The sequence below is a fragment of the Glandiceps talaboti genome, chromosome 21 (genome assembly GCF_964340395.1).
Source record: "Glandiceps talaboti chromosome 21, keGlaTala1.1, whole genome shotgun sequence".
NCBI lineage: Eukaryota > Metazoa > Hemichordata > Enteropneusta > Spengelidae > Glandiceps > Glandiceps talaboti.
In genome coordinates, this window is record NC_135569.1 from 2,284,666 (window position 1) to 2,356,754 (window position 72,089).

Consider the following 72,089-nt stretch of genomic DNA (forward strand, 5'->3'; position numbering starts at 1 on the left):
TTTCTCACCTCCCGGCTGCCGCAACGTCAGTATATGATATGATTACTCGTTTTTTAAACATCTTATTTCAAGGTTTTTGAAGAGTTTTGGTGCTAACAATGACAAGTTTGTGACTATTGTCAGTACAGTGCGGGAGTGCAGTGATGAAGTGTTGACGCATGTGAAACTTGGGAAACACAGTGTATGTCATGTGATTAAGGGTTAAAGGTCAAACGAAAATACGTAGTAATTAGTAGAAACATTGTAGCGACCGGCGTATAAAAAGAGGCGTGTATTTAATGTACTTTTAAATAAATCAAATCAAATTGGGAAAGTTTATCTATATTATTTACACACCGATTCCGTCTGCTACAGTTTTTAAACAACGATTTGTGATTGGCTGTTTTATGAGACCACCCTGAACACACCCCCTTACGTGTCAAATCGATTGTCAACGTATTTGCAGTAATATGACTAACCTCGTTGCAAAACTTGTCTTATAGTGAATCCTTTCGTTGTTTTGAAACGAAACCACGTCAATTTCAGGACGTATAATGTGTATTTCAATCAGAAATAAAGCTATTTTAACGGATACAACGTCACGTGGACCGGTCGGGTGATACAAGGTCAAAGGTGAAAACGACACCGGTGTTCCATGATCCAATCGACCAGCTTTTGTATCTAGGATAACGTATGTAAAGACGTGTGGAAGGTACATGTGAACAGTCAGCTAATAATTTATTGATGTGTGTATATGACAGAACTGTGAGGATTCGACAGAACGAGGCATAAGTCATGTTTGCTGTCTCACTCAGGGTCCTCAAACGGGCACCAAGGTATGTTCTTGTAGGGTTTCCTAGGCTTTTTGGTGGACGACGTAACATCACTGGCAATCGGCCAGCCTACCCCATGTTCTATTATCCCAACGTGGGTTTTTTCCAATCCATGGGCCCGGTCCACCATCTATTCGTGGACCTGTGTGTAATTGTTCCATGATCTATTCACTGAGTAGAGTCAATGGGTTCGGTGATAGTTATCAGTGAAATAGAGTTGTACAGATGTCACCGTGTTTTAACTCCGATTTAGTGATAAAATGTACTACCACTCTGGGATCCAGCTTCGGTGCAGGCTCCCCGTACTTCATTACTGTGTGGCCATTGATCATTTTACGTACGTACATTTACATTTGTGACACATCCGTGGTGCGACTGACAGATATTATACCGTAACGTAAGCACGTAAAAATGATTACGGACAGCTGACACGAGCAGACGATGTGTAGTGAAAAATTGAGTTTTCATGTGTGGTTGTAGTTCGCGATTCCGTCTATGATTACACGTTTCATGTTTACGTTGGATAAACAAACTTCTCCTCCACAGACAAAAAAAATGTGTTACAATCAGTGTTTGTATTGTAAATATGATTTTGATAACGTTCGGGTACATAAAGTAATATTGACCAATCGCTGGCAATACTCAAAATATTAATTTATAGACGATTTTGATTTTAAAAAATTATTTGAAAAAGCGGCTCAAGTTGTGTAGCGTTGGGTACATCATGGAGCATGAGGTATTCTCTTAAACCTTCTCGGGTACATATATTGTGGTCTCACTACCGTATTCTAAAATCAACCGGTCCTCGATTCGTGTAACAATTGACAGGAACTATAAATGCAACAAAAGAGAAACTCTATTGTAGTAAAGTATTTTTATTGCTTTATATTTGCTAAAGTATTTATATAACATTAGGAGAGTAGCTGATTTATTCATTAATCATTATTATACACAGGAATAATAAAACATTCTGACTTCCGGATTGTGAAACCAGATACAATATCTGTACAGGATACATTTTTGCATTAAAAAAGCATTGAACTTGAATATCTTTTTCAAGTGCAAATGAACAAAAAAGTCGAATTTTTATATATTTTCCCCAATAGGGATGTACACAGGCAATTCATGACAAAGTATTTGTGTTGAAATTATTGATGTAAAATTCATAAATCTATGAAGTAAATCAGTTATTTACATGTCAAAATCAGACATGAAACGTGTGTGACCATGAGTAAATTAACTGAGCAGAGAAAATAGTATAGTATAGACCCTGCAGCTTTGTCCATTGGCTTTTAAACTCCAGATAGCACATAGGGCAATATACAACCATCGTCACAAACCACGTCCTGTTTTACGGCAACATTCTTCACAAGCCTTGAAATGTAGTGGTAGAAATACATGAAATAATAACTCTGGTTTGCGAGAATGTATACAACAGGTCAGCGATGTTACCTCGTCCACACAGTACTGTATTTTAAAGTTTGGAGAGAACACAGTAATTTTGCCTTGATCTTTACTTGTAGAGAGTAGGCCAGTACACTAAAATACTAGATTTGTATTATCATCAGAAAGATGAGAAATGTTGGGTAAAGTTCATATTGAGGTCACAAACTCCTAATCCTCATAATACGCCTGCTGTGTAACTCATATTTTTGTACACATATTACCAACTAAAAAAGTCATATTTATAAATATTTACATTTGGAAAGTTCCCTTCCATAACTGTATTCCAAGAAATGTACTGGTACCAACTCACTATCAGTTTTTAAAACACTGAATACACTTGAAACCATTGGTGGAGTAATTTAGTGTTCTCTGTAAATCACTTGATTGATTACTTATTGTGTGTGATCAGTATGTACTAGTAGGTCAGGGTATGCACTCCTGCAGTAGGAAACTTCTGATCGGACAGTCTTCACACTATGGCCATATATAATAATATTTATGGGTACAAAAAATGTGTAGGTAGTTAGGAATGATATTGGATACATACAAATAAATCATGTTGACAAGTCGAAAGCTCGTCTGAACTTTTGTTGAGACCATCCAGTTTCATTTGTTCATTTGTACGTATAATAATTTATATATATAACCCGGCGATCCTTCTGGTGAAACGGTCCATAATGTAAATCCACAATGTAATATCAGACTCATCTTCTTTCATTTATATATACTCGTATATATATTTATATTCCTGTAATAAGTGTCTTACTGGAAAGAATAGTGCTAGGTGCAATATTAGTAGCAGAGTATTATAGACTTAATAAGTATATGACCCCTGAAGGACTGAATAGTGAAACACCTTTAGCTGTCTAGCACCCTAAATGTTAATTTCCCTATTTCACACTTCTACCACTTTTAACACCTTTCTCTTAAATTCTACTGAGCTCTTCACACCCTAGATTTCCTTTGCATATAATTACTGTAGTTCTCTCATTTACTCACCTGGTGATGTTCTGTTTAATAACAGGGCAAAAAGTAGTCAGAACTTTTGGAGTTTTGTTGAGACCATTCAGTTCTTATTTGTGTTCATATATAGGACAGTGTAGAGTTCACATCAAAAAGAAGTAGGTCAGTACATCCAAATCTAATATATTTGTTATTATGGCCTAATCTGTATACATTGATAAAACTATGACCTTTGTATATTACTAAGTAATCTGGGTTTTTTTATAGGTACAGTCTGTTCACATTCATACTTTACATGTATAATGTACATACTGTGGGTATCTATATATTGATAACGTTTCCACCAGAGTAGGTTTTTTTTATCGTTTCAAAACAATTTCCATGCCTTCCTATCTCTTGACTCAGTGAAATAAATGTGATGTCTGGTGTCTTTAGAATTTTACCACAAGGTGATAAAAGTTTGATATTCATATTTTTTGCCTGAATTAGTTATTTAAAAAGTGGCACAAGCTTAGAGTGTTTAAAGTATTTTTTACTCCGGTGAAAATATTTACAACTTGTACAATAATACTATGGTTTTCTGACTTGCTGATTTTAATCTCCTAAGATTTTTATCATTTCTGCACCAAGCCTTCAATAGTATCCATACATCAAACATTTTTAGATGAAAATTCATTTTCTTAAACATATAGTGTAAAAGCTTATAGTAGACATTTTAGTACCAGTCAACAAATAATTAGCCCTATGTAGTCAACGAGTGCCCACAGTACAAGGATATTCTAGTACAATTATGCAGTAGATATTGGTACATACAAAACAGCTGTTTTTAAAGTTTTTAGCAATGTTCTGAGGACTATGAGAGAGTCTAGTATGTATGTACAGCCAGATAGCAATTCTCTCTGGACCATGTGATTTCCCATGCACACAATGCATGACATACACATACATGTATTTACCCATTACATATAGTGTGTTATATAACTGATAATGAATCTATTCTCAATACATGGTTGGTATGTGTATACTTAAAACTATGTCCAAAAATCATGGTCAGTATTTGCATATAATGTCCAAAAACACGATCACAATTTTGTAGTATATTTGATCATTGTTTTTCAGAGATGCCCAAATTTTACAACTACTCTAAATGTCCTAGCCCAGGAACTTGTCAAGGTCATACTACCTCAAGTTTAATCAAACCAGTTAGAAATAGTAATAGACTCCATGACAGGTCTCCGGGCTAGTGATCTCCAAGGATAGGAAAGTTAGGGTTGTACATTTTATATAACCTACTTCATGTGAGAATAAATGTTCATCGATTCTGGGTTCATTACAAATGAAAATATATACACACATGCAGTCAAGAAATTCAAGTTCTGTTAGTAGAAATATTCATTTATAGCCGTTACTTCACATTCACATCATTCTCCCAAGCCAAAATAAATTTTTCTGCATTGTTGATGATTAGATATTATACCCAATATATTTTCTTCAGTCAGCTAAGGAGCCTTGTCACTACCATTCAAAGACCAGTATTGACAAACCCCTAAGTCACTGAGTATTTGCCTCAGCAAAGAAAGTAGAATTAAAAATTCATTATATTTCTTAATTTTATGGTTAATTTTTCTTGTGCAGAAATGCTCAAAAGCAGAAAATATGTAATATTGTCAAAGCAGTCAATTTATTTCATGTCACAACAGAACATGTATATGTTTGATTTCATCTGAGCTATGAATGAGTAGATATTGTTTACGTTATAAACTATTGACTGTTTTCTATACTTGTATAAATTTTCACAAGTCTTCTTAAACCCTGATATAAAGAACCAGTAAAGTGAATATAATATGGTCACAATTTGTTCGTAAATGTTGACCGTTCAGATTTTATCAGAAGAAGTCATCAAACAAAACAAAACTGAAATTGCTATATGAATTGACATAAGAATATGAAATGAAAGTATGTTTTATTTTATTATATTTGGAATGTAAATTTGCAACTGTTTCCAAAAAATATTATTTTTATGTAATATTGCTTCCGCTTGTCAACTGTTTTGTTTTTTATTTGTGTAATTTCAATATCATTGCCTCAAACTACCATAACTTGTGTATCCCTCAAAACCCACCCTGTCCACCCCTGCTTCAAAATGAGATCGTGCCGGTTATGTCCCATAATGCTTTGTAATCACATGTGTCAGACATTACTGTTTTGTCTGTGAGGTGAACACAGCTGCACAGGGAGACCTAGAAAGCCACTTTCTCTGATCTGTGTCATATTTTTAGACATTTGTGTAAGTATTCACAATGATAATGAGTTTGTTGAAAGCTTTGCATACATTTGTAATACAAAACATCTGCAGTTGCTGCGAGTACTTGGCTCAGTTTTTGCAGTATACTAGTACATGGTTCAGTCTGCCAATGTCATATTGATGGATATGGATGTCTGCTATAGATTTAAACCAAGGCCATTCATTTACATGTAAATATTCAAGAAATCATGCCATGTGATAAATGCCTACAACACCATAATTTTTAACCTAAGATATCTCTGTCATAGAAATACCAAAATCTATCTATGAAATGCATGAATTTTATACATGTTTGTACATGAAAAAAAAACTATTTAAAAATAGATACCAGAATTTTAATATACCAGTATGTGATCTTTCACTGTACACTTAAAAACTTTAAGTATTTCAACTTAGTAAAATATCACGATAACTTGTTAACTTTCATGTAAATCGTACAAGTTGTTGTTGAAAACCCATTGCTGCCTTGATACACGTACATATAGTGAAATGTACGCACACGTGACATAGCATATTGTGAATAATAGTAGCACAATAGAGAACCCTAGAAAAGGGAATGCTTAGCTTAAGAACCATGAATAATAGATGTATGTAGAGAATCAGCATAGGTCATGACCTTATGACCCCATTATTTATGTCGTAAGGTCATTGACACATTTTCTTCACTCTTGGTGTAAGGTCAAAGGTCACCAGACAAGTCAGGTTACTATGCAGTATGCATAGTGTTTGTGGTGCCAGTGACCCATTCCAATGATGTGTAACAGGAATTTTAGCACTATATATAGTTTGCATTTATATTACAATCATGTCTTTTCTCATGGGTTTTATTTGCAGACTTCACTTTCGATTACAAGCCATGGCATCTCTATCAATCAAGAATGAACCTATGTTTAATTTCACCAAAGATAGTCCAGAAAGGAAGCAGGTTGAAGAGGTATGTCATCATGTAAACTTTCAACTTTGACCCTACCATGATCACATAATCTCAGTTGACTTAAAACAGGGGGGTACAAGCATATGCTAGCATTGTCTTGGTGACTTTGTTATCTCTATGTTTCTAGCTCTGATATTAATTATGCATGAAACTTAAAATAATATGATTTTTGTATAAATAGGCCCTGAAGAGTATAGATGGCCAATGTGAGGAGATTCCAGTGGTGATTGGTGGAGAAAGGATATTTACTGGTAACTGTAGATATCAAGTCTCGGTAAGTATCATGATGATGGTATGCCTGCTTCTAATTCAACATCATTCTCTCTGAGGATTTCTAGGTTATACACATTGAAACAGTGCGCCCTCTAGTGATAGCCGAATTTTGTTGTTTTGAGTCAAAATAATAAAAACTAGGATTTCTTGAAAATAGTGAAATAGTGGATACTTATGATTGAGTCAAAGTCAACTATTTTTTACTTCCCACATCTTTCATTTTTCATTTGGTTGTAATTTCAATCAGTAAATATATGCAATATACTAAAAAGTTGCACAAAATGCACAGTTCATCTGGAAAGTAGAGAATATGACAATATTGTAAATTTTACAAATGAGTCATAGAGGAAACACTACACTTGTCAGAATACTATGAACTTTGACCTGTTTCCATGACAACCATATTGATTTGCACATGTAGCAAGTTGAAGAAAAAAGATTAGTTTTCACTATTTACTTTCCATAGCATATGTCTTGGTGAGTAATCTTCATTGACGTCAGTGTTGACACAGTTCAGTACACTCACAATGGAAGTAATAGCAAGTTGAACCATGCATACTAATTGGCACATTTCTGTACATTGTGATGTGATTATGGAATTCTGCTTGAAAAGAATGGTTTTTCTCATTTCTTGGAGAGCCCTAAAGCGTTTGTTATTGATTATATAAATATCATTGAAATTCTGAATACTTTCAAATTTGAGTTTTCTTACTAAATATATTGACAAATATACCACAGATCAGTTACCATGACATTGACAATGTGTTAATTACAACAGGAAAATGTCATTGAAATTGTGAATATTTTAAAATTTGAGTTTTCGTACTAAAAATCTTGACAAAATTTACCAGAAATCAGATCCCATGACAATGTATGAATCACAGCAGAAAAAAAAATAATTGAAATTCAGATGATTTTAAGAAAGAAAATTTGTTTTCTTACTAAACATCTTGACAAAGACATAACGAAATATGATTGAAATTCTGAATATTTTAAAAATTTTGTTTTCTTCAGAAAACTTTCAATGAAGACATGGCTCATTTACTAAAAACCTGATACCGTAATGATTACTAGAATAAATTTACTTGAATTTCAACGATGACATGGTGGCTCATTTACTATAACTCAGATACCGTAACGATTACTAGAATAATTGTACTTGAATTTCAATGAGCAGAAACATGTACAGTTTACTAGGATTTTATCAAGAAACTTTCATCCACACGGATCTATAAGAAGAAATTAAAGTGCCCATATGGATAAGGATGTGGATTTTATTTTGGATTTTTAATTTATAAAACAATTCTATCATGGCTTTCTACTTGAAGTATCCATGTGACACAACATATGCCAAATCTTTGTTTGTAGTTTGATGAATTGCAAAAGCTTAATAAATGTGTAAAATCTTTGTTATTGTACGTAAAATAACAAACATTTTTACACATTTTTTGGCTTTTTGCAATGTATTACATGACAAACACAGACTTAGACAAAGTAGTTTCACATTGATTTCCCAAGTGTAGAAAGCCATGATAGAATTGTTTTATAAATAAAAGGCCAAAATAAATACCCAATCCTCATCCATATGGCTACTTTAAGACAAAGTAACTATGATGTCAGTTGCAAATACAAGCTGTCATCTTTGACAGTTAAGATATTTTCTAAATTTTCAATGGTTTCTGTTGTATTTCTGACATTAAAATGAAACAGCTGTGTTAGGAAAGAAATGACTGATATTAGAGTTGATCTTTCATGTCTTCTACTTCATTGAGATTATTATACCAGCTGATCTAACAAATCACCTGACAAAATCATGGAATTTATCCTGATTGCTAGTCAATAATTATTCATTATATTCTCTGTTCTTTTTACCAGCCGTATGATCATCAAAATAAAATCGCCAAATATCATCTAGCAGATAAGGTAAGGAAGCCAGTTTTTCAAATTTTGTTCAAGATTTTATTCCAGTAGATGTTTTAAAACAAATGGTGTATTTATTTTGCATGATCTACAACAAAAGTGTATAAAAAATCTTTGAGCTTTTCTGAGCAAAAATCATTTACACCTGAAGCTTATATTGTTTCCCAACAGGATCTGATCAACAAAGCCATTGACAATGCCATGTCTGTGAGAGCAGAGTGGGAGAGGAGACCTTTGGAAGAGAGGACACAAGTCTTCCTGAAAGCAGCTGATTTACTGAGTACAAAATATAGGCCAATGATTCTGGCAACTACAATGAAAGGCCAGGTAAGAAGCAACACTATAGCGCCCTCTTGTGGTAGATACTTAGTACATTGTACAGAGAAATGATTATGGCAACTGTATAAAAAATCAAGTGCATTCAGGAACCCAGTGCTCACGACATTTTGAACATTTTGTTCTCGAATGAACAATTGTCATAGTTTTTCAAAGGCAGTCCAGGATGATGGAAGGCAGAAGAGTGTGGTGATATCAGTGAACCAAAAACCAAGATGGCAGCTGTGACATTTCACTTCATCAGCCAACATAATTTTTATGTAGGGTTACTTTTGTCTCTTGAATGCACCCCAGGCGAGCGCTAGCAATATAGCACCCTCTTGTGGTATATACTGAGTACATAGTACTGACAAATGATTCTGGAATCGGCAAAAGATTTTATAGAAATCGCATACTGTATTATTTGTAACAAATAACTGGTGAAAGCAAGAAATTCTATTGACGAATTACAAATGAAAACTGGATGGTCTCAACAAAACTTAACTAAAGGGTTTCCAAAAAAGATCAGTGTTGACTTCATTTCCATATTATCTTTTCTTTGACAGGGTAAGAACATCTGGCAAGCTGAAATAGATGCAGCAGCTGAACTTATAGACTTCTACAGATTTAACGCCAAATTTGCACTGGAGGTAGTAAATTACAAACCAATTGACACCCAAGAAAGTATTAATACAATGGAATATAGAGGACTTGAAGGATTTGTGGCTGCAGTTTCACCTTTCAACTTCACTGCTATTGGTGGAAATCTGGCAGGTGCACCTGCTATGATGGTGAGTGCTGATTGGGCAAGAACTAGCTAGGTATACCAAATGGTATTTTGTAATTGTTTCCATTGGTTACTCATGAATTACTGTTTGTTGATTGTGTATTAAAGTGACATAAAGAGTAGTTCATTTTAAAAGGGTTAGATATGTCAATTATATGAATAGAAAGTAAAAATACGCACAAAGTAAACAAAGCTTAAATATATGGATATAACTTAAAAGCACCAGTACAAATAAGGTACTCTATATAAAATAAGTTATATAGATATATAGTCTATTAGAATTATGTTTGTTGATATGCAACCATGTTCCTGTTTTTTTTCTTCTTTTTTTTATGGATTTACTGATCGGTAATAAATGTTTTTGTTTTTTTATTCTTTCAGGGTAATGTAGTGTTATGGAAACCTAGTGATACAGCTATGTTAGCTGGATGGACTATTTACAAGGTTCTGGAGGAAGCTGGCCTACCCAATGGTGTGATTCAGTTTGTACCAGCTGATGGCCCAGTATTTGGTGACACTATTACAAGCTCACCTCATCTTGCAGCCATTAACTTCACTGGAAGTGTCAAGTAAGTATCTCTTGAGTGATATCAGGGGTAAATATGAAATTACTGAGAGAGTGTGATGCCCTCTAGAGGACTGATCTATTCCCCCTCTACCCATTACGGGCAAGTGTAGAGGATAAAAGTCATCAGCAATCTGTCAGCTAGGCAGCCCACGACTCTGGATCTGTGACAGTACTAGCTCTTGTCTACTATGAGAATTAGCATTGTCAAAGATCTAGTGCCATGGACAGGTTTGCTAACGGATTGCAGACAGTTTTTATCCAGAATGCGCTCCAGCACATTACCACTTGTCTTCCATTTTTGTATTATTATTTTCGATAATTTTAGCAAAGAAGTAGAGATTGAGGCCAACATAGAGTTGGTCAAGTACAGATTGAGACCAGCATAGAGTTGGGCCATCATAGAGTTGGGCCAGCATAGAGTTGGTCAAAGTAGAGAGATAGGCCAGCATAGAGTTGGACCAGCATCGAGTTGGGCCAGCACAGAGTTGGGCCAGCATAGGGTTGGACCAGCACAGAGTTGGACCAGCACAGAGTTAGGCCAGCATAGGGTTGGGCCAGCACAGAGTTGGGCCAGCATAGGGTTGGACCAGCACAGAGTTAGGCCAGCATAGGGTTGGGCCAGCATAGGGTTGGGCCAGCACAGAGTTGGGCCAGCACAGAGTTGGGCCAGCATAGAGTTGGTCAAGTACAGACAGTACAAGTACTGGAGAGGGTAATTTGTCAGACAGTGAAAGATGAAAATAGAACAAAAATGATAGACAGACATTATTTTCCTATTGCAGGACTTTCCAACATCTTTGGAGACAAGTTGGTGAAAATATTCAAAGGTACAGGACGTTTCCAAGGCTTGTAGGAGGTAAGGGTCAAGGGTCATCACTTTGTGTTCTCGTAACATATAGGCATAATCAAAATACACCAATAAGACAAAATTGTAACCATCATATCTTTCTTATTACAGTGACCTTTGCAAAAGTTGGCCAGAAAGTATGTTGTACCTGAAATGAATATTGAAACTTGAACAGGAAGAGATATAGCTTTGGATTTGGCAGAACAGTGACCTTTGACATTGTGTGGAATTCTGGGTAAATCTAAGATGGCACCCAAGAAATATAATGCCAAGTTGTGCAACCTAATGTTGTGATCAGTCCTTCCTTCAGAAAGAAAATTGTAAGACTGAAAATATTTAGTTGTCGTATCAGCGTGAATGTTTTTGAAATATTTTCATCATAATTATGTGTCTGTTGTGTTACTAGAATGTGGTGGTAAGAACTACCATTTCGTGCACTCGTCAGCCGATGCAGAGAGTGTAGTCAATGGTAGTATTAGATCAGCATTTGAATATGGTGGACAGAAATGTTCTGCGTGCTCCAGGGCATACATACCAGACTCACTCTGGCCTACAATCAAAAGTAGACTGCTGGAAGAACACAAGAAAATCAAATTTGGACCAGTAAGTTGAAAGGTTATTGAATATTACTATCTGTAGTGCTTTCATCTCAGTATACGTTTTTATATGACTGGAAGTCAGTCTAATGAAAATTACGACAGATTTGAAGAAAAATGCTTGAGAGTAATATAAGTAAACTTACCAACAATTATCATCATCATCACTTTCTTGTAATATTAATGTTGTGTTGTGTTATAATGTTGTGTTGTGTCATGTTATTATCTGTTTTATTACTACCAGTGTGCCCTCTAAGCCAATTTGACGTACCATTGACACACACAATTTCTCGTGATGCACCAAAATTTGGGGTTCCCCTATCTCTTACTATGTGGTGACCAGTGTGCCCTCTAAGCCAATTTGATGTGCCATTGACGCACACAATTTCTAGTGATGCACCAAAATTTGTTGTTCCCTATCTCTTACTATGTGGTGACTCACAAGAAATCCCAGTTTTTATCATTTTGACTTGCAACAAAATTTGGCTATCATTAGAGGGCACACTGATTACTACCCATAGTCAGACACATTTTAACAAGTGATTTTATTTTTCTCTCAGGCTGATGATTTCAGTGTCTTCCTCTCTGCCGTCATAGATGACAAGGTAAGCACCTCAGACACTAAATTTTCTGAGTTTTTGATTTCAATTATTTGTTCACTTCCTATCCAAGCCCTTAATTTTCTCATATTTCCTACAACTCATTGAATTTGGTTTATTTGGAGGATACCGATGATCAATTGGGCCAGAAATCATTCATAATTATATAAATATCTGTTCTGAAACAAAGTTTTGTTTGTACTTCCCTAGCAGGTTTACTTAGTGATTGAAATCAACATATTTAATTCATCTCATATACCATCCATGTTTTTTTTTATCAAGAAATGTGAAATCACAAGATATCGGTCAAAATTGGTATTGAAAAATCAATATGAAGGATTCAAATTGAGAAAAAAACTTGTCAACTGTTAATAATTTGTGTTCTTTTGTCATTTAGTCATTTGGCAGAATAAAGGAATACTTGGACTATGCAAAAGGATCACCTAACCTTGATGTCCTGGCTGGCGGTAACTATGACGACAGGTTGGTCAAATCAAATCATATATATCATATTTTTTATGACTGACTATATTTAATATTTTGTAACGCCATGTAATGCATCATTTCATAAGTAATAATCATATATAACAAATTTAGTATCAGAGTTAATAATTGTAAAATAATCGTGGTTTGTATGTCTGTCCACTTTACAGCAAAGGATACTTTATAGAACCAACGATTATTGAGACCAAAGATCCCAAAGACAAAATTATGCAGGAAGAAATCTTTGGACCCGTCCTGACAGTGTATGTGTATCCAGATAAAGATTATAAAGAAGTACTTCAACTTGTCAATGAAACTTCACCGTTTGCTTTAACTGGAAGTGTCTTTGCTCTGGACCAGTAAGTACAAAGCAAATCTTATTTTGTTCCGTATTAACTTGAAATTCATTGATGGCTTAGCAGTATTTTTGCAGTTGTTGACAGTTCAGCTGTAGTGTTATGAAATGTAAAGATAACCCAAATACAGAGACTGATTTGAGAGGGGTGGGATGGGGGAGGGGGGTTTGGTAAAACTTTCAAACTGTATTTTTGTACAATAATTTAGGTGGTTGGTTGGTTGGGAACCATAGTAACAAAAGGGAAATATAGTAAAATTTGCACAGATTTCCATATGTGACCGTGTACAGTTATTTTGTAGGTAATACAGGTACACATAGATGTAGATAGAGCTGGTAGCCAGCAGAAACAAACAATTACTCTGCAATATTTTGCAAGCTCCTTTTTGAGGAATGTGTTTAAAAATTCATTGGTTCAACCTGTATAGTATTTTCCATCAGTCGGCAGATTCATGGTTTTTTTCCTAGATATTACAATGTACTTTTCAAGTGTGACTGGAAACTTGTAAAATTAACTACATCCTTTGTACAATAGCTTGTATTACCTGTTACCTTAATAAATACACTGAAATTTGTGATGACGTTTTTAAAACTGTGGCTTGTGTAATGTTGTAAATAATGACTTAGATGTCGTGATATCTAGAGTTTTAACTTTTGTTTTTCTGTCCAATCTACAGGAAAATTGTAGATGAGGCATCCCAAGTTCTTAGACAATCAGCTGGTAATTTCTACATTAATGATAAATCTACTGGGTCAGTTGTTGGTCAACAACCATTTGGTGGTGCTAGAGTATCTGGTAAGTCATTTATACTGTACTTTTCATCACTATGACGAAAGACTGTGATTGCTACTCAGTATATCCGAAAAACGCTGCCACATTGAAATACACGACCTACAAAAATTTGATGTGCACCTGATGATGTAGAAATCTTCAAGAATGCACTGAATGCTATCAGCACTAGGGCTCCGTAACACCTTGTTTTAGTATTACAACACACAAATTGACAGGATTTATATACAACAGTTCATGATCATGGCAGCTCTAGACAGATATGTCTAGTGCTTTGTAGGACCTAAATAACTGTTTACGTTTACTAAAACAGTTATTAAACATTGAAGCCTTTACTGTTGCATGTCAGAGGTTTATTGTTTTGTAATCGCCCAAAATTTGTCTTCATTCAGCAGAGTAGAGACAAAAACTATACCTCACAAATACTTTCAAAATAATAGAGTATGTAGTTAAACATTCACTAGCACTGTAGCATTATGGAAAGTAATGATTGTGATTAGAATTCAGGATAGAGTTAACGAGAGAGAAAGTGAAATCGATATGTAGAATGAAAGGGCGCCACCAAGTGTCACAATAAGATATTCTAATCCCTTTTGTTTTTCACATAGGAACCAATGACAAGGCTGGTGGCCCACACTACTGTCTGAAATGGGTGTCCCCTATGTCTGTCAAGGAAACCAAGGTACCACTTACTGGCTGGACATATCCACACATGAAGGAATAGATACTAACTTGAGATGAAATTCTGGGTGGTGTACTAGTAATTTACATTGGATGGGCTCTTCTTGCCGAGATATAATATTCATGTTACAAACAATGGATAATGCCTTTTGAAAAAAAGCAATATAGTTTTTTTGGTTTTCAGTATTGTTACCGGTACTTTTAGCCACTGATTCTTTATCGTGAACATGTACAGAATGTGTACCGTAAAGTAAAATTTGGTGTCTAGAATCAAAACGACTATGGTAAACTGGTGCTGTGAGAAATCGTTTTGTGTCTGGTTTATATGAAGGATTTTATTATATGGAAAATACTGTGTAACGGATGTATGGGTTCATGAAATAAGCATTTTAACCAACTGTCCAACACATAGCAAGTTATTTGTCACCTGATTACATTGTATAAATCACATGATCATAGCTTTCGACCTTTGACCTAATTGAGCCGTGTTGTTCATAGTTAACTTATATGTGTGTGCTCTTTATGATTTAAGAATGCAATGTGTCTTTGATTGCAGTATTTCAAAGGAAATGAATTTGACTTTGTGAATGAACTAAAAAAAAGTTATGCAAATATGCCGACAGAAATGTTCATTGTTTTGATGTGTTAGCAGAAACTATAACACTGCAGTACTCAGAAACCCATGGACATTGAAATATTCTACTGCCATATTAGGTAATTTTAGGTACATGGTATTCAGTAACTTTATGGTAATCAACAATACCATATAAGGTGATTCTACTTGCATAGTGATCAACATTACCATATAAGGTAATAGTACTGGTATGGTAATTTTCAATATCATATAAGTTAATGATGTAGTACAAGTTATAAGCCACTCTAAATGCAACAAAAATCCACTATTTACAAATAGAAACATGTATATATCCAATGGTCACACCAGGTTGCAGATAAATACTGTGTAGTACTAGTCAGAATTTCTTTGTATGAGAGTTCAGAGTTCATAGGTCAGAGTTCAAGTTTTGATATTTGTATGCAATGTATACATAAAATGTGTAATTTCAGGGAAACCAATGTTGCGTTGCTATTTGAATATTATAGTATGTTTTATAGCATGACAGTATTTTTTATGTACGGAAATCACAAATTCCAGATTCTGTCAATTATAAGGGTGTACCGTATATATCAATACTTCCATTGTGAATTGTGTGAAGTTTACCAAGTTTATTTCATGGGATGTTTCTATGGCTAGGTACTAGTATCCAAACATTACAATACATGAGTTTATGTATGTGGTGCAAGTAGGAGTACATATATCTATTTGCTGTTTTAGTTTGTAATGAAATAAAGCCAGGCAAATACAATTTATGAACAAAGATATTTTGTCATTGTTTCTACATGTACCTGAATGAGTGCAAGTGTGAATTTAATATGGGGGGGGGGGGGGGGTGAACAAGAGATGGAGACAGTGGTTTGATCACGCATACTGTTACTAATGCAGCAAGTGTGGATTTAATTTGTGGAGGTGTATGAACAAGAGACAGTGGTTTTGATCACCCATCACTGTAGCAATAATTGCCAGTACTAGTAACTTAACCTAAGTATGCCATATAATCAACTTCCTGAAACATTGCGCTACAAAACCATGTCTCCTGTTAAAAACTTAATAGTCCTTCAATGAAAGTACATGTAGTACACTTTATATTCCTTATTTTGAAATACAAAGTTTATTTAAAGAATGTGGGTTATAAAAATCATTAGATAATTTATTGAGCACCTTAATTGCCCCAAGTTGATTTTTAAAAAGTTGGTTATAATTACTTTTTGTGCTTGGATTTGTTTGCAAATGTTGTTACTTGTACATATACAACACTGGCCTTTCTATATCACAATTTAGTCAGATGGGTTAACAGTAAACACCATATCAGACAGGCCACTACCATACCAACCATATACAAAGTGTTGACTTTAGAATACATACACTTCACAATGTTACTATTAATACCTCAGTTGTCTTGCTTGTCATTACCTTATATGGTAATGGTCTAGACTATGAGACCAATGACCTCATCAGGTGACTCTTTAGAAATGTCATTGTTCAGTTCCAGGTACACCATACACCATTCAATCCCATAATTCCCTGTGTGCCAAATATGGTGATACAGTACCCCTTAAGCTGTTGATATTGTGTTGGTTTATACTCGCTGTTCAGTTCACTTGATGTCTGTCTTGTACCATTTGATGCTTTGAAGAAATGATGGTCATTTATTATGAATCAGCTAAGGTGTATGGCTAACAAGTTGTTTAAAAATCTGTAAACACTCAGACCAGTCTTTAGTTATCCAGGGTACTATAGACATAAACAATCATGGCTGCCGCAACTGAATCAGAAATTCTGGATGAAATTGGTGAAGATTTCTTGTGTTGTACAATATGTATGGAGCAATTTAAGGATCCTAAAATTCTACCATGTCTGCATACATTTTGTCAACAATGTTTAGTCACTCTTTTGAAGACGAAAGGGTCCCTGCAATGTCCGTCTTGCTCTACTCCGTGTCCCATACCAACTGGAGGCATACCAAAACTGACAACTAACTTCTTCATGAACAATTGTATTGAAATCTATCACAGACTGAAAGAGTGTTCCAAGGTTGGTCCAATCCAGTGTGAAGGATGCCAAGAGAATACAGCCACTCACAGGTGTGTAGAATGTAAATGTTATCTCTGTAACAGCTGTGTGAAGGTACATAGAAATCTACCATCAACAAAAACCCACCAACTTCTCGCCATTGAAGAATACAAAACAACAGAATCCACAAGACCAACAGTTGTACAAACAGTAGAGTGCTGTAGTATCCACCCTAAGAATGAGATTGAATTCTACTGTGACACTTGCCAGGTATCTGTCTGTACAGCCTGTACTATAGTCAATCATCGTATACCAGAACATGTCCATAGGGACTTGAAAGATGTGGCAGATGAATATCAGAAACAGTTAAAAGACATGGTTGACAAACTGAAAGTGAAAGAAAGGGAAGCTGACAGGAGTAAAACTTTAGCCAAGCAGAGCCACAGTCAAATGAATGATAAGTGGAAAGAAGAAGAGCAGAAGGTGCGAATGAAAGTAGAAGAAGTTATCGACAAAATAAAGAAAGAGGAGAAGAGATTGATAGATGAGTTGAACAGAGAATATGGGATGAAAATGAAAAGTGCAGCAGTGGATATTGATGAGTTGGAATTAAAACATGGGAACATTAAGAGTACATGCAGTTATATAGAAACACTGTTGCATCATGGGAATGCAGTTCAACTTCTGTCTACAAAGAAAGCAGCTACAGATCGTATCCAACAACTCATCACCATGGAAACTGAACCTCAACTGTCAAATGAGATTTTGGAGTTCATGCTAGATAGTGAGTTTGTAGAACATGGAAATCTGGGATTACTGAAGTCAGATGTCTGCACATCCAAATGTACAGTTGAAAACATTCCCAAACAACTCTGGAAAGGTGACTCTGCAAATCTACTGATCACAACCAGAGATTCCAAAGGAAAACAAGTCATCCCCAGACAAGAAGTCAAAGCCAAGGTCAAGAAACCTGATGGATCATGGGAGGACATTGAAGTAACAAATATCAGAGATGGTACACACAGGGTGACAGTCAATGGAGAAATGGATGGTAAATTTCAAGTTACCATGACGATAGGTGATCAACCAGTACCAGGCAGTCCTGTCATCATTTCTGTCATCAAAGGATTGATGAAGACCATTGGCGGTAAAGGAAGTGGGGAAGGACAGTACAATGGACCCCTTGGTGTTGCTATAAACAGGGACAGAGACATTGTCACAGCAGACAGGGGCAATAACAGATTGCAAGTAACAACCAGAGATGGTAGATTTAAGAAAAACTTGACATTTACACAATTTAAACAGGATTATTGTCCATGTGACATAGCCATATCAAGTGATAATACATACTATAGTTTAGATAATCGTAATAATCGAGTAGTAGTTGGTACTGAAGATGGACATGTTACCAGATGCTTTGGACAAAATGAACTAAGTGACCCCTGTGGTCTGGCTATCAGCCCTGTAGATGGTAAGGTGTATGTCACAGACAAGCATTGTGTTAGGATTTATACACAGTATGGCAAGTATATCAAGTCATTTGGGTCAGAGAGGGAAGGTCAAGCAGGACCTAATTGTCCAAATTTCTTACATGTAGCTGTTGATAGTACAGGAAGAGTGTTTGTAGCAGACAAGTATAACCATCGCATCAAGGTATTCACTGATAGTGGTAAATTTCTGTATGCATTTGGTTGCTATGATGATAAAGATAGTCAGCTGGATTTCCCTAGAGGTGTGGCCATTGAGAATGATAGATATGTGTATGTAAGTGATAACCACCGTGTACAGAAGTTTGACATCACTGGTCAGTTTGTATGTCGTATTGATAGTGAGAAGGATGGGTTGATTGTTCCCCATGGTTTAGCATTGACAGATGACGTGCCTTGTAGGGTTGTTGTTGTTGACAAGGGCAACGTTTGCCTCAGAGTGTTTGTACAGTAATATTAAAGACAGCTAAGTGTATATAGAATACCATCTATAGACTGCAAGATTCATCATCACTATGAGTACTGACTTCTAATCATTCAGTCACTGACAACCATAAACTGAGTGATAAAAGGAGCCTATAATGATGATTCAGAATGTCTTAGTCTACATTTAGTATGTACAGTACGCCATTATAGAGCGCCCTCACACATCAGTACAAATTCTTATTGGGTATTTTTCATTATACCAACTTTGAGATGACATCAATCACATGACCATGTGATTAGAACCAATGAGAAGAGTAGAACAGTAAGATGTAAACATGATTACCATATCATTTGCATCTCTATATTTTAGGTTTGAATGCACATACAAACATTTAGCCTTATGCTAGACATAGTGGGGAGGGGAGTTAGGCCAAATCCCTACACAACTTGACTCTAGGCTACTCAAGTAGTCTGAATACCGCAACCACTCATGCAAATGTCCTGAGTATGCTACACTTGCACCAAAGCATCATGGGATACAGTCACAGTATTATAAAGAATGCCATCAACAACTCTATATTTACTGTATAAGTACAGGAACTTATTTGAACTCTTGACTACTTCACACATAAAGCAGACTTCTTTAAGGACACAGTAATCTGAACGTCTGCTGAATTCTTACAGTTTTCTCAGTATGAAATACACTGTATATTTCAATGTTTTCTTTATTGTTATTATTCATAACAGATTTCATAATAAGTACATGAACTCTGCATATTTGGAAATAAAATCATGCGTCCAATAAAATTCCTAATATTAGGTATATTTTGCTTATTGTCACAATATTGTACTATATATAAAAGAATTCCTCACTTTTGACAATTTTTTGTAAAACTTACAAACTTTTCATATGTGTATGTTCTACAAATAAATATATGCAAATAGTATATTCATATGCAAAGAGTATATTTTTATGCAAATACTGTATTCATATGCAAATAATATATTAACATATAAATGTAAAACTATTCACATGCAAATTCAGTCAAGGTTGAAATAGTTGATTGTCACATATGAGAAGAGTTGAAAATTCAGGTGAGAACTTTGACCTCTGACCTTTCACCCTTATCCCTCTTTCCTCATGGTTATTTGGCTACATTTTACATGAGTGACATCTGGTGTACAAGGCAATGAATTCTCACACTGATGTCTTGAAAGAGTTGTATACAAAACTAAACATTGTGAGTCTGGAGTTGTTTTTCATTTTTGAAAGTGATCAGAAAAAGTATAAAATCAGCAATAAATGTTGATTACTATGTTTTTGAGACAAATTCTATCACTATGACCAGTGATACACAGGAAGTCCTATCTACTGATCTACACAAGGTACAATATTAAAATGGTCACATGCTGGCAGTGTCAGTTATGTCATTGAAAATAACCCCAGCTGCCTCTCAAAGTCTAACAGCAACATTGAAGTAATACCAGCTCCTTAGTTACCAGTAATACAACAATACCAAGCGACCCAACCCCCATCAACACCCCACCCCCACCCCCACAATACCCCAGCTCCTATCAAGCCACCCCAGCTCCTAATAAGGCAACCACCAGCTCCTAATAAGGCAACCACCAGCTCCTAATAAGGCAACCCCAGCTCCTAATAAGGCAACCACCAGCTCCTAATAAGGCAACCCCAGCTCCTAATAAGGCAACCACCAGCTCCTAATAAGGCAACCCCAGCTCCTAATAAGGCAACCACTAGCTCCTAATAAGGCAACCACCAGCTCCTAACAAGGCAACCCCAGCTCCAATCAAGGCACCCTAGCTCCAATCAAGGCTCCCTAGCTCAAATCAAGGCACCCTAGCTCCTTTCAAGGCTCCCTGGCTCCCATCAAGGCAACCCTAGCTCCTATCAAGGCACCCTGGCTCCAATCAAAGCACCCTAGCTCCAATCAAGGCTCCCTAGCTCAAATCAAGGCACCCTAGCTCCTATCAAGGCACCCTGGCTCCAATCAAGGCAGGCCCAGCTCCAATCAAGGCACCCTAGCTCCAATCAAAGCACCCTAGCTCCTATCAAGGCAAGCCCAGCTCTCTAACACAACACTGTGATGGTGGTTTGTTCCAATCATAGTTATACGATTTCCTTGTCTGAACTTCTTGTGCACAAAGTCTGTTGTAACTATTCAACTGTTTCTGTTTTTCTAACATCATATCTACTGACTGTTTATGAGTGACGATATATATGTTATTACATCCACGTGACTTGTACTCTGTATCAAAACGTGTGTCGTGAATTCGATTCACTTCAATTGGAGCAAGCCACGCACCTAATGAGACATCTTCGTTGCGATAAAGTTTCAAATAATTAGAATTTTGTGCAATAAACTGGATTAAATCTCTTGAAATGACATAGCCACCACCTAATGCATACGGTAAGTAGTAGTCGCATAATTTCCAGTCAGGCTCTGCCCACTTTGTCGTTTTCTTAGCCTTTGCCCGCCCATCAAAGAACCCCCAGCACAGCCGTTCTGGATACATTGAACGTAGTTCTTCTACAATGATATTAATGCGTGCAAACGTGTCATCGTCTGCCTTTAAAACGAATGTAAAATCCATTTTTTCTTCAAGCCAAATGTACATCAGTAGAAGTTTTCGTGTTAGTGCTTTATACGAATCTTCTAATTCTTGTAGTAACAATAAATCGTTGTATCGCGAGTTTTCGGTTTCTAACGTCTGTATTTCGATATCATCCAATCCTGCTGTACCAATCACAAATCTATGCGTGACATCGGTGGGATAGTTTAACAGCCACGTCTGACGTATCGCGTTTCGACGGTCAACATTCTTAGGACCTGTCATGATCATCACAATAAGGAAAGTTTTGATTCTTTTCCTGTCATCAGACTGAATGATAGCGCCACCAACGTCAATTGACTTCTCTTCTTTTGTTTGTGGACAGTCTTGTTGGTTGTTCTGAGTTATATTGCAGTGAGAAAGATATAGTAGAATTACAATGAAGCCGATGAGAGGAAGGATTTTGACAATGGTAACAATACGTAATCTTGGCATCTCAGTAATTTGTCACTTGCAAAACTGTTGGCCTGTGAAAAGGATGAAAATATGGGAATTTTAGACTTACAGCTAGAAAACATTTTCAACAACAAAATATATAATTTGATTTTAAATTTGCATAACCCAATGTAGACCATCAAATTATTGACTAAATCTCCAATTTTGTTCCATTTATAATACATGGATTCTGACACCCCAAAGTAGGAACAGACAGTGATTTTTATAGCTTGGTGTTTTGTCCATGTTTGAAAGTCTCAGAACTTCATCTATACAGTTAATATATGGGTTGGATTTTGAAAATGGCTGTCTTTCATAACTGTTTTGTGGTTTCAGCATTCTTCTGTTGAAATGGAGTTAGTCAGGCATAATCAATGTTACAGTCATGACCACCATCCCTTGGCAGGCAATCAAACTTCTAAACCACTGTAAGGTATGTTGTGTTGTTCAGTCCTATCAGACTTCTAAACCACTGTAAGATATGTTGTGTTGTTCAGCCCTATCAGACTTCTAAACCACTGTAAGATATGTTGTGTTGTTCAGTCCTATCAGACTTCTAAACCACTGTAAGGTATGTTGTGTTGTTCAGCCCTGTCAGACTTCTAAACCACTGTAAGATATGTTGTGTTGTTCAGCCCTATCAGACTTCTAAACCACTGTAAGATATGTTGTGTTATTCAGTCCTATCAGACTTCTAAACCACTGTAAGATATGTCATGTTGTTCAGTCCTATCAGACTTCTAAACCACTGTAAGGTATGTCATGTTGTTCAGCCCTATCAGACTTCTAAACCACTGTAAGATATGTTGTGTTGTTCAGTCCTATCAGACTTCTAAACCACTGTAAGATACGTTGTGTTGTTCAGTCCTATCAGACTTCTAAACCACTGTAAGGTACGTTGTGTTGTTCAGCCCTATCAGACTTCTAAACCAATGTAAGATATGTCGTGTTGTTCAGCCCTATCAGACTTCTAAACCACTGTAAGATATGTCATGTTCTTCAGTCCTATCAGACTTCTAAACCACTGTAAGATACGTTGTGTTGTTCAGTCCTATCAGACTTCTAAACCACTGTAAGATATGTTGTGTTGTTCAGCCCTATCAGACTTCTAAACCACTGTAAGATATGTTGTGTTGTTCAGCCCTATCAGACTTCTAAACCACTGTAAGATATGTTGTGTTATTCAGTCCTATCAGACTTCTAAACCACTGTAAGATATGTTGTGTTGTTCAGTCCTATCAGACTTCTAAACCACTGTAAGATATGTTGTGTTGTTCAGTCCTATCAGACTTCTAAACCACTGTAAGATATGTTGTGTTGTTCAGCCCTATCAGACTTCTAAACCAATGTAAGATACACTGTGTTGTTCAGTCCTATCAGACTTCTAAACCACTGTAAGATACATCGTGTTGTTCAGCCCTATCAGACTTCTAAACCACAGTGCTGGCTGATAGCATGGCATGAATATCATATCTTACAAACTATGAGTAACAAAGCTATAACTTTTATTTACATATATCCCACAAAAGGAAATAATTATTCCCTCAGGCTGGTCTACAAAAGAATGTACAGATCTATATCATGGAGATTATTCTTCATATTTTATGAGTAGAATTATTACTCTTTTATTGTCATGAGTTATTAAAACATAAATTCTAATAATAGTGGCAATATACCTTAGGGATTATTTCCATAAAAATCGCTACCAAAATCTCATTCATCCTTCTGATATAATAAAAGAAATTTGGAGGTTCACAGTCTAGTTTCCATGGAAACTGATAAATATTTACTTTATCATATGAGTTAAAGGCACAATTTTCAATCCCACATTTTCATTTTATCAGTGGCACTATAAAGATTAGATAGAAACATACAATTTTTCCCGGACCAACTTTGTCCCAAACTCTGCTAGACAACTGGGTTTTTTTTTCACATCAAAATCTTAATCCAAGTCAGAACTGAGCCTTTAACACTGTATACAGGTGACCATATTAGATAATGGCGGCCATATTAGATTACGGCGGCCATATTAGATTATGGTGGCCATATTAAATTCTAAAATGGCTTAATTTTAATATCATTTTGATCTCTATATCAGAAATTTGTAAGTTGATCCCAAATTTTAATTCTTGGTTTTAAGCAACGGTAAAAGTTGAAGATTCAGTTGTATTTCTGGGGTGTATACAAGAAAAGACAGTACATAAATCATGCAAATGAGAGAAATATCCAAACAAGATATGACATACTTTATGATGATAAACGGTCACTTAAACTTGAACAAATGAAACAGGATTTACCATATTACAAAAATAATCATGGTTGGAAAATTGATTAATTAAATCAAATATGTTTGTTTTCCTAATGGTTTAAATAAGTTTGATATATTGCCTGAAAAAATAGAAAAACATGTACGTGATTACGATAAAAATATTTGGAAATCTTCCTTTACGGCTTTAATGTTAAATTCTGCTATATCATAGTTTCATGTGTTTTTTCAGCCACACTAAAGCTATCCATGGATTACCATACAAATTACACTTAATGAGAAGTCATTGGCTGCGATATACCTTCTCTTCAATCACCATGTAATGCTGGTTTATCTGGTTAAGGTATACAATCTTTGTAGACTTACAGTTACTTCCCTCAGGGAAACAGTTTAGGTTATTCAGATCAAAAATTGTGTGTTTTCAAAATAGGGTTTTATCCAAAAGCTGTATATGTGACAACAGTATTTGGTACAAACAGAATTTTACAGTGTAATACTCACAACATTTTTTATGATATGCAATTCGATGCTTTTGAAATTGAGTGGCTAGACTCAATTAGTTTTCCGAAAACTATTTTCTAGTCTCTCACCCACAACTTGAAATCGTTTTCCTTTTGGATGTTTTCATTTATTTCTTTTCTGTATGTTTATTTCTTGTGGGGAATAAATTTCAATTCAATTCAAATTCAATTCAAATGTGGTGTATTTGGTGCAAATTATAAGATTTAAAGATGTCAAACAATGTTATCTCATTCACAATTCAATTTATTTTAATTATTTCAATGTTTTATGAATGTTGGATTACATAAACTGTTTCAAATTTGAATTGTCATCCCCAAACCACCATCAGATTATTGATTTTTTTATTATGTGTTATGTAACTTTGGATGAAGATTACTGCTAGAAAGCTACCAAACACAGATGTCCACCAAGTATTTTTGAAATCTAGAGAAAAAATAGCTTTAGAAAAATAATGTTTCATTTGGTATACGTACCTCATTTTGGTACCAATTGGCTAAAAATCAGGGACTGGCTCATGGACTAGAAGACATTGTTTGAAAAAGAGCAAAATATTGCTAGCCCAAACCGTGAAACACCAAGTCTACTTCATTTTAGCTATATGATTGTAGAAGACACTTTATACATATATTATACAACATACAAGTATTATGACCACATGTACAATGGACTACAAAGTACAAGGCCATGCAGACAGGTTGCCATGCCTCTAGCAATACTAAAAGTTTATAGTGCAGCTGTAGGTGTGATTAAAGTTGCACCATATTTATTGTAAACACTTAAAACTAGAGATTAATGGAGTCAATCACAAACCAATAGCTGATCACATGACCACTGGGTTCCATCTATACATTATATATTTTTTGATACAAAGAAGATGTTAACAAGCTTTAGGAATTAGTTTCTATTTAAATGAATCTTAAATTTAGACTTTGTAAGCTGTGAGGTTTTCTAATTCTTGTAGAATTACACTCATCATTCAAGTCTCTATTAAAATATCACCCATTTGTATGTATGTATACCCCATCATCTTTATATTTTGGTTCATTCCTATTGTTTTATTTACAATAGAAGATACCATTGTACAGGTATAGGGGTGGTCATAGTTCAGGGTCAATTCTGTGCCTTCTGCAATATCATCAGAAAGAATATACCGATTATCATAGATTCCTGATTAATCAGTATGGCGATACCTGTCATACCCTCACTGTCTTTGTATTTTGGTTCATCCCATTGTGTTTTGTATAATAGAAGACATCACAATACAGATATAGGGGTGGTCAGGGTTTAAAACAGTATCTTGTGAGAAGGTATCATGAGAAAGAGTCAAAGAATGAAACTACAAAATCAACTTCCAAATACTTCCCTCCTCCTCCTCCTCCTCCTCCTCCTCCTCCTCCTCACCATTTATAAATGATCTACCCCTTAATTTCCACGGCTATTACTATTCATAAACCTATAGGCAGCATAGATTACTCTACAACCATACTAAAGGTGTTTTGGCACCTTGCTAATCAGAATTTATTGAACTGTTAACTTATACCTCTGTCGAAATAAGTAAGTAACGTAACTATCGGCACATTCTACCTGTAAATAATCATTGAATGTGTAACAGTTTTGAGAAAGTACAGTTACTATCCATAAATCTATATCTAAATCTATATCCTTGTAATCTCTGTCTAACTGAGAAACTATGTATAATCAATGCTGCAAAGTACATGCTACTGAACAAAAAATCTGAATCAGTCGCCAAATGTCACCATGAAAGTAAATATTCCCTCGCCAACTATAGAAGTATTAAAACCTCCATAAGGAAAGGTTTAGTCCGACCATCTCGTTATGTAATATATACACAAATATTTACGTGTATACATATCGACCTTGACAATCTCACTGACTCAAGTTTATCAATCACCTGATGATCACGGAGGAGGCATGAAACTCTGTGTAACGACTTACAACATCCTTATTCTTTTGAATTAAGTCTAGATCTATACATATGTATACATGTATGTATATTCAAACACTTGCCTTGGTTCTTCTTCAATAGTCACATGATGTTCAGGAAAGAGCTTATTAGTTTTTTTTGCACTTCTTTGTAAAAGTGGTAATGGTAAAGATAATAGTATGTGTATACCTTTGATGATCAAGCTTTTAAATATTTGTTATTTTAGTTTTAACACCTGTAAAATTGCACTCATCATCCAAAGCATAATTCCTATGTACAAGCCTCTAAATTATAATTTGATTCATCCCTATTCTGTTCTGTAGTAATTTCTACAATTTTTTACTACTATACGTAAAATGAATGTTATACTGTACATGTACATAATTCTGATATTGTTGATATCTGATTTTTATAATTTTTACACATAACGTGATGACATATTACTCTTCAGAGAATGACAGAGTTTTTTTTTAAAGACAACAACATGAATGGTAGAAATGTCAATGATTTATAAAAACAAACACTAAAAATACATTTACGAAATTTGCCATGCACATGAATATTTGATTTTAACAGAAACCCCATTTCACCGCACTTTTAAGTAAGTACTCAATTCCAATTTAACAAAAATTGAACAGTCTGTGGTTTATAAACGGCTATGAATAGCAGTAGAAATCTAATCTAAAAATAAATACCTCTTGTATGTATGCACTGTTTAGGATAATAGTGAACGGAAAAGGTTAACACGACCAAAAAAATTATTAATGACAGCCATAATACTTTCAATCATTGAATAATCTCAAGCAACAATGTTTGAAATTAAAAAAATAAACATTCCAACCACACACGGTTGATTTTAAGTGGTTAATTTTTTTTTATATAAAAGCAACTGCCAAAAAATAGTTAATGGCAGCGATAAATCTTTCAATCGTTGAATAATTTCAAACAGCAATGTTTGAAATTTGAAAAATAAATAATCTACCCATATACGGTAGATTTCAAGAACTAATTTCTCTTTCAAAGCAACCGGAACAGACTTTGAATTAGTTTAACGCTCAAAAAATATTTAAATAATTTTTAAGATGTAAACCTTTCTAAAATAAAATTATTATTATTATTATTATTATTACTATTATCAAAACTTTACTACAGAAACTGTCCAGAAAACAACAAAAACCCATCACAAAATCACTTACTTTTCATAAAACAAAGAAACAAAGAAACATAAACGGTAAAATAGTACAGTGGGTGTTTTAGGACTATAAAGTAAGTGCTAGCCTTGAACTCGTCGGTTTATTTCAAATTATTTCATGGAGGTTTTCCAGATTTGAAAGCAAATTACAAGTCTAAGAAATAAAAACATACACACAAGAAGATAACATTCCTAATATAATCCTTTAGATTTATCAATTATCAAATAAGTTTTTTTTTACTAAGATAAGAACCCCAATACAAAAGAGAAATCTTATAAATTCTACATCGTTGTACATTTTCAAAAACAATATTCTGAATAGTTTCCCCAGAAATCACAGTTAAAAAGCCTAATCAACACATGATCAGCAAGATTTTATCTATTTCTCAACTGTAATAAAACTCCTAACCTACCAAAGGTAGTATATTTTCAATCAAACAGAGACGGTGAGAATTCACGGAAGGAAATTGAACAGTTTTAGAGTGATACTTACAAGAAAATGATCAGAGTGAGTTGGCAAGATTCAGGACTGAATTCTGGTGATGAGGTTTGTATCCACACCAATGCTGTGAAGGACTACAGCTCTCACCTCTCATCCTCTGAGTTGATTGCAACCTAACTTCTTATTTGCATATCATTTGCATATTTAGGGCCACATAGAATCAAGTTCTTGTTAAACATTCATATCTGGGATAGAAAAATAGACACACAAGTGTAAATGTTGATTCTATCTAGAAGTCTTGGTTTTCATAATTACCATACATGCAAGCATATACAGTAGTATACTGATTAACAGTATCACTAGTATACTAAAGTGTAGAAGGCCACAAAACTGCAACCCAGAGACTTGGCTATCTGGTTTGAAATACCATTTCAGCAATCTGCAGAGCCAGTACACTGAGTCATAGCCAATATAGTTATACCCCTCAGAGAAGATATTGAGTTGAACAATATCTCAACATACATGTACATCACTATCACAAAATACAAATAAAAGTACATATTTGAGTGCTAACATTTTAACTAAAATGTACAACATAATTTGATAAGCGTAAAGCCTTTTAATATCTATCAATCACACTTCATGCTAACTTCATAATTCCATCAATAAAATAAATCAGAGATATCCAGCAAATCAAATATGGAGTACAAAGTTTGAAAAGTGAAAACAAACCACTTTGTGGAGAGAAACAAAGAAATAATTCCATCAATAAAATAAATCAGAGATATCCAGCAAATCAAATATGGAGTACAAAATTTGAAAAATGATAACAAACCGGATTGTGGAGAGAAACAAAGAAATACTTTGATATGTCCATAAATTTCAAGGACTTTCTGAGAGCCTCTTAAACCTACTCTTTCTTTCCTATATCCATTTAAATAATTGAAAAATTCAACTCGTAACCCATGGCAACCTTTCAGTCTCTTCATTTTAGAATTTGATTGAATATTTTGATGGACATTAAAAATATAAATCATAATGTTATATTTGCCTCGGGTAGGTTGTCATGGCAATGACCTAATTATGTCAATGGGGTCGCAGGCAATTATGTTTATGGAATGGATAGAATTATAAGTATAACCCACTTCAACATTTCAAGAGGAAACACCACATCTCTACACAGAAGTTGACAAGTCTTAATAATAAATCATATTTTACTAATGGAAAATGTAATAATCTGTCACCCACTTCCCATTCTTAACTTTTCCATTTAGCTTAGATATCAATGCGTATACAATCCTGTCCATCTATATATATCTGTTATAAATTAAGTAATTACTTACATCAGTACATCTACAACCTTTTTTTTGTTGATATTAGAATTCAGTGTACCACTGCATCTACAACCTTTTCCATTGATCTGTTGTAACTCAGTACACAAATCACTATTACCACTGCATCTACAACCCTTTCCATTGATCTGTTGTAACACAGTACACAAATCACTATTACCACTGCATCTACAACCCTTTCCATTCATCTGTTGTAACACAGTATACAAATCACTATTACCACTGCATCTACAACCCTTTCCATTGATCTATTGTAACACAGTATACAAATCACTATTACCACTGCATCTACAACCCTTTCCATTGATCTGTTGTAACACAGTACACAAATCACTATTACCACTGCATCTACAACCCTTTCCATTCATCTGTTGTAACTCAGTATACAAATCACTATTACCACTGCATCTACAACCCTTTCCATTCATCTGTTGTAACTCAGTACACAAATCACTATTACCACTGCATCTACAACCCTTTCCATTCATCTGTTGTAACTCAGTATACAAATCACTATTACCACTGCATCTACAACCCTTTCCATTCATCTGTTGTAACTCAGTACACAAATCACTATTACCACTGCATCTACAACCCTTTCCATTGATCTGTTGTAACACAGTACACAAATCACTATTACCACTGCATCTACAACCCTTTCCATTCATCTGTTGTAACACAGTATACAAATCACTATTACCACTGCATTTACAACCCTTTCCATTGATCTATTGTAACACAGTACACAAATCACTATTACCACTGCATCTACAACCCTTTCCATTCATCTGTTGTAACACAGTATACAAATCACTATTACCACTGCATCTACAACCCTTTCCATTCATCTGTTGTAACACAGTATACAAATCACTATTACCACTGCATCTACAACCCTTTCCATTCATCTGTTGTAACTCAGTATACAAATCACTATTACCACTGCATCTACAACCCTTTCCATTCATCTGTTGTAACACAGTATACAAATCACTATTACCACTGCATTTACAACCCTTTCCATTCATCTGTTGTAACTCAGTATACAAATCACTATTACCACTGCATCTACAACCCTTTCCATTCATCTGTTGTAACACAGTATACAAATCACTATTACCACTGCATCTACAACCTTTTCCATTGATCTATTGTAACACAGTACACAAATCACTATTACCACTGCATCTAAAACCCTTTCCATTGATCTGTTGTAACACAGTACACAAATCACTATTACCACGGCATCTAAAACCCTTTCCTTTGATCTGTTGTAACACAGTACACAAATCACTATTACCACTGCATCTACAACCCTTTCCATTGATCTGTTGTAACACAGTACACAAATCACTATTACCACTGCATCTACAACCCTTTCCATTCATCTGTTGTAACTCAGTATACAAATCACTATTACCACTGCATCTACAACCCTTTCCATTCATCTGTTGTAACTCAGTATACAAATCACTATTACCACTGTATTTACAACCCTTTCCATTCATCTGTTGTAACACAGTATACAAATCACTATTACCACTGTATTTACAACCCTTTCCATTGATCTGTTGTAACACAGTACACAAATCACTATTACCACTGCATCTACAACCCTTTCCATTCATCTGTTGTAACACAGTATACAAATCACTATTACCACTGCATCTACAACCTTTTCCATTGATCTATTGTAACTCAGTACACAAATCACTATTACCACTGCATCTACAACCCTTTCCATTGATCTGTTGTAACTCAGTACACAAATCACTATTACCACGGCATCTACAACCCTTTCCATTCATCTGTTGTAACACAGTACACAAATCACTATTACCACTGCATCTACAACCCTTTCCATTCATCTGTTGTAACACAGTACACAAATCACTATTACCACGGCATCTACAACCCTTTCCATTCATCTGTTGTAACTCAGTATACAAATCACTATTACCACTGCATCTACAACCCTTTCCATTGATCTATTGTAACTCAGTATACAAATCACTATTACCACTGCATCTACAACCCTTTCCATTGATCTCTTGTAACACAGTATACAAATCACTATTACCACTGCATTTACAACCCTTTCCATTCATCTGTTGTAACACAGTATACAAATCACTATTACCACTGCATCTACAACCCTTTCCATTCATCTGTTGTAACTCAGTATACAAATCACTATTACCACTGCATCTACAACCCTTTCCATTCATCTGTTGTAACACAGTATACAAATCACTATTACCATTGCATCTACAACACTTACCATTGATCTATTGTAACACAGTATACAAATCACTATTACCACTGCATCTACAACCCTTTCCATTCATCTGTTGTAACTCAGTATACAAATCACTATTACCACTGCATCTAAAACCCTTTCCATTGATCTGTTGTAACACAGTACACAAATCACTATTACCACGGCATCTAAAACCCTTTCCTTTGATCTGTTGTAACACAGTACACAAATCACTATTACCACTGCATCTACAACCCTTTCCATTGATCTGTTGTAACACAGTACACAAATCACTATTACCACTGCATCTACAACCCTTTCCATTCATCTGTTGTAACTCAGTATACAAATCACTATTACCACTGCATCTACAACCCTTTCCATTCATCTGTTGTAACTCAGTATACAAATCACTATTACCACTGTATTTACAACCCTTTCCATTCATCTGTTGTAACTCAGTACACAAATCACTATTACCACTGCATCTACAACCCTTTCCATTCATCTGTTGTAACTCAGTACACAAATCACTATTACCACTGCATCTACAACCCTTTCCATTCATCTGTTGTAACTCAGTATACAAATCACTATTACCACTGCATTTACAACCCTTTCCATTGATCTGTTGTAACACAGTACACAAATCACTATTACCACTGCATCTACAACCCTTTCCATTCATCTGTTGTAACACAGTACACAAATCACTATTACCACTGCATCTACAACCCTTTCCATTCATCTGTTGTAACACAGTACACAAATCACTATTACCACTGCATCTACAACCCTTTCCATTCATCTGTTGTAACACAGTACACAAATCACTATTACCATTGCATCTACAACCCTTTCCATTCATCTGTTGTAACACAGTACACAAATCACTATTACCACTGCATCTACAACCCTTTCCATTCATCTGTTGTAACTCAGTATACAAATCACTATTACCACTGCATCTACAACCCTTTCCATTCATCTGTTGTAACACAGTACACAAATCACTATTACCACTGCATCTACAACCCTTTCCATTCATCTGTTGTAACACAGTACACAAATCACTATTACCACTGCATCTACAACCCTTTCCATTCATCTGTTGTAACTCAGTATACAAATCACTATTACCACTGCATCTACAACCCTTTCCATTCATCTGTTGTAACACAGTATACAAATCACTATTACCACTGCATTTACAACCCTTTCCATTGATCTGTTGTAACTCAGTATACAAATCACTATTACCACTGCATCTACAACCCTTTCCATTCATCTGTTGTAACACAGTATACAAATCACTATTACCACTGCATCTACAACCCTTTCCATTGATCTATTGTAACTCAGTATACAAATCACTATTACCACTGCATCTACAACCCTTTCCATTCATCTGTTGTAACTCAGTACACAAATCACTATTACCACTGTATCTACAACCCTTTCCATTCATCTGTTGTAACTCAGTACACAAATCACTATTACCACTGCATCTACAACCCTTTCCATTCATCTGTTGTAACACAGTATACAAATCACTATTACCACTGCATCTACAACCCTTTCCATTCATCTGTTGTAACACAGTATACAAATCACTATTACCACTGTATTTACAACCCTTTCCATTGATCTATTGTAACTCAGTATACAAATCACTATTACCACTGCATCTACAACCCTTTCCATTCATCTGTTGTAACACAGTATACAAATCACTATTACCACTGTATTTACAACCCTTTCCATTCATCTGTTGTAACTCAGTATACAAATCACTATTACCACTACATCTACAACCCTTTCCATTCATCTGTTGTAACTCAGTATACAAATGTTAGAATCCAGTAAACAACTAATACCACTGCACCTACAACCTTTTTGTCTCATCTGTTAGAACCCAGTATACAACTAATACCACTGCATCTACAACCCTTTTCACTCAACTGGTGTAACCCACAAGTACATGTACAACCCTTTTAACTCAACTGATGTAACCCAGTATTCCTACGACATCTACAACCCTAAGGTTTCATTCATCTGTTGGACCTCAGTGCAACCAAATAAAAAGGTCCAATTTAAAGTTTTAAAAAATGGGGGGGGGGGGGGGTAATGAGAGATGAAGATGAAGCATCGCACATGTGTGCGCGTGCACACACACACATGCGCGCCTGCACACACACACACATGCACACACACACACACACACACACACCATACTACAACGATCACACGTCCACGCACAAATTCACTTTTAGTCTAGAAAATTAAACTGGTACAGTATTACCGTTTATTAAAAACTTCATTTATTTATTTTACTCTCAAGTTATCCCAGAAGACTATTGTATTGCGCCCTCAACATACCCATTCCCATTATTTTCTTGCAAATCGATTTCGATGTTTCAAGATACGTTGTCACCTTGATAAGGTTGATAGTTTACAATATTTCGTTCACTCCGGTTTCATTTTTCCAGAAAATGTTCATACAATAGTACCAATTAGATCATCGAAGTGAACTGCTTGCACACTGTGTCACCAGTGTGTACTGTACGTGGAAAAATTCCCAAGACGTTTTCAAAAAACATCACTCACCGTAGTATATTTTGTAACCAAAAGAAAATTTAATACAACTGTCTTTTTGCACAAAAACAATACGTTTGGTCTTACCTGTAAGTACGCCTTCAAATTCGTGGAAACTTTCTTCACAAGGGAAATCCTACGTGTCAGCCATTTTACAAAACACGAGATAAAAGCCCTTTAGGTACTATTAAAATTGCACTCGGTTAAGTATTGTATATAACATTGACATAAAAGACGTTAAATTAGATCTTACTGCTCCTCGTAGATCCATTTAAATAGTTATATTATTCTCTAAGTGTCTAATTTTGTTGCGAATGTATGATCATAAAAGCGAAAATATGGACTTAGTACTTAGACTTATTTTTAGTAAGCTAGAGCGTCGTGACGTCACATTCTAAAATTAGAACGGGGAATACGTCGACGGTGAACGCTCGCCTAGTCTATGGCACAGTAAATGTACCCATATTGCGGATTAGAAGTTTCGTTAGTTACACCTTATGACTCATTTAGACTCATAAATAACCAAGGTAAGTCATCTTTAAGAGAATTAATGTACATGCACGACAAGGGGTGTGAAATAACTGGATGTTGACGCGTTTATGTATCGACTTGAAATGGTAATGGTGGGTGGCTGAGAAATGAAAACTGAGAAATGATATAAGAAAACCGGATGTGATGTGAAATTAAATGTATTATGACAAAATCTAACTATTTGTTCATTTACAACCAAATATGTCACATGACGATAACAATTTTCTAACGTAGATTCCTTTGTTATACACAATAGTATTCTTTGTTGTATTTATGTGTTTGTGTATAAATTATTTCAATTCTTTGTGTCAGTATGTTGTACATACATACATACATACATACATACATACATACATACATACATACATACATACATACATACATACATACATACATACATACATACATACATACATACATACATACATACATACATACATACATACATACATACATACATACATACATACATGTACATACACACACACCTCCCACAATCTGACCTCCATTTCTGAAGATGTTTTTGAATGTTCCGTTGTAGATGAGTAAAAGAATGAACACCACTGCCACTGCCAGATTGAAGCAAGATTACATTAGAATCATGAAAGATCCAGTACCTTATGTAACAGCAGCACCACTCCATTCAAATATGTTAGAATGGTAAGAACAAGTTTTACCTATCGTAAAGGGAAGGTTTTTGTGGTTATGTTGTCTTTATCATGTCCATCTAGTCTAGAGGTTATCCGTGGCTTCCAATCTTAAGATCTTATTCCAACCCATCCAGCTCACTGACAAATCATGAACCAAAACTTGTTCATACAAATGAGTAAACACCAAACTGTTAGAATGATGTAAACAGTGTACAAGTAGCATCCTGATACGACAAATGCACCATATTTGGACATTACATAACTGCCCCAATAAAAACACAAACTTTTTGGGTAGAATGCTGTGATCGATTAACAAAGACATGATGTTAATAACTATGTGAGAGGCTTTGATCATCTGAATTTGAAATTTCATCTCAACACCTCATTGAGCTAGACATGCAAAGAGATTTGAAGTCACAGATAGCCTCTAGACTACTGTCTGACTATCTGTCATCATTTCCTCAAATGGCTGGGCTGAAATCTAGATGGTAAGAACATATGATATTCCTTTGTTAAATATCTTAGTCTATAGACTTTCAAGGTTTCACTGCTCTGCTGTATGCTAATAGTAGTGGACAGAAACAAATACGCTGGCCGTACAGACACATAGAGTTACTCCAGTGCTGCACCAGGATTAAGTTACAACTGAATTCTATCAACCTGCAATACAGTTGGCACTATCTGATCTCATTTTTTTTCACCTGTAGGCATTATGTTGTAAGAGGACCTGAAGGGACTCCGTATGAAGGTGGCTACTACCACGGTAAACTACTCTTTCCTTCAGAGTTTCCATTCAAACCACCAAGTATTTACATGATCACACCAAATGGAAGGTTTAAGTGTAATACTAGGTAAGTTGGTTTGGATTTTAATAGCGTGTTTAACAGGATTATCTTGATACTGGTTGGCAGTAACTGAGTCAGTGGTTACTAAGGTTTGGGATCTCAGTTACAACGGTGGCAAATATGGTAACATTTAGTCATTCCATATATTTTTTTCTCATTGGCTTGGAAAACAGTTGTGTCGTGTCGTGTCGTGTCGTGTCATGTCGTGTATTGTATCAAGTTGAACCAGTAGTGTCTCTGTTCTGTAACCTTTTTGTTGTTATTTCATGTCGGATCTGTTTTTGTAACTGTGTCTTAAAACTTCTATTTTCATAGTTTACCATTTGTTCTGTGTTTTCAAAAAATTACTTTTAATATAACTACATGTACACAATTCTTTTTATCGATTGTCATGTCTTTTTCCAGACCTTTTAATCATGTAGCTCATTTTATTTACCCATTAATGGTCACCGTTTTGAGTTGAAAATAAACCATTATTGTTATTATTATTTAATTATTATTATTATTATTATTAAATTTATTTCTGTACTTTGAACAAGGACGTCACCGAGTGTCACAAGGATTAACAAACAGTTATTACTTGTTTTAAAACACTAGTGTCAAATCAATTCATATTTTGATTCATTTCTTATCACTTCACCAGGCTGTGTTTATCAATAAGTGATTTTCATCCGGATACATGGAATCCTGCTTGGTCCGTTTCTACAATTCTGACTGGACTCCTTAGCTTTATGGTTGAAAAGAACCCAACCCTGGGTAGTATAGAGACTTCAGACTTTACCAAAAGACAACTAGCAGCTCAGAGTGGCATTTTCAACCTCAAAAATCAAATTTTTACAGAACTTTTCCCAAATATAGCAGAGGTAAGTATACTGTTAATAATCTGTACGATCATTTTATGAGTGGTATAGAAAATAAAAATCCAGTCATGTGGAATTGTTGGCTCTCACCTTCCCCTTCCATGCAAGGCATTTCACTGGCAGACATTTATTTTAATGTTTAGTCAGAAAAAATGTGCAAATAGTTACATGGTTTCCCTGTGGTGCTGATGCTGGAAATGTCATCAATAGCGTCACCAGACTCACCACATAGTAAGAGATAGGGGAACACCAAATTTTGGTGCATCACTAGAAATTGTGTACATCAGTGGTGCATCAAATTGGCTTAGAGGGGACGTCAAATTGGCTTAGAGTGCACACTGGTCATCACATAGTAAGAGATAGGGGAACACCAAATTTTGGTTCATCACTAGAAATTGTGTACATCAGTGGTGCGTCAAATTGGCTTAGAGAGCATACTAGTCACCACATGATTAGAACCAACTTGAGCTTGAGCTGTATGATGCAAACATAATTACAATATAAAATCTAATTTTAGGTTTGAATAAACAGCCACTAGTGAAATGCCAGGTGTGGTAGGGGAAAGTGAGATCAAAATCCATATAACTGGATTCTAAGATTCTAAGCGGTTAGTTCATATGCCGCTAATACCTCTGCAGTCAGGGTTCAAACCCACCAAACATTGGCTGGGTTTGATTGTAGAAATTAACCAGGTCTAAGAAGGGTGATGTTTAATTTGATCCTGTTTAACAACGTAGGTTTCCCCCAGGTACTCCAGTTTCCTCCTGCTTCTTCAACAGTAGGGTGCTGCTCTTGTGTTGACCATTCAACAAATTTCCAAATTTATTTGTACGAATAAAGATTATTATTATTATTATTATTATTATTATTATTATTATTATTATTATTATTATTATTATTATTATTATTATTATTTCAGGAGGTTAGGGAAAAGATCAAAAAACAAGAGGAAGAAATGAAACGAAGTGCAGAGTCAAGGACACAAAGTGTGTCAAGTTCACAACCCAATGGACAAGTAATCCTACAACAAAATAATGGAGAAAATGGTATAGTTGGAAGTACACTGGCAAACATTTTTGTAATTGTAGGTTTTGCAGCATTTGCATATACAGTGAAATATGTATTGAAAACGATAGGACAAGGCTAGTGAGTTAGTATACAGTGGGGATTTGTAAATACAACCTTTTTTTTGTCTGTAATTTTAATATTTTTGTGATGATGTCGTCTGTAAGGTATACTGTGACAGGGCGCCCTCACATGACGTATCTTACCGCCTATGATGATGTCATTTGAATTATTTCTAATGTGAGATTTGTGAGTTTGCACTTAATATTAGCTTTATAAACTATTCTTTGCAACACACTGACTAAACTTCATGAAATTATGTAGACCCATGTTAGAAAATATTTGTTTCAAGAAAATAGAATATTACTCAAACTGATGGAAAAGATCATCTTGAAAGCTATGATGGCTTTATTTGAATGCTTCTAACAGACATTTTATAGCAGCCTGCAGTCTGCCATTTAGACCACACACATAACAACGGACATTTTATAGCCGCCTGCAGTCTGCCATTTAGACCACACACATAACAACGGACATTTTATAGCAGCCTGCAGTCTGCCAATTAGACCACACACATAACAACAGACATTTTATAGCAGCCTGCAGTCTGCCAATTAGACCACACACATAACAACAGACATTTTATAGCAGCCTGCAGTCTGCCATTTAGACCACACACATAACAACGGACATTTTATAGCAGCCTGCAGTCTGCCAATTAGACCACACACATAACAACGGACATTTTATAGCAGCCTGCAGTCTGCCAATTAGACCACACACATAACAACGGACATTTTATAGCAGCCTGCAGTCTGCCAATTAGACCACACACATAACAACGGACATTTTATAGCAGCCTGCAGTCTGCCAATTAGACCACACACATAACAACGGACATTTTATAGCAGCCTGCAGTCTGCCAATTAGACCACACACATAACAACGGACATTTTATAGCAGCCTGCAGTCTGCCATTTAGACCACACACATAACAACGGACATTTTATAGCAGCCTGCAGTCTGCCAATTAGACCACACACATAACAATGGACATTTTATAGCAGCCTGCAGTCTGCCAATTAGACCACACACATAACAACAGACATTTTATAGCAGCCTGCAGTCTGCCAATTAGACCACACACATAACAACAGACATTTTATAGCAGCCTGCAGTCTGCCATTTAGACCACACACATAACAACGGACATTTTATAGCAGCCTGCAGTCTGCCAATTAGACCACACACATAACAACAGACATTTTATAGCAGCCTGCAGTCTGCCAATTAGACCACACACATAACAACGGACATTTTATAGCAGCCTGCAGTCTGCCAATTAGACCACACACATAACAACGGACATTTTATAGCAGCCTGCAGTCTGCCAATTAGACCACACACATAACAACGGACATTTTATAGCAGCCTGCAGTCTGCCAATTAGACCACACACATAACAACAGACATTTTATAGCAGCCTGCAGTCTGCCATTTAGACCACACACATAACAACGGACATTTTATAGCAGCCTGCAGTCTGCCAATTAGACCACACACATAACAACGGACATTTTATAGCAGCCTGCAGTCTGCCAATTAGACCACACACATAACAACGGACATTTTATAGCAGCCTGCAGTCTGCCAATTAGACCACACACATAACAACGGACATTTTATAGCAGCCTGCAGTCTGCCAATTAGACCACACACATAACAACGGACATTTTATAGCAGCCTGCAGTCTGCCATTTAGACCACACACATAACAACGGACATTTTATAGCAGCCTGCAGTCTGCCAATTAGACCACACACATAACAACGGACATTTTATAGCAGCCTGCAGTCTGCCATTTAGACCACACACATAACAACGGACATTTTATAACAGCCTGCAGTCTGCCATTTATACCACACACATAACAACAGACATTTTATAGCAGCCTGCAGTCTGCCATTTAGACCACACACATAACAACAGACATTTTATAGCAGCCTGCAGTCTGCCAATTAGACCACACACATAACAACGGACATTTTATAGCAGCCTGCAGTCTGCCATTTAGACCACACATAACAACAGACATTTTATAGCAGCCTGCAGTCTGCCATTTAGACCACACACACATAACAACTGACATTTTATAGCAGCCTGCAGTCTGCCATTTATACCACACACATAACAACGGACATTTTATATCAGCCTGCAGTCTGCCATTTAGACCACACACACATAACAACTGACATTTTATAGCAGCCTGCAGTCTGCCATTTATACCACACACATAACAACGGACATTTTATAGCAGCCTGCAGTCTGCCAATTAGACCACACACATAACAACAGACATTTTATAGCAGCCTGCAGTCTGCCAATTAGACCACACACATAACAGACATTTTATAGCAGCCTGCAGTCTGCCAATTAGACCACACACATAACAACAGACATTTTATAGCAGCCTGCAGTCTGCCAATTAGACCACACACGACAACGGACATTTCATAGCAGCCTGCAGTCTGCCATTTAGACCACACACATAACAACGGACATTTTATAGCAGCCTGTAGTCTGCCATTTAGACCACACACGACAACGGACATTTCATAGCAGCCTGCAGTCTGCCATTTAGACCACACGACAACGGACATTTCATAGCAGTCTGCCATTTAGACCACACACAACAACGGACCTTTCATAGCAGCCTGCAGTCTGCCATTTAGACCACACAAATAACAACGGACATTTTATAGCAGCCTGCAGTCTGCCATTTAGACCACACACACAACAACTGACAAGTCACCATTGAAACTGTATGTCAATCAGGACTATAGGAGTAGGAAGAGACATTTTCATTTCTAGGTAATATGTCTATCAATTTGAGTTGGGATCCTATAATGCCTTCTGATGTCACAAGTACACATCTGCCAATATATGGCAATTTTACAGTTTCACAAATAATCAAGTAAAAAACAAAAGTTTAATGAATGACAAAGGTTATACATTGTAATACACAAGCATTTCAATTTAGTAAAAATATCAACCTTTTGATCAGTTATGGTTGGCAGTCCTCAGAATAACAAATTTCATAGTTACATCAGACCTCTAGGTGGCGGTATAATAGAGATATCAGATGTATTTGTATTATTGAATGATATGGCTGCTAGAATAGTATGTAAAGTCTTCTTTGAGCATGTCCTCAGTCATGATTCAATTTTGCTTTTATTTACATGAACACATTCAAATGCAAAATAAATGTACAGTTATCTCCAAGATACAACCAACTTACTTGTGTCTAGTCTCGCCATTTTAAAATAGGAAAAATACACGTTTGGTAACAGATACTAGTAGCTTATATAGCAGATTGTTTTCATTCAATATTGTGGCATGTGGTATGGAGTAGTGACCTGTAGTGACCTCAATTTGCATACAGAGGGCAATATTCATTTTCTACTTTCCATAGGGCACTATTACAGTAACACAGGTGTCGTCATACTGGTGATTTGATTTGACCTGGGAAAGAATACATGCCTGAGAATGTGATGTGTTATAAAACACTTATCGCCTTGCCTAATTCGGGCACTAGTAGAAAGTCATATTACTCCTTGCACTGTTATGTACATGTAGCAACTAATTCCCTGAAGTGTGTTGCTATGTAGTAACTATTTCCCTCAGCTTTTACCCTCAGGGAAATAGTCGGTACATAACAGACCTCAGGGTAATAGATGTCTACTAGTGCCCTTATAGCCAGGCAATAAGTGTATAACAGCCCTTGGGGTAATAGAAGTCTACTAGTGCCCTCATAGCCAGGCAATAAATGTTATATAAGCCTCTCACTGAGATAGATCATAAAAATCTCATCCAATTACTGGTTTCAAGACTTAAAGTTCAAACTTGGCTAAAGACATGGAAACTGATATTTTTAGTCCATCAATATCTCTGTAAACATTTTTCATTCAAGGTACTATCAAAATGAATTTAAGTTTTGTGTTACTGCTCTTCTTTACAAGGTGTGCTTATTTATTTGCATAGTATTTGATGGGAGTTTTTTTTTGTGATTTCAATCAATATATATTATGATTTTACACACAGGAGAAGGTATCTCACAGCCAATCATCTGCTATTACCTCATACACAAAGCATAAAGTCATTACACCAATAAACCTGGAATCATAAAGTTTATTGACCCCTACAAATATTTCAATGTAAAGAATGTCATGACAATTAATGTTCTTTTCTTTTATGTAAATAATTCTGTTCATATTGCATATAATTAAAACATTATCAGTGATACAAACACTTCTGTGTTGTGTTCTTGATTTGTGATTTAGTTGTGGTGAGAATGATTTGAAATTAGACAGACTACTCCCCAGTACACAGTAATTTGTGATTTAGTTGTGGTGAGAATGATTTGAAATTTGACAAACTACCCAAGTACACAGTAATTTGTGATTTAGTTGTGGTGAGAATGATTTGAAATTAGACAGACTACTCCCAAGTGCACAGTAATTTGTGATTTAGTTGTGGTGAGAATGATTTGAAATTTGACAGACTACCCAAGTGCACAGTAATTTGTGATTTAGTTGTCCCTACCTGTGTTTTGGCTAAGGGTGGTAAGTAGGTAAAATCTAACGATGTTCCCATGTCATTTTAACTGGGTTCCCAAACAAAATTACATAGACTCCATAGGTAAACACTGCCATTTGTTACCCCTTTGTCCAAAACAGTATAAACTTAGCTTGTCTCCTTTTAAGTCCTTGAATTTCAGTGATACATTTTATCTATTCAACACAAATAACAAGTTTGTAATACAAATAAATATCAATCTAACTACAGTGATATGGTATGGTACAACACACTTTTCAACAAATGACGGGGTGATGGCCTCAGTTTTTGTTTGATTACAAGTTGATTTAAATGAATGTATTACAAAACTAAATACCTGTCAACTCTACAAAAATAAGGACACACCACCTGTTGGTCAGTTCTGCTTGTAACTAGAACTAATCTTTACAGCCAGGATTAAGATTTTTGTGGACCAAAGTTTTATGGCAGAGTTAGCTGACTTTGGAAGTTCATACTACTTAGGTCTGCAAAACACATATCCTGGCTGTAAAGATCTTGTATACACCATGAAATGTTCAAAATAAGTTTGAAATAAATTGTAAATTTTAATATAATTTAATATTGGACATATTGAAAATTATGTGTGATCTCCATTTAGTTATTATAAAAGTTCCAATTAAAGCTACAGCTGTATCACAAAGTGGATTTGCATAATTACCTTATTTGGGCACAGTGTGCTTGGGAGATATGCAAAATTATTAATTTCGATAACAGCAACCTTTAATGGGCTGTATCACAAAGTGGACTTATAATGTACAGAATTACCCTATTTTGGCAAAGTCGTGTGCTTGGTCATGATAAATTATTGCCCCAGTAGAACTCGTGATTTCTCCGTAGCAATACACCACATGGATTTCTAGGTACTGTATATGATAAGTAATGATTAGTCTACGCTTGGTGCTTCATCCTTCTCTTCATTTTTACCGATGGAAAGCTCACGTAAAAAGAGTCGTCCATAATGGGAGATGAATTCAAATACTGATAGGAGAAGAGAGATCCTGCTGTCCTGGTGATGTGTTGGGTGGAGAACTGTATTCCAATGGTATCAGGATTCAATGTAGATGTGCCAGATATAGGGCTATCAGATATAGGGCTATCAGATATAGGGCTACCTATACCAGATACAGGACTATCAGATATAGGGCTACCAGATACAGGACTATCAGATATGGGGCTACCCATACCAGATACAGGACTATCAGATAATCAGATATAGGGCTATCAGATATAGGGCTATCAGATATAGGGCTACCTATACCAGATACAGGACTATCAGATATAGGGCTACCTATACCAGATACAGGACTATCAGATATAGGGCTACCTATACCAGATACAGGACTATCAGATATAGGGCTATCAGATACAGGACTATCAGATATGGGGCTACCTATACCAGATACAGGACTATCAGATATAGGGCTACCTATACCAGATACAGGACTATCAGATATAGGGCTACCAGATACAGGACTATCAGATATGGGGCTACCTATACCAGATACAGGACTATCAGATATAGGGCTACCTATACCAGATACAGGACTATCAGATATAGGGCTATCAGATATAGGGCTACCTATACCAGATACAGGACTATCAGATATAGGGCTACCTATACCAGATACAGGACTATCAGATATAGGGCTATCAGATACAGGACTATCAGATATAGGGCTACCTATACCAGATACAGGACTATCAGATATAGGGCTATCAGATATAGGGCTACCTATACCAGATACAGGACTATCAGATATAGGGCTACCTATACCAGATACAGGACTATCAGATATAGGGCTACCAGATACAGGACTATCAGATATGGGGCTACCCATACCAGATACAGGACTATCAGATACAGGACTATCAGATAATCAGATATAGGGCTATCAGATACAGGACTATCAGATATAGGGCTACCTATACCAGATACAGGACTATCAGATATAGGGCTATCAGATACAGGACTATCAGATATAGGGCTATCAGATACAGGACTATCAGATATAGGGCTATCAGATACAGGACTATCAGATATAGGGCTATCAGATATTGGGCTACCTATACCAGATACAGGACTATCAGATATAGGGCTACCTATACCAGATACAGGACTATCAGATATAGGGCTATCGGATACAGGACTATCAGATATAGGGCTACCTATACCAGATACAGGACTATCAGATATAGGACTATCAGATATAGGGCTATCAGATATTGGGCTACCTATACCAGATACAGGACTATCAGATATAGGGCTACCTATACCAGATACAGGACTATCAGATATAGGGCTACCTATACCAGATACAGGACTATCAGATATAGGGCTATCAGATACAGGACTATCAGATATAGGGCTACCTATACCAGATACAGGACTATCAGATATAGGGCTACCTATACCAGATACAGGACTATCAGATATATGGCTACCTATACCAGATACAGGACTATCAGATATAGGGCTATCAGATACAGGACTATCAGATATAGGGCTACCTATACCAGATACAGGACTATCAGATATAGGGCTATCAGATACAGGACTATCAGATATAGGGCTACCTATACCAGATACAGGACTATCAGATATAGGGCTATCAGATACAGGACTATCAGATATAGGGCTACCTATACCAGATACAGGACTATCAGATATAGGGCTATCAGATACAGGACTATCAGATACAGGACTACACTCACGATTTGTGGGGTTATCGCTACCACTGTCACAGTGGCAATCTGTTGATGGGTCTTCTGGAGGTACAGAAGACGATGAGTTTGGAATGGAATGTTGTTCTAGACTTGATTCCGGTGGCTGCAGCTCACCATTGTTGCAATCTGTTGATGGGTCTTCTGGAGGTACAGTAGAAGATGAGTTTGGAATGGAATATTGTTCTAGACTGGATTCCGATGGCTGCAGCTCGCCATTGGTGATATTATTTGTAGTAGAACCTGGAGTTGTACTGGTATGGTCAGTAAATCCTGTCTGCATAGAACTGCTTTGACTGCTGTCTGCTGCAGTTGTTGGTGAGTTATGAAGTGATGGATGTGAATTCCTCATCCTGTCGATCTGTGTCACAGTTGACACTGAATTAGCAGCTGATGGCTGTGAACTTTTAATTTCAGTCTGTGTGGAAGACGTCACTGGAGTAGTTGGTGTTGGATTGATAGGCAACTGTGTAGCAGTACCTGGAATCTGTGAATTCAACGTCGCATCACATCCAACATTCTCCATGCAGTAAGTAATGAGGTATTCAGGATACGAGTGATCATGTCTAAAAGTAACGAAGACAGTCGGTTTGTTTATTTTGTTTACGCAGCAATCAAAATTCTCAGGAGGTTTCTTGTATTCTTCCTTCCCTTCTGTGTATCTACCAACAAGAACTCTTGCCAGGAACATGCACTGGGTCCCGGTCTTCACATTCTCATCTTTAGCGTATTTGTGACTGAATCGTGCATCGCGGGCAAAATAAGTTCCTTTCCCATGTTTAGTTGCATTTTTCCCACATATTCGGAAATCGAAGCTATCCTTGCAGATCTGCTGTGCAGAAGCCTTGTCAGTTCCATGAAACAAATATTTCTCAATGTCCTGTGTAGCACCACTAAATTTCTTTTCCATATACTCTTTCCTCCTATTGAAAATGAAAATTTATATAAAGGAACAAACATTATTACATATGTACCAGTACAAGTGATTACTCTGAGTACAGATATCTGTGCACTGCGGTGCAAATTCACCAAATAACATTTTGCACACATATTTGAAAGTGAGCGCATAATTATTCAATATACATGAACTAAAGCGAATATTTTTGGTGAAAGTTACTGTTTGGGATAAACATACATAATAATAGCATAACTGCATGGGTGCCAGTTTGGGTACTTGTAGGGTAATTATACTAGGACATGCTTGCAGTGTTTATACTTCTGTCATTTCACTCCCTGTACTCATAAAAGCATGTGTACTGCAGAGAACCTGTTCGCACTCGTCCAAATCACCCAAAATCATAAGTGAGCAGTGATAGCAGTAATTGATACCAGTATACTAAAGGCTGAAATAAGCCTAACTGGACTTTTCATTTAAATTGATAGCAATGATTGATACCAGTATACTAAAGGCTGAAATAAGTCTTACTGGACTTTTCCTGTAAAGTTGATAGCAGTAATCAACACCAGTATACTAAAGGCTGAAATAAGCCTTACTGGACTTTTAGTTTTACCTCTAATCTGAGCTATATTTGTGATGTTGAAATAGGTCAAATTTTCCAAAAGGGAGCAATGAATAAAAGAAACTTGTTTAAACTTTAACCTTTGGTAGCTTTCCAGCTGGAACGTATTGTGTATTTTCTGTATTCTCAGGATTTTAGCTTTAGCCATAGTCTTTTTGAATGACTCTTCAACAGATTGGTAATCTGTGGATGTTGGCTCTAATTTATCTATGGTATATTCAGTCATATCCACGTCAGATAGCAATGGTTCCTGTGGTGAGATAGTGTCCACTGGTATTTCTATTTTGGCAGAACTGTTATCGAAAGTAAAAAAAAAATACAGGCTTATACAGGTAATTTACTCCAAAGTATATATTAAATACATTTTTCCATTCACAAGCCAAGTTATTGTCTCTGAACAAAATATATGGATTATATACCCTGGTCATTCTATGTTCTGACAACCCACATTTACATCATAAAGGTTCTGTGGAACTTGAAATATGAGTCAAAACATTCAAAACTGTCTTTATTTGTCTTTGTTCAACTCTGTGAAAGTGATCATATGGATGAGGATTTGATATTTATTTTGGATTTTTAATTCATAAAACAATTTTATCATGGGAAGAATCAATTTGAAACAACATATGCCAAGTCCTTGTTTGTAACCCAGTAAATTGCAAAAGACTAATAAATGTGTAAAATGTTTGTTATTGTACGTACGATAACAAACTTTTTACATATTTTGTAGCTTTTTGCGATGTATTAAGTTAAAAAACAGACTTTGTGAATGCTGTTTCACATTGATTTTGCAAGTAGGAAGCATGATAAAATTGTTTTATAAATTAAAAATCCAAAATAAATATCAAATTCTCATCAAATATGGCCACTTTAAGACAGCAGCAAGCCAGCTTTCAATTACCAAGATATACACAAACAAACTAGTTTTGTAACATATTGACATAAACTATAACAGGTTGGATACTGAATGCAAATTACACTCACAGTGGGACAAGTTTTTCTGATAGTAAGTTTTTCAGAAGCATGCCACATTTTTTCCATTGTATACACAAACTTAATTACAGGGTGATACAACCATATAATCATGACATCATTCACTCTCACCCATCTGTATAATCTACAATATCAAACTGCAATAGTTTTCATTTGTGTATACAATTCACAGTGAGCTGAAAGCTGCAGTAATCTATTCTTTTCATTCATGCATACACATTATATAAATTTACCTTATGACATCTTTCAGCTGTGTTTGTGAAATGAAGGCAGGTGCACAATATACCCGTCTTATGATTTGGGTTGTTAGATTAAGTTCTTCCATGTCATCAAAATATAATACACAAGGACCCTCTGTACTGGTAAACCTGAATTCATGTTCTCCATTATCATCTGCTGTGTTTATCTCATCATTCAGACCTGGTAACTTCAGATATGACAATAAAACCAAAAATTACATTCAATGTGCATATATTAACATCAATATACAAACGTCAACATCAATATGCAAATACATGTAATACAATATGTGAAAGTAAACATCAATGTATAATTATTAATATCAATATCCAACAATAAATATGCAAATAAGATGATTAATATGTAAATATACACATCTATATGAATGTTAACATCAATATATAAATATCAACACCAATATGCAAATAAGACAATAGGTAAATATAACCAAGATGCAAATATTAACATCAAATGTCAGCATTGATATGCAAATATGACAATTAGTATGTAAATGTACAAATCAATATGCAAGTATCAATACCAAATGTCAGCAATGATATGCAAATAGGTAATTAGTATGTAAATGTACAAATCAATATGCAAATATTAATACCAAATGTGTTGTTTTTGTCTCAAAGAGAGAATGATGAATCACATATTATTGTACTTATTAAAAGATGATAATCATCATGAGTAGTAACCATGTATCTGGAGTCACGGTGGGTGAATGGTTAGTGTGACCGGGCTCGAACCTTACAGGTTGCAGGTTCGAGCCCTGTCACTGCCTAATGTTTGTTTCTGCTAAAGTCCTTGGGCAAGATTTGAACCACGACTGTGCCTCAGTCAACCCAGCTGTATAATTGGGGACCTGGTAGGATGTAGGTTGCAATGTGAAGGCTTTAATCCTATGCGCTTAAATGGCTGCAATGGATTGTATGCTCCCCGGGGAGGAAGACTAAAGGGCCGTTGTGCCGTTCTGGTCCGAGCCAGGGGTAATAATTGTAAAGCACTTTGAGCACATTGTGGGAAAACGCTATATAAGAACCCAACATTATTATTATTATTATTATTATTATCTGCAGTAAAACAGTGAAGCAAACTGAAGATATGATTCTATGATGTCATTTTGGGGTGCATTCAATGCTTTGACATGAGATATTTGTTCAGAAAATCCATCTTCACAAATTTGCCAATGCTATACAGAGATTTCATATTCATTTCACGATACAGATCCACATAAATACAACACGAGATAAGTTTTATAGATTTCACATTATATCAAAATAGAGCCAAAGTAAGTAGCTTGGAAACCTTACTAGTTCACTTACATAGGGCTTCAATATCCCACTATCGTCTTCCAAGTACCAAATCCATCTAGTAGTAAGAGCAAACACCTCATCAGTGGTCTCCATGGTAACACTTGATGGTGTTGATAGTCGGCACACGTTTATAATGCGTCCACAATAGTTTCCCATCATACTTTCAAAGTTAATAATGACCATTTCAGATGAGTCGAATGTTGTTTTCAAAAACCTGTTATGTTATAATTTCTATGTGTTAATTACGTTATTTTATAGTGATAATATGACACAATAATAAAAAAAAATTGTGTGGTTCCTGTTACACTCAATTATAGAATAGGTGGGGTAGGTAGAAATTTTTATTTTATTTTATTTTACTTTATTAGTTCAAGTTTTCCATTGTTTTCCAAATGGTCTCTGTGTTATTTATTTCTTCCTATCAGATGTCCAACCATTACAGATTTGAAGAAAGTTTTTTTATTGTCTTTTTAAATTGATGGCAGTTTCCACATCCACTATTTCTCATGAAACTTCACAATTTTTGTGATTTTATCATTTTTTTCTCAAATACGTAAAAAAAAAGTTGAGGATCAGCAGTGAAAAACTAGGTGGGGTTGAGTAACCAGAACCAAACAATGATTTTTTTAGGCCTTATATCAACTCACTTTGCAGGAGCCATGTATCCATGGAAAGTCGCAGAACTGTAAGTCTGTTCAATCTTCTCATTCACATCCTGTTCAAAGACAAACCATTCCTCTTGACCAGTTATCTGGAAGATCCATTGATATGGCATAAGTAGGTGATGATAAGGACATATTCCTCCCATCTTACATTTACCAAGAATTCGTCCTATACAGATTGGTACTGTGGTGTCTTTATATATGTGTATATCTGGTTTCATCTTAAACAATTTGGATGCTTGGACTTTAGACTCATCTTCTTCCACCTTCATTGTTTTTTTCTTCTTTTTGGATGATTTTGTTTGTGTTTCATTCTTAACACTTTCTATGTTTGGCGGCATTTGAGTTCCACTTTTGGTTTCTTTGACTTTTTGTTTTTGTTTTTGTTTTTGTTTACCAGTTATTGGTATTTTAATTCCACTACTTGCACTCTTATCTCCAACAGTTTCCTTGCCTGTGCTAGAGTCCTGTTTGGAGGTAGATGTTTTTTTTTGTTTGGTACAACTGGTTCCATTTTTAGTGTCTTCGGAATTTTGTTTAGCATCACCAATTTTAGATATTTTAGTTTCACTTCCCACAGATTTCACACTAACAGTTTCCTTGCCTGTGTTCTTCTGTTTGACTATAGCTTCTTCCTCTGGTTTGGCACAACTGGTCCCATTGTTAGTTTCTTCGGCTTTTTCTTTCGGTTTTTGTTTAGCAGTGCCATTTTTTGTTACTCGAGTTTCAATATCAGGAGTTTTACTCGGTCCTTGACATTTCTGCACAGTGACGTCATGATTCCTGTCATCACATTCCTCATGCAGTATTAGAGTGGCATAAACTTCTCTCGTTTCGATTTGTTGGATATTAATGTGGTACGAAGAAAACACTTTCTGATTTTGTGAATCGTGGATACTGTGAGAGAGATCACAATTTTCTGTCATGCACGAGCCCTTGATATATTTTTGACATAAATGAAGTTTTGAAAACGGACACTGGTCGCTGTGGTGGCACTGGTGAACGTTATAGTTATAACACATTTTTGGCAATGAATTTTTCACTATGCTCTTTATATTTTCTTCACTGATCTCACCAAGCTTTGCCTTAGATAATACCTTCTTGTTTGCTTTTGTGTGGAATCTGTGAGAGAATTTGCAATTTGGGTGATATAGACATGTTCCGCTAACAAATTCTCTACAGACATGAAGTTTCCCACAGTCAGAGACATCGCAGCCACGACCGGCGTTATAAAGATAACATACAAGCAAACCTGCCAGAAATGTTACAGTTTTTGTACCATCTGGAAGTGTTCGCCATAAAAATTGTGCACCAACTGCATTTTCATGCATAAACTCTTCGGTGATTTTGTCGACTACACGAACCATTCCACCATTTTGAACGAAAAACGTGACAACGTTCTCATCAGATCTAGATATTTCCGGGTCTCCATATTTTGAAACTTGAGATATGTTCTCAATACCTGCGCAAGCCGGGTTCACCACCACGCCTTCATTATCATGTTCCCCCTTCTTTTTCTCTTTACTCGAGCGATTTCTTTTCTTCTTTGCACCGCCAGCTGCCACACCTACAGATGCCATATTTGACGAACGGTTTGGTTACTTTGACGTGACTATAATTCTGAGAATTTGAGCTTCGGCGAACACGACTTCGAAGTACTGAACATGCGTACATCGTTTACAAAATATTTGTTTACTCAATCTGTTCGTCTCGACTATTACATTGAAACCAAGGGTCACCCAAGTTCACGGGGACACTTTCTTGTCTGTCACGGGAACAAAGACACAATCCTTTGATACACAAAGGACACCTTGACTTACATGTAACTGTGTCAGTTATTTCCATTGTTGTTTTCCTTGTCTACAGACTACAGGCTAAATATGACAGCGTGTGAATTGAATATATCCCCCTACATTTATAGCAAGAACACTAATTATATTGAGCGTATATTGATATATTGTAGTAGCAGGATTCGTGTGACATTTTCCTAGGGGAACAACAATCTAAGCAATAGTACGTGTCGCCGTGGTCTATTCAGGTGTATACATGCACCACGGCTATAGCATGCATGCACATAACATAACACCGAGATATATATTGAGGCCCGCCCCCTTTTACATGTACATTGTACATGTATGATGTAACATCATGTGTAATACGTACGTAGCATGGCAGAATTGCAGAAGTGTGATGTGTTCACTTTATAATTGTTACATTTTTTTATGCAAAAAATAAATAAACTGTGGCAACCACGTATTGTTTCTACGCCAATACAAACAAGGAAAAAAATTATTATTTTTAGCTAGCCCAATGCAGACTAATCGACACTGGCAACATATTGTATAACTGTACAGGGTGGGTTTTTTTTTCCGAAAAGTTAGTCTGCTGTCAATCTGATTAAAAACTATAATCGCCGCCTTCCCACACGATCACCCGGAACAAAATAAATGTCACAACATGATGGAAATAGAGGTAAATAAAGACATCTAGCTGTTTTCACCACGTCAGATATTAACTGCTGGCCGACCAAGTATGTACGCCGTAATGGGGTGCCCTCACACGGTCAATGCCTTCAGAGCAGGCCAGGGAGGGCGAGGGCGGCGGCCGGAGCGACATGCGTACACCACGTTTATCAGTATGTCACTTCATTACAATATTACATTGAGAATTAAAATGAAAGATTTGCATAAATTTGACTGTGACTTTAAATCCTTTTCCATATAAATACAAAAGGATTATTACATACTTTCCGTGAATATTCAGTCTACCCTCTAAATATTTAATTATTTTATACCTCAGAGCACTACAAATATTCACTAGTGGCCTGGGATTATACGGATAGCGTAGACATTTGAACCTCTTCATTTGCAATACTATATATGTTGAGACTCGGAAAGTTTTATGGTCTGAGGTTCAGACTGTAAATGGGAGGTTCGACACTAAGGCTATATATATAAGTCGTAAAACTAATAAACTGGATGTTGGAATCCCATTCGCATCAATCACATAACAAACTTTGATTATGGAAACTAAATAAATTACATAATAAAATGGAATTGATGCCAATATAAGATTTATGCCGGGTCTATAAATTACCCTCCTTTCCTAATTTACCTCCTCTGGGCCGACATTTTATTTTTTTGTTTTTCGTGTTATTGTTGTTGTTTGTTTGGTTTTTTGTTTTGTTTTGTTTGTTTGTTTGTTTGGGTTTTGGGGGGGATGTTGTTGTTGTTGTTGTTGTTGTTGTTATTATTATTATTATTATTATTATTATTGTTGTTGTTGTTGTTGTTGTTGTTGTTGTTGTTGTTGTTGTCGTCGATTTTTTGGGGGTTGTCTGTTTGTTTGTTGGGGGGGTACATTTTATGTCGGCTTATGATTAGAAGTGATAACTTGCAAAGTGTGAGCCCCATTCTACAAAGGTTTATATGATCGAAAATAAACAAAACAAAGAATACATGAGTTGGCATGGCAACTACTATACTGTTAGAAAACAGCAGCTGTTCTAAACACCCCGGACATTTCAATCACATAGTCTTTCAAAGCCAACAAGAATTATTATGATCGACCCCAAATATATCGAAGGACCAGGACTATAAATCGTCGTTTAAACCACGTCCCTCTAAAGTTATGGCATACCATGGTCAAAGACGCACCTAGTCTCGCAACAAGTCCTCAGATCTAGCACTCGGTCGGCAGGATGCTGTGAAAGATCAGGATGGTAACCTTTGGTGGACAGCTTCACAGGTATCAAAGAGTATTAATTTTCGTTGGTTGTGTCAGCGGGAACAATTCGCCGCTCTGACTTGTTAGAATGCAAAGAATTATTAATCTAATCTAATCTAATCTAATCTAATCTAATATAACCCAACACAGCACAACACAATATATAATATAATATAACATAATATGATATAATAAATATGATATAATAATAAATATAATATGATATAATATAACATAACATAACATAACATAATATAATATAATATATAATGTAATATAATGTATTCTACTAATAAAAGGACAATAACTCAACCTCTCATTTAAATATATAGCTTCGGCCGAAATCGGATGAAAAGTACGTTGCAATTGGCATGAGATGAAATCGTGGCAATTTGTTAGCATAAATTGAGAATACACCTGGCTAAGGTGTTGTAATATGCTAATTGGTTTAGTTGTGTGAGATTGAACCAATCATTGCTAACATCCTCCACTACCATTTATTGTTCGAAACGAATGCAATTAAGGTAACACAACTTTTGATTTGCTAAGCTCAATACTTAACCAAATTAGCAACAGCTAGCTACCAAGTGTGAAAACTACATGATCTTTTGTCAGTCATTTTGGAAAACGATTTCATTTGCACATGAACAGTAGACTGTCGAGAAGCTTACAGATTCCATCTACAGAAATGTTTGCTGGAGCTGAAGCCGTTGCCACGTCTCTCTTCATTTTGCTTCATGTTTTGCCGACATGTGTTATAACCACTGTAAGTTTGGAAATTTTATTATTACATGTATTAGCGTCTAGAAGGAAAGTAGTACTGCCCGTCTTTCCGTGTGTGTCTGTTTTAGTGTATGTGTGTGTGTGTGTGTGTGTGTGTGTGTGTGTGTGTGTTGACACTTTAGTTTCTCCTATCCTAAATTATGGGGCTGATGATATATGGGGTTTTGCTCATGCTGATGCTATTGAGAGAGTTCATTTGTCATTCTGTAAAAAGCTTCTTGGCGTTAAGCAGAGTACACAAAATGATTTCATCTATGGTGAACTTGGTACAGTCATTTGGTGATTCATTTGAACATTTAGTGTAATTTATTTGTTCTCACTAATACTTTAGTCAACAAGCAAAGATGTGCTTAGATCTAAAAGTCAAATCAAGAATAATTAACATACACATACATACATACATACATACACACACACACACACACACACACACACACACACACACACACACACACACACACACACAGGTAGACCCAAACTTTTCTTGTTTTTCTGACAGGCACAACCAGAATTTGGAGTTTTCGAACAACTCCCGCACAGGTAACGTAACTCCTTTATATAATTACTTAGACACACATTTATTATTTACCATGCAACGCGGCGTAACACTGAAATAAAGAAAGTTCACCATATGTGCCACACTCATTTATATCATTTACACCAAGTGTACAATACGTTATACTCCTTCAAATGCTTTAAGTATAAGCCTAGTATACCACAGATCACTATATCCGAGGTAGCTGCAATAATTGTAGGTGCGGGTTAAACACCAAAACTTAAACAGACGAAAAAAACCTCAAAACCGCAGCAAAACGCTACAATTATTGCAGCTATATATCCGAGGATGCTCTGACTTGAGTATGAGTCCTATCACGGTGTTAAGAAAAGTGCGCCCTCATTCACTGACAAGTCAACACAGACCCATAGCCATACGATAGGAACATGTACATGTATGTGAACGAGGATGCAGTGGAGAGAATGTCGTCTTTCTTGAGCTATGGAGTTCAAAAAATTGGCTGGAAATCATTTGACAAGTACTAGTTGCCTTTGAAGGTTGGAAGAGAAATATGATGAACTATGGACAACTTGACAAATCAGTGCCGAACTCAAATTTTCCTATAGTGTATGTACCATGGAGATACCATAGGGGCGTGTAATATTTCGTAGATTGTTGTTTTCCAGGTCTACAGACTAAATATAACAACCCTTTGACTATATATTCCTACCTGTAAGGAGAAAGTATAGAGATTGATACATTTGTAGCAGCAGAATTCGTACGATATTTTCCTAAGAAAACGGCAATATCTTAGAAGCAATAATACGTGCCCCTGTGGGAGATACTAGTATAAATGAAGTAAATTCAACTTGTAACTTATATTTACTGTTTTTATTTAAATTGATAGATATAGATAGATATATCCAGAGCTCTTCAAAAAAAGGCAAAGAGAAAGGTGTAATATTTGGTGAATTTGCTGCCTATGCAATCGTAAATAAGAAGAAAAAGAGAGAAGATGCATTGGAACACTGTATGAAGAAGTACACTGATGGCGGACTTGTTGTTCTCTCTGACGACCGTCTGAACAATGACTTTGAATATTACGTAGAGGAAACTGGTACATACTGGGTTGGACTTGTGAATTCTGGCGATGGTTATACATGGTACAGGGATGAAATTGATGACGTAGCGACCCTGTTCATTGATAAATTTGTTAAACCTTCAAAACTAAAAGGAGACTGTCTGTCAATCAAGTAGGTTTTTCAAGTTGTCTGTAGACAATAGGGAACTTGCAATCCATACTGAGCATGCTCAGATGCAAAGGACTATGGGATTATCTGTGGTTATCGTAGTACCTAATATGGAGCTACTGATAAAATTAACCTCCCACAATTGTCTGGGAAACTATGAATTGATTATTTGTGGTTACAATGTATCAACATTGTTTACAATACTAATTGATTAGGATTTATTATCACATTTCCCATGATGCAACATTCAACATGGCAGGTTTGCAAGTTCCCTATTACAATCTGTAAATACACAATGTTGGGTTGCCTTCACACATCAGCCTAATCCTGCTTTCAGATGGTGCACACATTTCACTCAACACCACAGGGAGAAGGAAGGTCCATGCAAGCAGGACTAACATCGGCTGTGAGTGATTGCTGATGATCACTGCTGTTAGTGTGGCATGAACTTTAATACTAACCACAGGGAACCCAGGCTTAGCTTGTTATATTAACAAAAAAACAATAACAGCAAAACAAACAAATAACAACAAGCATATCAACTTACTAACCACAGGGAACTCAGGCTTATACTAGTATATAACAAAACAACAACAACAAAACAAACAAATAACAAAACAAACAAATAACAACAAGCATATCAACTTACTAACCACAGGGAACTCAGGCTTATACTAGTATATAACAAAACAACAACAAAACAAGCAAATAACGACAAGCATATCAATACACAAAAAAAGACTAGACATATATGGCAGAGCAATTATGAGAATGAAATGTGGTCACTGCATATTAAATTACCCTATATGACATGGTGCTCCAAATCATTGGATGACTATAACCAGAACCAATTCATATATTATTATATACTAGGTGATTATACAGGGTGACCATTCTGTTATTCTCGGAATATAATTACTTTGTTGTGCATATCTGTCATTTTTGTCAGTGTTGATATCTTTGTTGTTGTTGTTTGTTTGTTTTTACTTTGTGGTAAACATAATAGCTAGGCATAGGATCACTTTAACCTAATGTGGTATCTTACAGACTACAAGTCTATTAGTCTGGTTCCTGATGAACCGTATTCTGTACATTTATACTGTCTAGTCAAGCCCGTGACTGAAGGCATTAATTGTAGTTCAACCCCATGGTGGGCAAAGCCTGAATGGCGCATGTCAGTAGTAATCCATCACAAATTGACGGGCTGTCGTCATCGCTCATTAATATTCACTTGATAAAGCTGTTTTGACTAAAAATCCAATGTCCAACCAGGACTCCACCTCCAGTCTGTTTAAACTAAAACCATGTGGGGATGCGATGACGTCATCATGTTTATATGAACCCTGTAGGCCCAGGGAGCACAGAATTCTGTGCGAGTCACGGGTGGACAAGATGGTATATTTTATAAGTTAACATACTGCGGAATACGGTCCGTCAGGAACTAGACTAACAAGTCTTTATTAAGCTGAGAAATTATAAAAGATTTTTTTCCCATGTGGTATACCCTTGGATTGGGAATAGTTTTACTGTGATTTGATGTTCGAAACATCTTCAATATGCAAATAATCAATACAAGTGTTTACCAAAAACTGTTGCTATATGCGTACTATCAAATTAAATTATCCACTGGGCTCATTTGTAGTCATGGTCTTTGACCCCCACCCCCCACCCCTCTAATCAATTTATCTATCATTCTATTTCATTTTATTTAGCATGTACAAAGCTACAGAAATACCGGTATGTTTACCCATAGATCATTCAATACTGTTGTACTGGCGTACAGTATTGCAAGCAAGCTATTGTACCTAACAAAACATTTTCAAACAACAACGATTGAGTTGCAGCTGTAAAACGTAAATCCTCAAAAGTGGGGACAGCTAGCAGCTACACAATTAAATAAAACATGAGAAAACTGGATGTTTTCACTAATTATTGATAGTCATGTTGTTGAATTTTAAAGTGCATGTGAATGACAGATATACCTTTGTCTTTTATAGAATTGGCAAGAAATCGAAATATGACTGGAAGTTCGCTAAATGCAAGAAGAAGTACAGTTTTGTCTGCAGCTTTCCACTAGGTGATGTAGCAATCACACTATACAAACGCTATTTCTCTCTCTCTCTCTCTCTCTCTCTCTCTCTCTCTCTCTCTCTCTCTCTCTCTCTCTCCTCTCTCTCTCTCTCTCTCTCTCTCTCTCTCTCTCTCTCTCTCTCTCTCTCTCTCTCTCTCTCTCTCTCTCTCTCTCTCTCTCTCTCTGTAATAAGTACAACAATATAAATTTAACTATTATTAGTTCTCACATCCTACATTTTCAGACCCATGCCGTGAAGTAGAGTGTACATTTGGCGCCATCTGTGAATCAGAAGGGAATAACGCTAACTGTGTGTGTCCGTCATACTGTATATCGGTGTATGAGCCTGTCTGTGGATCAGATGATGTGACTTATAACAATCAATGTGAATTAGAAGTTGCATCATGCCAACAACAAACGTTGATAACTGTTGCCAATCAGGGAGAATGTGGTGAGCATATTAGAGTTTGTCAAGAATTTCTATTTTTGTGGGTGAAAGATTTTCCCGCCAAAATGGGCCGCCTACACTTAAATCAACACATTGATAGTGTAAAAGGGTTTGTCATTTTACTATAATGACAATTATACCCTGTTATACCTGGATTTTTTCAAAAATTTATTCAGCTATAGAGGACTTTCTGTATGTAAATAAATATGTAATACTATATAAAAATGTAAAAGTTTCAGGTTTGTTTGTTTGTTTCAAGTAGAAAATATGTAGATTTGTTTTAACCCAAATAGGGGATACATCATGTATTATAGTTATAGCTCAGAATTTGGCATTCCGATAATGCTTGTAAGTTGTAGGAACAAAATTAACTCTTTAAACTTTGCATTTACAGAAGGTATTCAGTTAATATCTGGGGCACATTCAATTTGCCCAAACATGATTGTGATTAATCTGACGTCATTTCTCGAAACGAGGTTGTAAACAAAACGCTCAATCGCGATCATGATTACTTACATGTAAACATTTTTTTAAAGTTTCGCATATTTCCTATAAATTAAATGATTTTACATCGTCAAAATAATTACAATGATAACAAATTACCAATCTGACCGAACACAATTTATTTACATAATGTTTTCCGTCATTTCTAACTTGCCGTCAGCCACGGGCGCGCAATCCCCCTATGATTACGTTGTCCGCCATCTTGTAATCACGGCAATCATGGTTTGGGGCATGATTACTATGATTACCAATCATGATTGTGATTGGTATTTATCAAACACAAAATCATGATTGTGATTGTGCAAATCAAAAGCTCCCCTGGTTGCTGATGATTGATTCTAGGTTGAATGTGGCTCTTCATCAAACATGTTTGATTACTGAAACTGAATGAAATTATAATTTCCACTGTATTGAAGTATACTTGTAGTCTACTATTTTCTACTGGCTGAACTGAAATCAGTTGGTCAGGCATAAATACAGAAACGTTTTGATGACACAATTTAGTACGCTATCAAAATGTCAATCAGGAAATCCCAAAAATGCCATCAGTTGTGCTAATAGTGTAAGAATATGAAGGCATAGATATAGGTCGACTTCAGGATAAAACCTGTTTGTGATTCATTAGTTAGTCTGTGTAATATAACACAACACTTATTTTCTGACGTCCTACATTTTCAGACCCATGCCGTGACGTAGAGTGTACATTTGGCGCCGTCTGTGAATCAGAAGGGAATAACGCTAACTGTGTGTGTCCGTCATACTGTATATCAGTGTATGAGCCTGTCTGTGGATCAGATGATGTGACTTATAACAATGAATGTGAATTAGAAGTTGCATCATGCGAACAACAAACGTTGATAACTGTTGCCAGTCAGGGAGAATGTGGTAAGCATGTGGAAATTTTGTCATGAACCTGTCATTGTACAGTTAATCAGATATTTTCTTCTATTTTTGTTTTCAATGTTTAATATATAAATCATGTTTACAGGTAATGCAGAAGAAAAGTAATAGACATGATCATATCACTAGTTACTGAATGGCAACCATATTTGTGGTTAAACTCAATATTTACTGCATAACTCAAAATTATCTAATATACAGTCCACTGTGGTGTCTAGTGATATTGCAAACACTGCTGTATTTAAGTGTGACCAATATTTTGTTCAATCTCGGGCACATTAAATGAAGAACAAGGCAAATGCATGAATGTAGTTATTTCATGCATTCATCACACACAGGTAAATTTTTTGAGGGACTATGTTTTCTATGAAGACAACCTAGCTAAGTCTAGGAAAGGCAGAAAACTCTTTGCAAATACATGGATGGAGTTAATTTTTCAGTATCTCACTGAGATAGATGATAAAATTAGTTTACTGTACACTCCAACAAATGAAGTACACTTGGTGACAAATAATTATTGTGTAATTTAATACCAGGAGCATTGATAGTCAGTAGAACCATCACCATATTATGATCACATTTCTCTCCATTTTTAATTCCATATTTTTCTGTTAACTTTGTTTGTACATGATACAATTGTCCTAATAATATTGTTCTTAACATTATCATAGGTTGCAGTGATTATTACGAATTCATGTGTTACGATGGATCATGCATACCGTCATCCTTTGTATGTGATGGCTACTCGAACTGTTACTATGGTGAAGATGAATATGAATATGGCTGTCTAGGTATGTAAATATTTAGTTTTCTGACATCATATCCCTATAAAAGTATGATATATAATATTGATAAATAACAATATAGTTGCAAATTTTAATGTTTTCAGTCCCCAATGGAGGGTTCAGCTTGATGTTAATGCATCATAATTTAGTCCTAATTTTCTCTATAAATTCCAGACTTTCTGTAAGTCTTTGCATGACATATTTTTCCTTTACATTTATTATTATTGTAGGTTGCATGTATTATGAATTTGAATGTTCTGATGGGTCATGCATACCATCATCCTATGAATGTGATGGCTACTCAGACTGTTACTATGGTGACGATGAAAATGACTGCTCAGGTATGTAATTATATCCCTATAAAAGTATGACATAATATTGATAAATAACAATATAGTTGCAAATTTTAATGTTTTTAGTCCCCAATGGAGGGTTCAGCTTGATGGGCTCCATCATTGTGTCTGTGTGTCCATTTAGAATGTGTATATCTTTCCTCAGTTTGATTGAATTCCATGTAGAGTACACAGCACGATTTCTTTTGGCTGTTGTGTTTACTGTCGTTTGCTCTTTTGTGAGTGCTCGTTCGTACAAAATACCATAGGTTTTCTTGAACCCTGGAATCTTGTACAGTTTATAATAAATGTACTTACGAGTAGCAAACCAGAATCCGTCTTACAAAATTACACTCAACATTTGAAATTGAAAGAAAGAGAACAACCAAATAAAAATGATAACATCGTTGTCTCCACTCTAGTTCTCTTTTTGAACAGAATTCTGAGTACTGTACCCATATGTTGAAAACAATTAATGCATCATAATTTAGTCCTATTTTTCTCTATAAATTCCAGACTTTCTGTTAGTCTTTGCATGACATATTTTTCCTAGTTTTGCTATTTACATTATTATTATTGTAGGTTGCATGTATTATGAATTTGAATGTTCTGATGGGTCTTGCATACCATCATCCTATGAATGTGATGGTATCACAGACTGTTACTATGGCGATGATGAAAATTACTGCTCAGGTATGTAATTATATCCCTATAAAAGTATGACATAATATTGATAAATAACAATATAGTTGCAAATTTTAATGTTTTTAGTCCCCAATGGAGGGTTCAGCTTGATGGGCTCCATCATTGTGTCTGTGTGTCCATTTAGAATGTGTATATCTTTCCTCAGTTTGATTGAATTCCATGTAGAGTACACAGCACGATTTCTTTTGGCTGTTGTGTTTACTGTCATTTGTTCTTTTGTGAGCATTCGTTACATACACAATACCATAGGTTTTCTCGAACCCTGGAATCTTGTACAGTTTATAATAAATGTACTTACGAGTAGCAAACCAGAATCCGTCTTACAAAATTACACTCAACATTTGAAATTGAAAGAAAGAGAACAACCAAATAAAAATGATAACATCGTTGTCTCCTCTCTGTTCTCTTTTTGAACAGAATTCTGAGTACTGTACTCAGTACACATATGTTGAAAACAATTAATGCATCATAATTTAGTCCTATTTTTCTCTATAAATTCCAGACTTTCTGTTAGTCTTTGCATGACATATTTTTCCTAGTTTTGCTATTTACATTATTATTATTGTAGGTTGCATGTATTATGAATTTGAATGTTCTGATGGGTCTTGCATACCATCATCCTATGAATGTGATGGTATCACAGACTGTTACTATGGCGATGATGAAAATTACTGCCCAGGTATGTAATTATTTAGTTTTCTGACATCATATCCCTATAAAAGTATGGATACATTTATTTATTTTAATTTTATTTTATTTAAACTTTATTTAAAGAGGGTTAAAAATCATAAACTCCAACAAGTTTAACAATTAATGATAAAATGTTCAAATAATAGTTGTATCTAAAGGAAGTGAGAATGATTTTAGCCCCTGTAGGATGGGGATACTATGATGAGCTCTGTCTATGTGTCTCTGCATCCATCCAAAATGCATACATCATTTCTCTGACATGCAATATCCAATATCCAATTTCATTCAAATTTGGCACAAATGTCACTTCTTTTTTTTAAAGAGATGTGCAAATTTGATACAATGAATGCTCTTGTGTTCCATTAAGATACTGAGAATAGTTATAATTAAGATACCTTTTGGAACAAAAATGTTGCTGTACATGTGAAAGGTGTACCGCAGTTTCGGCCATATCTCATGGCTGTGATTCACCACCAGGATGTGCCCTCTGTGGTTGAAAATTGGAAACCCCCTAATGTGCAAATTTGCAGCTATATTTGTTGTGTAAAAATCTAGTTTACAGTATAACTCAAAAACAACAACCTATAATACATATAGATTCAAATTAAGTCTATCCCCATATTATCAGTTACAGCTTTTGACACATACTATAAATCAACTATACTTTCTTGTACATGTATTTATTTTCGGTCAATTTCTTATCAATCATGTTTGAAGGTAATACACAAGCATTGTTTTTGGTGCTCATATAAATTTTTACTCGGTGAATGACGGCTATATTCAGTGTTGAAAAAACCCCAGATTTACTATGTAACTCAGCAGTAATAATAATAATAATAATAATAATAATGTTGGGTTCTTATATAGCGCTTTCCCACTCTGTGCTCAAAGCGCTTTACAATTAATTCAGTACAAAAAAATCTTGAATCTTCAACTAGTAATCAGTAGTATTCGGTAATTACATTGTCTCTAAATTGGAGTGATATTATTTTTATTATTTTATTTCTTGTAAGAAAACGCGCTACACATGCGTCTCAGTGCGTTGAACAGACTGAAGTTTAAAAAAAATTGCAATAAAGTAAAGAAAATAACAGCCCACAAAAAGGGACTAAGTGAAAAACTGACCGACTAAAATAATTAAATTAAAATATAATGAGCCACAGAAATAGATGAACCTGTGTTGGAAATAAATTAACGAACCAATTGTGATGATGAGAAAAATGGCAGACATATCCTGACAGGTATGTATTAATATTGTTTTTAATATTTATCATAGATGATTGCAACGATTACTATTATGAGTCATATGGCTACTTCTACCAGTGTTACGATGGAGAATGCATACCATATGCATATCTATGTGATGGTATCATAGACTGCTACTATCATGAAGATGAGGTGGATGAGTGCTATGGCATATCAGGTAGGTGACTAATCTCGTTAAAATCCCATGCAGTGTATTTTACTGGTATTTAAACAATTTTCAGTGAACATATATGTTGGTTGTTTGACCCAATAAATAAATAATACTCCAGTCACAGCTAGTGCAACAGTAGTTTTAGTTTGTGTCTATTTTAGTTTAGCTGAAAGTATGATTTTCATGGTGGTTTTCAGGACATTTTTATCACATTATTGAACATCTTGATCTTGATCACCGGATGGAACTTAATACTCCACTCAAAGTTTTGATACATTGTGGTAATTGTTTGGTTGATTACATAATATTCAGAACCTGATTACTTCATGCATATGATTTAATATTAAGTATCATATACCCAGTATCGATTCCAATGCAATTCAGTGGAGAGCACGTGCATTGAATGTGTGCAATAATTTTTCGTATCATGGCCCCGCACACTTTGCCCAAATATGGCAAGTGGTGTGCTCATCGATATGTTAACTCAGTGATTTGGCTTTATTTTCTTCACTATTTTGATATTTCTGCAAATAAAATAATATATCAGTGTCAATTTATGTGATTCAAATAATGTTTCCATGCCACTACTTAGGATATATGATGAAATCTTTACGGCCCAGATATGGGTTTTGAAGACCTCAATAGTACTGCTGATGGGCCTTCCTAAAGTCGGACCCTTCCGCCATACAACCTCGGCCCGCAAAATCAAAATCCAGGCTGTAAAGATTATTATCGATTATCGGTGATACCCAGTACTAGATTATTATTTTGAATGAGTTTCATCAGAAAATCTTCCTTTTTCACAGATGAACAGTCATCAGGAAGAAGATGGAGACATGATTATCGCTGTGGCACAAATGGTCTGTTGCTGAAAGGAGAACCAGCTGAATGTAACCCACATTGGAGCAATAATCATTGCTGTTCGGACTGGGGATGGTGTGGGAGTGGATGTTGGTACTGTGATTGTCCTGGATGTATTGACTTCACTGGTATGGAACATGTTTGTATTTGATTGGGCTATGACCTATCTCAATTCACCACATAGATTGTCAATGGCCTTGAAAACAAGGGTGAACTCCTGAAATGTTAGCACCACTGTCAGCAAGAGCTGGGCAAAGGGTTTGGTTGATTCTCCATTGGCATCCATTGTCTGTCAATTAACTATTTTCTTCTTCTCTGAATCTGGTAGGAAAATGGCAAAACAAAATTATTACCTGCGAAAAAAAATGTATTAAATTAAATAGAATGTAAATGTATAACCTTGTAATAAATGTATTTTGTGCATTCTTATAATGTATAAATGTAAGATAATCGACTACTGGCCATAGTTCAATGCACTGAGAGTAAAATTGGGGTATTGGAAGGCAATATTCAAGTACGCTAAAGCAATATTCAAGTACTCTATAGTTTTCAATGTGTATGGTTTAAGAGTTTACATCTCTAAATGGCCTCCTATATGACTTGTCTTCATTTTCAAACAAGTGCTCACCATGAGAGGAGGGGAATAACTACCCCCCCCCCCTCATTGTGGTGATAATCTCTCCCCTAATCAAGATTGAAGGGAAAAACCTTCCTTGCCATAAGTATCTCCATGTATAACTTGGATTATAAGCAAATCAATGTGAGATCTCGCCGTGCAATGTGTGCATATCTTACCTATGGATGCTGAAGTTGATTGCCATTGTTATTTTAATGTTGTGTACCATATATTGAATTGTACATCTTCAGTATAAGGGAAGGATGGGTACTGTATAATTATATAATATAAAAATCTATGTAGCTTATTTGTGGAGGGGGAGGGGAGGGGGGCTATGAAGGATTCTTGGGTTTATTTCAGAAATACTTTGAGAGTGCAAAGGGGGCGTGGAAAAAAATTTTGACCAAAGTATTTTCGCGTCAGCCCCAATCCTCCCATCTCCTCCCTCCTCCCATTCTTTCATTTAGTACTTTGAATTTGAAGGAAATTGGTCCCCATGATTTCCCAAGAACTTGATGGAGAATACGACAAAGCAAAAAAATGTATTAGTCATCTCCGATTGAATTCTATCCGTTTTAATGATAGCTGAGCAGAGATGGAGAACGAACTATATGTGTGGATACAATGGTTTGCTGCCAAATGGTGAACCTGCTGAGTGTGATCCTAATTCAGAGTATAACCACTGTTGTTCCATCTATGGATGGTGTGGAGGTTCCTCTGAGTACTGTGACTGTGAAGGATGTATAGACTATACAGGTATTTGTATATATACAAATGTACTTACGTATCAAACCAGAAGTATTTTATAACACATAGCAGTCTCAGGCATATATTCTTTCCATAGTCATCGCCATCACCATCGCCATCATCATCGTCATCATTGTCATAGTCATAGTCATCGTCATCACCATACACATCGTCATAGTCATCATCATCGCCATAGTCATCGCCAGTCATTGTCATCGTCATAGTCATAGTCATCGTCATCACCATCGCCATAGTCATCATCATCGCCATCACCATAGTCATCGTCATCGTCATTGTCATTGTTGTCATCGCCATAATCATCGCCATAGTCACCGTCATCGTCATAGTCATCGCCATCGCCATCGTCATCGTCATTGTCAAAGCAAATCACTAACATTAAGAGTGCCCATGGGGAAAATAGACAAGGAAAAGTTTCTGTTGAATATAAATTGAGGTCACTATACCATCATTGGTCACTAGTCCATACCACATATGATGACCTAGGCCTTAGAACATTGAAGGCTACATGAAAACTGTTATAATGCAATGTAACTTCAGTTTGAAATATATTTTTAGCGTCATTAATCAATCACTTGATACATTAATGATGATTAGGATAGAAATTCTGTATTTTTGGTTTGAACATAATTATTTTGACCATGTTTTTTTTTATATGACAGATTATTATTATAACAAAAGCATCAATGGCACAAGTAACACCACACTGTCTGTGGAGAACTATATCGCCCTGATGGTAGAACAGCTGGCTTATAAAAATCATACTGAGTTTATAGCACTGCAAACTCAGTTGGCAGGAAATGGTACGGCAAAACAATCTCAACTGGCAGGAAATGATACCATAGCAGCACTACAAACTCAATTGGCAGAAAATGGTACAGCACAACAAACTCAACAGGCAGGAAATGATAGAGTACTTCAAAATTCAATTGATGGGAAATGATACAGCGCTAACTCAACAGGCAGGAAATGATACAGCACTAACTCAACAGGCAGGAAATGATACAGCACTAACTCAACTGGCAGGAAATAATACCATAGCAGCACTACAAACTCAGTTGGCAGAAAATGGTACAGCACAACAAACTCAACAGGCAGGAAATAATAGAGTACTTCAAAATTCATTAGATGGGAAATGATACAGCGCTAACTCAACAGGCAGGAAATGATACAGCACTAACTCAACAGGCAGGAAATGATACAGCACTAACTCAACTGGCAGGAAATAATACCATAGCAGCACTACAAACTCAGTTGGCAGAAAATGGTACAGCACAACAAACTCAACAGGCAGGAAATAATAGAGTACTTCAAAATTCATTAGATGGGAAATGATACAGCGCTAACTCAACAGGCAGGAAATGATACAGCACTAACTCAACTGGCAGGAAATGATACAGCACTAACTCAACTGGCAGGAAATAATACAACAGGTTAAACTCATTTGGCAGGAATGATACTATATCTGAACTCAGAGCTATGAATGAATCAGGGTTGAAAGTCCAAAAGAAAGATTTGTGAAAATAATGCAGTAATAAAAATGAGTGCTAAGATTCTTAAATCTGGACAGCCAGTTGGGAAGTAGTTATTTTTTTAAATTATGTTTACATGTTTAGTTAAAGGTTAATAGTGCATTTTGTTTTAGATTTATGGTAGACTATTTCAAAATAAGGTATATATATATATATATATATATATATATATATATATATATATATATATATATATATATATATATATATATATATATATATATATATATATATATATATATATAATTATATATATGTATTACTAGCTATTACATTGTATTATCCAACTTATTCAATTTTAGTGACCAATTACCATTTCATTAGTTACGTGAAGTTATATAATTTCATCCAAAATGAACTTGAGTTTAGAAGTGATTCTAGGCACACCAAGTCAAGCTAAAGGTTTGCTAAAAAGAGTCCTACCCTATTTTTTGAGATTGTAATCTTTTTTCTTTTTTTTATCTCTTGTACACAAAATCAACCCTTCAAAATTGGATAAACACCAGAACAGGCAAATGTTCAATATTTTGACAATATCTCTAAAATATTGAAGGTGATTGTGTGTAATTTCTTTGCAGTTCTATGTTGATCAGTGAGTATGTTGACTTTTTTATTTACTTTTCAGGTAAAATGTAGAACAGATTGAACTGAAAATGATACTGTATAATATAGTAAATTGTCTGTACAATAAAAGACACCATTAGACAGATAAAGGGTTTGGACAGGACTGAGAATGTCCACAGTTGTCATATTTCAATAGTCACTTTGAGGCCTGTTGAGGTTTACCTTATGTCTGCATGCCTGTGTGTGTGTGTGTGTGTGTGTGTGTGTGTGTGTGTGTGTATGTGTGTGTGTGTGTGTGTGTGTGTGTGTGTGTGTGCGTGCGCGCGCGCGCGCGTGCGCGCGCCTGTGTGTTTGGTGCCATGGGTGGATGGCAATAAAATCTGATATGGTGAAAGTGGCTCAGTTGCTTTATTTTTACCTATATGTTCATCACTTAGTATCATTTATTTTCCATTCTGTTGTTCCGGGTGATTGCTGCCTGTGAATATATTATTTCTGCTGATTCCCATGATGCAGTAGCCCATGGCAAAGATGCCCTATTAAAACTAAATAGATGAAGTTATTGTATACTTTATGAAAATATCTCCATTTCCTAGAGTGGTGTTTCTCTTTAACAAGCATAAATACCCTAGCAACATAAACATTCTAACATATTACATAATAGAATGGGTTTATAGAGTTGGAAAGAGTTCCGCCGGGCCCTCTCAAAAATTGATGGTTAATATGTGCATACCTTGCACTAGCAGCCCACAAATAAATCAGCTAACTAAGAATGTGTCAAGTTTTACGAGACTACTTTTGGCTAGCTTCCTCGGCGGCATTGAATTTTCGGTCACTTTTAGAGCAGAATCGCCTGAGGTGGCTAGCAGCTAGCCTAGCCATTTAGAGACATGGAAATAGCCTAATTATTAAAAACAATTATGCAAATGACTCATTAATATTCATTGTTAATTTAAGTTAGATCATGGATGTATTAGGGGATATTACATCCATGGTGAGATCTCCTCCTTGCAGATGGAGTACATGTAATTCGGAACTCGATTCTGACAATTATCCCTCCCTTCCCCCCCCCCCCCATATCGCGTACACGCGGCCCCGCACTCTGCAAAAGCAGGACTAAAGTTAGATCTGTTTTATATCGTGTTTCGGTGGAAACACCGATGACGGTATAAAAAATATTCGTAAATACCTAATAACGCCATTATTTTGTATTATGACCATCCTTGAATAGAATATTAGCTGCTTGAATCACAGGGAGCTCAGGCTCAGTTAGTTTTTTTACAAATATAAACAAACAAGTAAACAAACAAAACACAAACAAATAAACAAAACAAATAAACAAAATAAACCGACAAATGAGTAGATACATACATGAGTAAACGACAACCAACCAATGAACAAACAAACACTGCGCCCCCCCCCCCGAAATGGTCACATATGGAAATAACCCACATATGTGACCATTTCGGGGGGGGGGGGGCAGTGTTTGTTTGTTTATTGGTTGGTTGTCGTTTACTCATGTATGTATCTACTCATTTGTCGGTTTATTTTGTTTGTTTGTTTTGTTTATTTGTTTGCATGTGTGTGTGTAAACAAAACTAACTGAGCCTGAGCTCCCTGTGCTTGAATGGAGTATTATTAGCTCACAAGTTGACTGGAACTTTTAGCGCAGAGGTTCAGCCGTGGTTTGATAAAGCGCCATCTGGCGACGACAGATTCTCACTCGTGCGCGGACGGACTATGTTTGAAATAAAATGGCGGCGCCCATAGACGACGATAACTTGCCGAGAAATGACGACTATTATTCTCTGTTGAATGCAGGCAAAGAGGTAGACATCGTTACAATTGTATATGCATGTGTTGTGAGGTTAATAATGGTGCAGAATTCGTCAAAATCTAGATGTTAGGAAAGAAACTACGTAATGTTCAGCATAAGTTACTTCATGGGATTGGATATTTATCATGTGCTAGCTGAACTATGGTTGGAAAAGATCACACACAAAATTAGGGGGGGGGGGAGTAGTGATTACCAAATGTACATTTGCGACATTGTTCGAAAACACTGAACCCAGCCATCCAAGAGATGCATGTTTTGAATTGGACGACTCGAGTAACAGCTGTCATATTAACTCTTGTCTGGTGATCTAAATCCAACTTCTGAGTCCATATTAATTAGGGTCGTTGATTGCGCATGGAGTTGTATCCAGTCAAAACGTCCCCAGGTCAAAACGTCCCCGGTTTCCATAAGTCAAAACGTCCCCACGTCAAAACGTCCCCGTCTTTCCATTTTCCTCGACCCAAACTATTTGTGTGTGAGTGTGTGTGTGTTACATTATATCCTTATTTCTTACTATTTCTTACATCACAATACAGTAATGTGACTGCGTACCCACCTCAGGTGCCCAAAATACGTTTATGCGGCTCCCATGGATCGGCTAACACAAGTGCTAATTAGCGACACAAATGAAGAGGGCGGTAAGGTTTGAAGTCACGCATGGCGACGATTCAAATACTTGAATGTATTTAGCACATCATGCAAATATAGTTAATCGTGATGAACGAAAGTAGTATGCACTGGCAAGTCGGTGAAAACTAAATTGTATCTTTCACGGTAAATCACGAACAGAAAATGGTTCGGAATATGGGCATCGATACTTGACCGTGTTTTAGGGAAGGAACGGAAACTGTTACACAGTCAAGTCTCTCGGTTAAATTTTGGTCATACCCGAGGACGTTTTGACCCG

General features: G+C 35.9%; 7 protein-coding genes across 8 annotated transcripts in view; 4 read left to right on the plus strand and 3 right to left on the minus strand.

Annotated features, from left to right (window-relative positions):
• The window catches only part of LOC144451860 (uncharacterized), a 4,316-nt gene extending 4,172 nt beyond the window's left edge, over positions 1 to 144 (minus strand). Inside the window, exon 1 of the mRNA XM_078142774.1 lies at positions 9 to 144. Within this exon, the coding sequence (XP_077998900.1) occupies positions 9 to 61 (53 nt within the window). The 5' untranslated portion in view covers positions 62 to 144. The remainder of the gene's footprint in view (positions 1 to 8) is intronic.
• Positions 145 to 646: 502 nt separating this feature from the next.
• On the plus strand, positions 647 to 16,023 carry LOC144451141 (delta-1-pyrroline-5-carboxylate dehydrogenase, mitochondrial-like). 2 transcript variants are annotated; one of them, XM_078141920.1, is made up of 14 exons: positions 647 to 815; positions 6,361 to 6,460; positions 6,642 to 6,734; positions 8,609 to 8,656; positions 8,825 to 8,980; positions 9,535 to 9,759; positions 10,137 to 10,324; positions 11,106 to 11,179; positions 11,577 to 11,773; positions 12,327 to 12,371; positions 12,763 to 12,848; positions 13,019 to 13,207; positions 13,881 to 13,999; positions 14,602 to 16,023. In XM_078141920.1, the coding sequence occupies exons 1-14, from the start codon at positions 775 to 777 to the stop codon at positions 14,715 to 14,717; spliced, it is 1,677 nt and encodes a 558-aa protein (XP_077998046.1). In that variant the 5' UTR covers positions 647 to 774; the 3' UTR covers positions 14,718 to 16,023. The 2 variants fall into 2 exon arrangements, with proteins under 2 accessions (XP_077998046.1, XP_077998047.1); XM_078141921.1 differs by lacking the exon at positions 647 to 815 and adding an exon at positions 5,423 to 5,508.
• An 858-nt stretch (positions 16,024 to 16,881) lies between these two features.
• LOC144451385 (tripartite motif-containing protein 2-like) lies at positions 16,882 to 19,882 on the plus strand. Its single transcript, XM_078142211.1, has one exon. The coding sequence runs from the start codon at positions 17,043 to 17,045 to the stop codon at positions 19,242 to 19,244; it is 2,202 nt and encodes a 733-aa protein (XP_077998337.1). The 5' UTR covers positions 16,882 to 17,042; the 3' UTR covers positions 19,245 to 19,882.
• A 904-nt stretch (positions 19,883 to 20,786) lies between these two features.
• LOC144451411 (beta-1,3-galactosyltransferase 6-like) lies at positions 20,787 to 35,014 on the minus strand. The gene is made up of 3 exons (XM_078142243.1): positions 34,947 to 35,014; positions 28,704 to 28,897; positions 20,787 to 22,317 (listed from the first exon to the last, which is right to left on the minus strand). Exon 3 carries the CDS (start codon positions 22,283 to 22,285, stop codon positions 21,290 to 21,292), a length of 996 nt encoding a protein of 331 aa, XP_077998369.1. The 5' UTR covers positions 22,286 to 22,317; positions 28,704 to 28,897; positions 34,947 to 35,014; the 3' UTR covers positions 20,787 to 21,289.
• A 252-nt stretch (positions 35,015 to 35,266) lies between these two features.
• Positions 35,267 to 39,374, plus strand: LOC144451456 (ubiquitin-conjugating enzyme E2 J2-like). Its single transcript, XM_078142295.1, has 5 exons — positions 35,267 to 35,386; positions 35,932 to 36,050; positions 36,748 to 36,891; positions 37,529 to 37,748; positions 38,665 to 39,374. The coding sequence occupies exons 2-5, from the start codon at positions 35,932 to 35,934 to the stop codon at positions 38,890 to 38,892; spliced, it is 711 nt and encodes a 236-aa protein (XP_077998421.1). The 5' UTR covers positions 35,267 to 35,386; the 3' UTR covers positions 38,893 to 39,374.
• Positions 39,375 to 44,328: 4,954 nt separating this feature from the next.
• LOC144451703 (uncharacterized) lies at positions 44,329 to 52,480 on the minus strand. Its single transcript, XM_078142606.1, has 7 exons — positions 50,886 to 52,480; positions 50,248 to 50,452; positions 48,913 to 49,106; positions 47,767 to 47,979; positions 45,308 to 47,089; positions 44,630 to 45,275; positions 44,329 to 44,451 (listed from the first exon to the last, which is right to left on the minus strand). Exons 1-7 carry the CDS (start codon positions 52,478 to 52,480, stop codon positions 44,329 to 44,331), a joined length of 4,758 nt encoding a protein of 1,585 aa, XP_077998732.1.
• An 18,619-nt stretch (positions 52,481 to 71,099) lies between these two features.
• Positions 71,100 to 72,089, plus strand: part of LOC144451612 (dnaJ homolog subfamily C member 11-like) — a 12,627-nt gene continuing 11,637 nt past the window's right edge. The window contains exon 1 of the mRNA XM_078142502.1: positions 71,100 to 71,174. Within this exon, the coding sequence (XP_077998628.1) occupies positions 71,100 to 71,174 (75 nt within the window). The remainder of the gene's footprint in view (positions 71,175 to 72,089) is intronic.

Excerpts from the sequence above, each read along its gene's own strand:
- LOC144451141 (XM_078141920.1), top strand. The coding sequence starts at position 775 with ATGTTTGCTGTCTCACTCAGGGTCCTCAAACGGGCACCAAG. Across the intron at positions 11,774-12,326 it reads AGAAAATCAAATTTGGACCA|GCTGATGATTTCAGTGTCTT; the intron begins GTAAGTTGAAAG and ends TTTTTCTCTCAG. Across the intron at positions 13,208-13,880 it reads AGTGTCTTTGCTCTGGACCA|GAAAATTGTAGATGAGGCAT; the intron begins GTAAGTACAAAG and ends TCCAATCTACAG.
- LOC144451385 (XM_078142211.1), top strand. The coding sequence starts at position 17,043 with ATGGCTGCCGCAACTGAATCAGAAATTCTGGATGAAATTGGTGAAGAT.
- LOC144451411 (XM_078142243.1), bottom strand. The coding sequence starts at position 22,285 with ATGCCAAGATTACGTATTGTTACCATTGTCAAAATCCTTCCTCTCATC.
- LOC144451456 (XM_078142295.1), top strand. The coding sequence starts at position 35,932 with ATGAGTAAAAGAATGAACACCACTGCCACTGCCAGATTGAAGCAAGAT. Across the intron at positions 36,051-36,747 it reads CATTCAAATATGTTAGAATG|GCATTATGTTGTAAGAGGAC; the intron begins GTAAGAACAAGT and ends TTTCACCTGTAG. Across the intron at positions 36,892-37,528 it reads AGGTTTAAGTGTAATACTAG|GCTGTGTTTATCAATAAGTG; the intron begins GTAAGTTGGTTT and ends TCACTTCACCAG.
- LOC144451703 (XM_078142606.1), bottom strand. The coding sequence starts at position 52,480 with ATGGCATCTGTAGGTGTGGCAGCTGGCGGTGCAAAGAAGAAAAGAAAT. Across the intron at positions 50,453-50,885 it reads GGATACATGGCTCCTGCAAA|GTTTTTGAAAACAACATTCG; the intron begins GTGAGTTGATAT and ends ATAACATAACAG. Across the intron at positions 45,276-45,307 it reads TCTGATTATCTGATAGTCCT|CCCCATATCTGATAGTCCTG; the intron begins GTATCTGATAGT and ends TGGTATGGGTAG.